At 40.8% G+C, this 72,089-nt stretch overlaps 1 protein-coding gene across 1 annotated transcript; it reads right to left on the bottom strand.

Annotated features, from left to right (window-relative positions):
* Positions 1 to 12,312: 12,312 nt before the first annotated feature.
* LOC148017028 (uncharacterized) lies at positions 12,313 to 47,224 on the bottom strand. Its single transcript, XM_087662859.1, has 2 exons — positions 46,872 to 47,224; positions 12,313 to 12,533 (listed from the first exon to the last, which is right to left on the bottom strand). Exon 1 carries the CDS (start codon positions 47,119 to 47,121, stop codon positions 46,885 to 46,887), a length of 237 nt encoding a protein of 78 aa, XP_087518985.1. The 5' UTR covers positions 47,122 to 47,224; the 3' UTR covers positions 12,313 to 12,533; positions 46,872 to 46,884.
* Positions 47,225 to 72,089: the final 24,865 nt, after the last annotated feature.

Below are 72,089 nucleotides of genomic sequence, written 5' to 3'. Positions count from 1 at the left end.
GACTATGAGAGTAACAAAATAAAGTTAAGAAATATATGTTTCTCAATCGATTTAGTTAGAAAGAAGCATAGTAAAAACAATATTACATCAAGCCAAAAGGCAATGATTAGCTCAAGTTTTAGATGAGCAATATGAACATAAACGAAGAAACAAGAACTTGTGACTTGCTAAATTGAACAAGCAAATTATTAGTAAGGACTAGATAATTAGGCATGCGTTATAGGTGTTGGTGGTAGCATCCAGTTGTTGCTTTCCCAATTGCCCACTTAGAATAATATTACATTGATCAAGTCCATGATACTACTCGATAGATTCATCCAAGTAGCTTGCTGAATGTTAGAAGGAAGAAGAGTAAACTTTGATCAGGTCAACAACCAAGGGGAATAGTTTTTATGCTTAAATTTTTGAAACCCATACTAAGGTAAATTCTAGGTATAACTCTAGAGCCATGAGCTTACTGTAGATAACCATGAAATGTAAGCCCTAGGGTGCACAACTCATTGATCCACATAAGGGCAAAGCAAATATACTCTAGGGAGTTAAGTATCATGTTACCTAAATTGTTTTACATAGGCTATATATCATTAGTTATCAAGGCACCCTTACGAGGTAAGATCAAAGTCTGTAATCATGTTATTGTATAACTTAGTACTTAAGGAGCAACTTGATGAGCTAAGGGAAAAAAAGAGCAACAACATGAGTATTATATTGTTGTGTGTGCATGTGTATGGGTGCATGTGTGTGTTTGTGGTTGTTTGAGAAGGATATGTATTCAAAACATGAATTGTCGCTACCAACATACCAGTGGTACTTCTCACAGATGTTAAGGTGGTAGTTTTCACAACTTAAAAGTTGTCTGTTTTGAGTTGTAGCTAGTAACATCTAATTTTCATTTAATTGTGAAATAAGATTTATGTGTTAATATCTAAATATATGTATAGATTCCTTAACAAAAGTTGTTGTGAGATGAGTTTTATGGATCAATTCAAAAAATATGTACAATTGAGAAGAATAGTGTGTTCAAAACAACATAGTAGCTGCCCACTCTCACTGGTGGTAGTTCTGTGTCACATACAAGCACTGCAAAAACATGCTAATGGCATGCACCTTAGAGATTTCCCATTACTTATTGGGTAGCCAAACACATAATATAGACTTTGTGCACTAGGGATAGCTTTACAATCAGATCTCTTGCTTCTATCCACTTCATGTGCCTTGATTTCCCAAAACACTCATGACGTTATTAAAGCCTTTGATAGATATGTAGCTTTAGTCCCCCATAGACATGATCTCCCTCAAAAACAAAACAACATGGTTGGTGCATTGAAGATTTACCTAATTGGACTTTAGTTACTCATGAGTGAGATACCTTCATCATGTTCATCTTTCCCACAACCTGAACCCAAAAAGTGATGGCATATTTTAATGCTCATAGGTGAGCCATATTGAGTAACATAGTTAAAATATCTCCCTACTTTGAACTATGAAGTTTTCATGTCTAAACATACCCAATGTTCCTTGAGTGGCAGGCCAAGCTCTTTCGACCATCTCTAATGTAGCGTAAAGCAATGTTGAACAGAAAGGGTATCATGAGTTTTGTCATCATATATATATAGAAAAGTGGCAATACTTTTTTACCACAACAATTCACACACAAATAATGTGAACAAAAATTGTAACCTAATCAAAGTACCAATGCATAGTTTGGGTTGCACTTTTCTTTTTTAATGTGTAGTTCTAAGCAAAATACACTACAGATAGCACCACATCCTCGAGAAAGCGAAGTATAGACTTGTTGAACTACTCTACTTGCCATCTATAAATGAAATTATGTTGTATAAACTTCCTCAACTTATCCTTGAACAAAATTAACATTTCCTAACACTTCATCTACTTGAATGAAAGAACTTTCATCTTTCTACTTTTCCCACCACTATCCTAGTGCTTCCAATTTTGGCATTCTCAAATATCTTTACTATAGACACTATAGTGAATGGTGGGAGGCACCAATAGGCCTTAAACAAAGATGATTCCCATATCGAAGTTAAGCTTTAGAAAGTTTGTGTGCATGAATTGCAACCATCATTTAGTCCATAGATATTACACAATATCATTTTCCCATTAGACACTTTAGTAAATGGTAGGAGGCACTAATTGGCCTTAAACACAAATGATTACCATATCAAAGTTAAACTTCGAAAAGTTTGTGCTCATGCATTGTAATTATCATTTGGTCCACAGATATCACACTTGCAACCACACCTTGCTTAATGCACACCAAAAGAGCCTTGCCTTATTTGGTTTATAGCATTCGTCAAGTATGATATTTGCATTATGTTATGCAGCAACATGTGTATTAATCCTAGAGCTTGAGAATGAAGTAAGGCTTCAATTCCTCAAAGGCTTGGTGGTGAATCTTCCCATCATGGGACTCTCTCCGAAAGAAATAAATCCACCCACATTCGATACAATATTAAAAAACTTACATATGATTATTCACTTACATTTAGCTATCATGATTCACAACTACCAACATGGTAGCTTCCAATACTATGGTAGACAACCAAGCTAGAATTTACTAGACGGTTAGCTACCACCACTCTAGAACCATACAAGAAAGAACCAAACTAGGAGCCACCATAGAGGTACAAGTTTCTATCATATGAGTAGTGTTTGTATGCTACCATCGAACTATGTTTATGTTTCCAATCAAGCAACTTTCACTAAGCATCCACGCAAGTAGCTAAGCAATACATTGTCACATAGGTATCCTAGCAAGCTAGAATGTACATTTATAGAACCCTACAAATAGTTAGTAGATGTATGCCACCCCTATGGTAGCATATTAGAAGCTACTTGGTGGTACTCCTACGCATATATGAAGCTACTACCACCAAGTTGTATGGTAGCATAGTGTTACCTACCAATATGATAGCATATTGGTGCCCACAGGAACCTATCAAGCTACTAGTTACCAAACTATATTGTAGAATAGTGTTACCTGCCAACATGATAGCACATCAATACTCACAACCACCTTTCAAGTTACTAGCTACCAAGCCATATACTAGCACATGGTTACCTACTTATACCCATATGGTAACATGATAACATCCATGAGCATCTATCAAGCTACTGCTAGCTAGCATGGCATATGATAGCATTGTGTTACCACCCCATATTGTAGCATAATGACACCCACTTGCATATCAAGTTGCTATCTACCAAGCACATAGTGATAGTTATCATGGTGGTAGCATCCAAGCTAGTAAATGCTAAGCTAGTAGCATCCAAGTTGGTAGTAACTAGGCTAGTTATTGTGGTAGTACAATCCAAGCATGTGGAAACTAAGCTAGTAGCATCCAAGCTATGTAGCTAGCAACCATCTTGATGGCAACGATGTTGGGAGTTCCCTGAATGCTACTATCTAGCTGGCTACACATATGTAGGTAGCCACCTATATGCTACCATATTAGTAGATACCACCATAAGTTACCATTCTTTTAGTCTTGAGTGCATACTAAATGCGAAATTAAAATTTCTATGTATTTTCTTGGAAGAAATGAAAAGATGGAAAATCTTCTTTTAATTTTCTTTTCCTACTCCATGATTCCAATGAGCTAGTTGCATCTTGACTTGGCCTCTCTACCTAGCTCTGTGTGTGTTACTCAATCCTTTTTCTTGGATTAACATATTAATTTGCAACTACTATTTTTTTGAATTTAGACATGCATGTTTAAGCTTAGCCATGCCTTCTCTAATTAAATGGCAATAATGTATCATTTTGACTAATCACAGCCTCCTCCTCTTGTACATGGTAAGACTATAAGAACCCACACAATGAGAATTTCATATTAGGTCCCAACAGTGGAACTAAAACTTTAGACCTCCAATAGTTGGAACTTCAGATGGACTCTTGTTCTTTCAAGAGTTTCCTTTGTGTGAGAGATGAATACCTCTCACTTAATCAACTCATACTCTAGCTCCAAGCTATCAAGCTTCTCTATCTTTATTCTCAAGAAAGTAAACAATGTACTGAAGACTTAAATTTTATAGTCGACTCACTTATGTCACCTTTTTTATTGTAGTCTGCAATTGAATGAGGAGTAGATAGATAGCCACACAATCCAAGTGAATGTGTTGCACATGCCAAGCTTTAGATCTATCTACCTATTTTCTCCACTTCATCCTACCAAGAAGAGGTAGAAGAGTAATAGATGAAAAGAAGGATTCTCCTTCTTAGTCCCTCAATATCTCCCTCACTTTCTCATTCTCTTTCACTCTTGAGAATACATATGGAGACCAAAATCAGCCCATGTGGTATGCAAAAGGGGAAGAAGAAGAGGAGAAGATGAATAGAAAAAGAAAGGACCTCTCTCTCTCTCTCTCTCTCTCTCTCTCTCTCTCTCTCTCTCTCTCTCTCTCTCTCTCTCTCTCTCTCTCTCTCTCTCTCTCTCTCTCTCTCTCTCTCTCTCTCTCTCTCTCTCTCTCTCTCTCTCTCTCTCTCTCTCTCTCTCTCTCTCTCTCTCTCTCTCTCTCTCTCTCTCTCTCTCTAGTGACTATGGAAGCAAGAAGGTAAAGAGAAAGCTTGAACACTCAAAATGCACACACAAGAATGAGACTTTCTATTCATTTTACACATTATAGATATAGGGCTTATTGGGTATTAGCCTCAACCCTTGGCCTCCTTTATATGTATGGTCACTTTAATTTTCCATGCCTATGACTCATTTGATGGATAGACTTATCTGCAAACCTTCATTTTAGTCTTGTGGGTCTTATACATATGCAGTGCGTGCATAATGAATGAAAAATTAAATATAAAATATAACCCTAAGAGATATTACAATTGACATGAAGGTGAGACTAACTCTCACTTTTAAAATAGAAAACATGACCCCAATACATATTACACTTTACATAGAAGTGAGCCTAACTCTCACCTTTAATTAAATGGCATGAGATCAGTTTAATAGTTGTTGAATTTAAAATAACCTTTGCATGTGGCCTTTTAGTGCTTATGGTGTATCTTTATTATCCTTCAAAAGATATTGAATGTGTATGTCCCGCACTTTCTTTATGCACATCTAGCCTTCGTTCCTTCTCTTGGTCTACTAATTACTCTTTTGACTTTTTTTACTAAGCTTTGACTAGCCTATGGCTTGATTTTTCTATGCAAAATTTGCTTTGAGTAGCCTTTGGCTTTCATTTTTTCTTTTTTCTTTTTTGAAAATTTTACCCCTTTTGCAACCTTCTTTGTTTGGGGTTAACATACTATCCTTGATAACTGCAATCTCTAGATAAAACCATGTGTAGTATGTATTTAAGTGTTTATAAACAAAAATTAATTTTATTTTTGCATTCCCTATTTGTCAAGATTATTATAGTATTGGTATGCAATTAAGGTTTTTACTTTTTAGAGATTATTTATGTACAAGGAAACTGAGGTTGTTTATTTATATTGAGGGGTTTTTGAACTCAAAAGAATCCATTGGTAGAAGTTTGGGTTGTACCATAGAGTTATATATAGGTATCTAAGTCATGGGGTCCAAATGCTCCAATAAAAATATTTGAGATTGTCCTAGCTATAGAAGATAAGCCACATGCAATCACTCATCAATCATAATTTTATCTAATACAAGGTAGCACCCTAGACTGATGATAGTTAAAGGAACTTCATGCAAGATTACTATCACTCTAAGGGAAGTTGTTCTAGTGTTAAGTATTGATCATCAATTCACTTCTGTTACATTCAATGGAACATCCAAGGTTGTACCATGTTTTTAAGAATGGGACATTAATCTAGCTCTTCCTCTCTAATTTTTGAATCTTTATAGGTGTAATAAATGCTAATCCTATACAAGGTGATTGGTCTGACTATCTTAGCAAAGGACTTTCACAAATTTTCTCTAAGCTCCTCCATTGATATAGATTATAACTAGGATGTAGACTCTCTTTCAATCTAGGGTGCCTATGTCCATTAGGGCATAACCACACATAAGCATGTTGATTGTACTATCTATTATTAAAAACATTGAATTGTGTTCTAATTTGATTGCTTCAATAAGCTCTTCAATCATTTCAAAGATGATCTCTTTTTGTATCCTGATTATAATAATCCAAGAACAGGTAAAGGTTTTGCTTCAGCATATTGAAATAGATGTTCATTGGTTACCTTTGGTTTGTGTATTCATGGTTTGGATTCATTCTTGTTCCTTTTCCCTTTGGCTTTATCCTTCATTCTATTGGTAGCAATAGTTAGGGATGCTACCATTTGGGTTTTATTTTGCATGGATGGAATCTAGGATAAGCTTAGCCATTGTGGAAAACTAACACTAGCCAAAGGCTCTTTCTACTATGGATATGAAGTTGATATTCACCTCAAAATGCAAAGTTATAGAATTAGTGGTGACAAGTTGTTGCTATTATGGTTCCCACTTTGGCAATGATTTCTTGTAGATACAACTATTGTCAAGGTGTACTTTGATGATAGGGCCATTTCTTTATTTGTTGATGTTGATGTTGGCCTTTATTATTGTTTCTTTGTGTAGCCCTCTTAAGTAAGCATTTGTATTTGTTATTGTGATAGTTGTGAACTATACATGCTTCTCCCCTCTTAACTTGGATTATTTGGCAGGTGCAATCTTCTTTGTTGTTGGTCTTCTTGCACCACCTTAGAGGGCTGCTCTTGAGTGAATGGTGATAGGACTTATTTTCCTTTAGCTTTGGGGGCTAACATGCTCGATAATGGAGTGGTTATTCTTGGTGATATTGGCTTCACACTAGGTAGTAAAATGGAGCAATTTGCTTTGTTATATCATTAGGCATGCAATAGGTACTTGGGAACCCAACATTGTTTCATGATCCATCTCTAATCATTTCTTTTGTGTTTGTTGTGCCATTTCCATGGATGGTTTTTCTTCTTCTCATAGTGAGATTTAACATTCTTGGCTCTTCTATTTCCTTACACATGATTAGACTTGACCTTTTCTTGGGGTGGGGATGTGAGTTGGCTATTGAATTGCTAATTCTATTTTTGAGTCCTCTATAGAAGTCATAATCTCATTTGTCTTTTTGCTAATTGAAGCATTTGGACATGTTGATTGTCTCTTTTTTTGTCTTTGCAACCTATAGGAATGACCTTGATAATGACTATGAATTGGTTATACCACATTTCCATTAATCTCTTTCTTTGAGCACATCTCCATGGTGCAAGAATCCTATATTTAGAGACATTTTTTGCTAGTTAAGTGATTAATGGACTAACTAGAGCCAAATGAAATATGAGTTAGCTGAGCTCATATAATGAAGAAGTATTATTTCCTTTGTACTATTATAAGGGATGGTGCAATGCAATAATTGATTCCTTTACATAATTAATGTACCCTCCAATTTGAGTTTCATGTAATTGACAAATAATAATTTGAATAGGCATAGGTATGAGCACAATGCTTCATACATTCCTCAAAGATAACTAGAAAGAGTTGTCCAAAGTGGAGTCTTGTGTAGCCCACATGAGCTTCAAGAGCTTTAGTGCTCAATCACCATTGGTGACAAATCTTTCATACCCATTCGAAGTCTAGGCACAATTTCACTTCTTTTTTATAAACATGATCCATCATCTGAAGTCTTGTATTCCTAGTTCAAGTTTTAATATCCTATCAATTCATGGCTTTACACAAATGGGGATGTGTATGGTGTTCACCTAGGAGAAATTTACTATGTGTATGGTGTTCTATGGTCTTGCATAGGAGGGTGGGCTTCATAAGGTCACAACACTTGTTATTCTCTCTTCTTCAGCAATTTGGCTTTTATGGCATGCCCCTTATGGGCATCTCAACTTTGACTCCATGATACAAGAATCTTAGAAGGGACTCATTGAGGGTTTATTAAATTTTTCTTCCAAATTTCATTCACTATAATCGGTAGTAGTTTGAGGAGCAAGCACTCACTATACATGTGCACATAGCTTTGTTGGGAAAAGCAAAGTACCTAATGTTGTTGGTTTATGATTTTTCCAAAATGTACGAGTATAATTTTTAGAATTGAAATCACATGCCTAATCCTATTTTTATGAGTGAAAACCCTTTGTTTAAAAATAATGCACATGTAGGGTTTGAGGAGTTCAAGAGTTTACTTTAAGTAGTTTGACAAGTTTTGTAGTAGCCTAGCATACACATGGACTTTACAAGATAAACACACCATTCGAGAAGGGTGTTATGAAGTGACAGAATCAAACTACCTTAAAAATGGCTTTTTCTATGCTTAAGCATGAAGGATACCATGTAGAATTTGGGCTAAAGCAATGTCTACAATGGTTCATGCGTGCAACAAGTCCTTGACCATTGCCTTGTAGGATATGACTCCATATAAGGCTTTTTTTAGATGAAACCACTTCTTTGACCATTTTATCATCTTTGGATGTGATGCCTATACACACATCAACAAAAAAAACAAGGGGAAGCTGATGTATTTGTTGGTTACATCCCAATAACCACAAGATACAAACTATTATAATGCTAATTGTGGCCAAGTGATGGTGAGCCATGTTGTCTTTGATGAGATCCAACTTCTTTTCCACAACATTGGACTTTATGAGATGGATCTACCATTGAAGTGACAAGAATTAATGTGTGCAACCAATAATAATAATGCATTTTTGCTAACATGCATGTGCTAAGCTTGCTCCAATTTATGCATGATGTATTCCATAATTTTTTCTAGCAATGTACTCCCTATGTTCTCTAATCGCGATGCATGTATGTTTTGCTTTCTAAAACCTTGAGCATGTTTGCACTCAAGATGCTCAAACATTATGTATTCATAATGCTTGCATGTCACACATCAATCCACAATAATCGATAACAACATGAACTCTTACATTTTCAAATAGGACATATGCTACTACTATGTTACAATGATAAGACGCTACTTCTTTGAAAATTTACCCCTACTTAATGTAAGAAGTCCAATCTTAGACTTGTTGACTTACCAAGTGATTAAGTTCACTTCCCCTTTAAAAATTCTTTCATTTTAAAGCAAAATCTTAAAACAGCCCTTGCTTTAGAAATTATAGTAGTACTACGAGCTCTTCTTGGAAACCAAAGGGCAATGCTTCAATGTACACTAGTACGCTTGTTTATATATCTATTTGTTTACATTGCAACCTTGAATATAGAAAACATCTTTTACAAACTGCAATTGCTTCAATGTACACTAGTACACTTGTTTATATATCTATTTGTTTACATTGCAACCTTGAATATAGAAAACATCTTTTACAAACTGCAATTGTGTGCACAACCTACATTCCAACTCCTTATTCACAAAAGCAACGTGTATGCGTTTTCAATCTGGTACAACATCCCATGACTTATATTTTAACTCAACAATGTGCTTAACATTTTGTCAATTTCGTGTAGCATGGCACATTTCAAGTCAACACACGTTACAATTCAACCAAGATGTATGATTTAATCAAAATGTTAGCCCTAAATACACAAAAAAAACTATAACAATTCCATTAAAAAACACGTGTATTCTTTGATCTAGTGCAACATGCATCAGAATGTCTAGATAGATAGCAACATGCATTAATCAACCATCTCTATTCCTAACTTCCACTTGAATGCAACAAGCATCAATTCAAAGAGTGAATTGACTACATTAAGCACTAAATCAATCATCACAAGCATGAATCCCAAATGCAATTCATATGCTAGTAGCAAATTTTGTTTCCATATGTAGAAAGTTGTAATAAGCATGCTTAGATCCTACCATATGTGTACTAGTTCATGTCTTGGAGATACCATGTTCCTAGAGCCATGCATGGTGCATTGTCTACATGTGCGTGTCCCCTCACCATTGCAACATCAAACCAATACACATTCAATTTAATCTAAATGGAGGGGCAAATTAGCACACCATCACAATATCAAAGTGATATAATTTCAATTTAATCTAAATCGAGGGTTCACATTAACTTAACCTACTTATCCATTATAGTGATGAGTCACCAAACATCATGGAATAGCATGATCAAAGTTCATCGCCCAAGTATCAATGTCATTCTACATTATCTCTTTCCTAACTAAAAAGGGAGACAATGATCTACGCTACCTAATCTACATGTCATACACTACAATCTCCATTGAATCTGTACAACAATGCTTTTTAACAATAGCCAAAGCATTAAATTGGCTATTCCTACTAAACTGTCTTTAAACTTTACCTCATTTTGACTGCTTAGAGGGTGACTTCAAAGCCATCAAATGCAACTCTTAAAGAAATCTTAAGGATGCTTATCTTGTCAATCGTGCCCAATCCAAAGTAGCTCAAGGGATCTTTTGAAATAGGAAATCATTGTTTGTAGTTCAAGGGAGATTTTTAAATCAAGAATCTAATGTCAAAAGATAGCTTTTTCCCTAAAATACATCTTCTGAAGGCTTCATCCTCCTCATACCATAATAAAAACAAACAATTTATATTTGCTTGCATGACAAGTTTGAGAACAAGTCAAATATGCTAACAAAGGAGGCATTGAAGTTATTTACAATTGCTTGCACGACAAATTTGTGAACCAGGTTAAATATACTAACAAAGAAGGCATTGATGGTGCCTACGAATGCCTTACAATGACCCACATTAAGTGGCAACTCATAGTGGTACATGTGTGCAAGAGGAAGCTACAAATGATGCAAAAGGTGGTATGATTGAAGCTATTGTGAGACAGTATGAAAGCTAGATAAACAGTAATAAATTCACAATCAATCACATGTTGCATTCAACAAGGTTGCAAACAACATTAAGCAAGGCTTCACAAGTAGTTTGTGATTTACAATGAAGAAAAGAGGACAAAAGAGTTATGCACAAGCAAGGAGAAACAAATGCTGCTGTAAAACTAAGTCTTACCAGCTAATATTTATTTTAACTTGAAGCTTATCAATTACAGTAACTTGCATGCCAATGAAATAAGAAATTTTGCAAAAAATTATGTCAGTCTCCATCATACATATAGTACGACACTTGTACAACTATAAGCAAGTACTATACATTCATAGGAATCTATTCTTTTATCATTTATTTTTTTGCTGTATCTAACCATTCATGCTCCTTCGTTTGTAGCAACACTAAACACAATATCTTCAAGTAACAAACATTGGCATCACAAGCACTCAATGCAAGCAAAGCCCAAGTATATCCTCCCTTATTTCTTCCAACCCTTGAAAATCTCTTTAATCTTATCGTAACAACTATCTGATTGCAAGAACCAAAAGTTAACCACAAAATCTAGTTCAGCCATGATGCAACAATTTCAGTATAACTCCCAAGTCTTGTTGGATTCAGTCCTCAGAATTACCATGGAGAATGAGGAATGGATTGCATTTGCTTTTTATAGTGTAAGTCATGGGAGTGATAGATCTTTACCCCGGTCCGAGTCATTTGTTGCAAATTTCCAGGAACTTCAATGCTGCAGGACAGTTTTGGCTTTGTAATTTTGGAGACCCCGTTTACGGGGATGTACTTTTCAGAGTATAGTGAAAAAATATAGTTTTCACCTCTAAATAAAAGAAAGATTGGAGACTTTGACAGAAATTAAAGTTTGTGAGCAATCCTAACAACATGGGTAGTTATTGAATCAAAGTCCTTCGGAACTTCTAGCTAATCCCACATACCCTTCTCATCATAACAAAAAGAGTGAGGACTGCCAACAATGGCTGTAGAGACAAATATTAGGAATGATTGAAAGTAGGTAAATATGACAATGAGTCAAAATTGAAGCCACCATAAAAACAAGCGATTATCATTTAACAAGTCAGCCATCTACAGGCAACCATCACATCACTATTTGTCAAAAGAAAAACACTACCGAGCTTCTAACACAAGTAATTAAATTTTAGAAGTGCAAGCACACGACAGCACAGAGAAACAGCAATATATTGTTGCTTAACCATAAGCAACAGGTAATAATATCACAATTGACAGAAAGACAAATGTAAGAAACATCCTGGGATATTTGTTCATCCAAATTAGAGCCAAACACTTTAATAGGTGTACTTACAAAACCACCATACTGAAATGAGTATCATGAGACATACCAAACCATGCTGGGGGAGGGATGTGATCTTCAAGGAACAGATCAGTCTTGAAGGATCGTGGATTGCTACATTAGTCTATTGCACCTTTTTCTGAAATAATCATCAGGCAACATGCATCTTTCTACATAGACAAGTAGCCCAATATATATGACATTATTTCCACTTTCTTGTTCTGTTTTCAAACTTTTTGAAAGATGTCAATGTGTTGCTCAACTTCTGAAACTCTAAAAATGAAAGAATATATTGCACTACTTTTGTACAAACAAGGTCCAATTTAAAAAACCAACATTTGTAAGTCTCTCCAAAAATTCGGTAAATTATATATCCAGTGTTCAAAAAGATCTATGCTATCATGATCCTCATATCTATGTCTACATTACAGTTCTCAATACTGGAAAGCCCACCTGCCATAACCAGCAATATTGTGTCTGAACCCTGCATTGTAGCAAGTAAAGACGTAATCATAAATTGGAATCACTTAAGACATCAAAAGTAGCATAGACCAAAAAAACTCACAGAAAGTCATCAGAAGAAGGAACTTTAACATAACGAGGTTCCTTAAAATACTAGTAAGTACAGTTTGTATAACAATGAAAGAGTGCAACTGACTAGGATAAGCTGTTAACTCATCCATATTTCTCTGGTCTCACAGCTTAGCAACGTCTGCTTTAGCTGAATGATCTTTGTAATGTCCCCATTACTTAGTTTATTTTAATGTGTGTATACATTCCAAAGAAAATTGATTCATGTCGCACATAAATTTTTTTAAAAAAAATACTAGCTCTATTATGCCAGTTCATGGAAGAAAGACTTGGGAGACCCTCCCAAGACTAGCTTATTAAAACTATGTTTGTAGTATAGAACAACAAAAAAAAACTAACCTAATGAATAGTCCCTCGGCAATTAAACGCACTTGGGTGACGACACTATCGGGATAGGTGACCTCTCGGGAAGATTTTCCTACAAGCTAGTGGGAGCTTCTCGAGCGCAACCAACGGCGCCAACGAAGCCTTCGTAGCCCGTTGCCAAGTATGCCAAGGCCAAGATGCCAAGGTCTATGCCTTGGTCACCGCCTTAGTCGTGAGCCTTGGAGTAACGGCCACCCAATGACGCACTACACGATGCTCGCCGATAGATTCGTAAATTTTTATCTTCACGCTACAAAAATGGATCTCCCTCTTTGGCATCATCAATGATGTCATCAGAAGCGCTAAAAGAAAGTGTTTTCTCTTTGACATCGAAAAATGCTTAAAAAACAAGCGACCTCTCTTCTATCCCCCCCCCTACAAAACTATAAATTGAGGGCTTGGGGATTACCAAAAAGAGCGACAAGAGCAATCTTGACGAGACGAGGCGCTGATCGAGAAGAAGAAGACTCTATTCCACGAGACAAAGAGACATCATTCCGTTCAACCCAAGGAAGGGGATACGTTAAAGGTCTCTCATCCTCTTCTACTCTAATCCGAGAAGAGAAGACACTAAAGAACTCTATCCTACTCTATCATACCTCTACTCGCGTCTCTATTCCGTCTACTAGAGAGAGTTAAATATTGCTCTCCACGAGGCAAGAAGAATCATCCGCGAGGCCTACATCATTGAATCCCACAATATCCATCATTATCATCGAGAGTCTTACGCCTTTGCCAACCAGTATTACTGATGTGTTCTTTTTCTAGGAATCATATTTCTGTCATCGCCCCCAAGAAAAAGAATTCAAAAGCAAAAATCACGAACGACCCTACTATCGTGGAAGCAACAGTTGGAGTTGCGAGCACAAGAGTCACTAACGGAGTCACAGGCGCAGATAACAACCCTTTACCAATCGCGATACCACAGGTTTTTCTCAAAAAGTTCTATCCAAATAAGATAAGTCTCTTGAGAAACACTCACTTAAGGCCAAGAAACTTGGTTACAAGAATTGGGAAGCTAGAGACCCCAAAATCTAGATACCCCTAGTTAAATTCCAAGGGAAAGATTTCATTATGTGAAACTCAAGTATCGATTGCTACTAGAATTAAGCATCACTTGAAAGTTGCATGATTAATTGAAGTCATAACTGCTTGCAGACATCAATCTTGTTTGTGATCTTCTAGATTAAATCTTGATTGAATTAAGTATTAGAACAGACAAAAATTGAGAAGCCCTATACCTCCCCCAAGAATATGTGCTGAATCTCCATACCAAGAGGGGATGTTTTAACCACCACGGAAGCATAGACCGGCTCCGATGGCGAGAGGTCTTCCAACAGGGATCATATTAACTAGGAGGTGGATAGGGTGCCAAGGGGGCTCTGGCTCGTAAATCCCTTTTCGCACCTAGGAACTACTTGGTCCCCTATATGGCCCGAGTTCTACTTGGGACATCTATAAACGCTAGCTATAGGTGGATTTGATCTTGGTGACGTGCAGATGCATGGGATGAGGCAGCACGTGAAATTGTAATTTTTCTCTTGTATGAACGAGAGAACACCCATTATGGAATATAATCAATGAAATTATTTTATTCTGATTGTATGTTCGTGAGTAATACATATGTTTTTATATGTTTCACATAATGTGGTAGGTAATTAGATAACTAAGAACTTCCATAGAGAGAAGCGGGTAGATAGATTCCCAACAAATCCAGTCCTATGGCAGAGTGGTCTCAGTTAGCCGAGAGGTTTCCCCAAAAACAAACACTAGGAAGAAACTCTAGGAAGGACCGATTCGCTGACTTACTAAGGGTTTGGTCTCAAAACCCAAACTGTAAATTATCTTAGGGGAAAGGTACGACGGCTGTGCTAGAGCACTACGAGGGATTTCATAAATCCTTAAGTCTGCTACTAAAAAAAAGCATTGTACTCCATGAACCAAGGATAATGACAGTCGCTCCTTCCAAACAAGAAGCCTCTCGAAGGACACCTCTAGATGTGAGTTAGTTGTTGATAGATAACCGTTAGGTCAATTAAGAACCATCAGGTCGATCCTCCGTGAGTAACGGCAGGGCGCTTCCCTTACGGGATAGACCTAGGGTTAACCAGCCATACAAAATCCAATCATTCTGATTAGAGTACGGATAGCGACGGCTAGAAGGTAAACTCTGGGCAACTACTAAAACGTTATCCGTCAAGATATCAAAGCGGATACGTTACAAGTGGTATCAGAGTAAAAAGAAATTTAAAAAAACTTGGTAAATGTAGCATGAGATGTGAGATGTTTTTCCTTTCTCTTGTTGATATGTGCTTTTTTTTCTTTTTAATCATACCATAGAGAGACGAAGATTGAAAGTCTTCCGAGCAATGTTTGCATCAACAATGCATTCTACGCATTATGGATAGAGAATGCAAGTAATGAGGATTCTGGATCGCATCTATGATCCTTCTCCGCTATACCGAGAAGGATACTGGATGATAAGCGGTGGAATTTGTTATATTGACGCAAACCGTCTCGCCTTCCTTTAGACCAGTTTAAAGAGGATAAGATGGATGGAAAACCTTAAAGTCGTGAAGGTTTATTTATTCCATGAAGCTAGAGTGAATTCAACTTTATTCACTAGAGCCCGGGAGATTAAACTAAATCGATATATTTACGAGGAAGTAACAAAGGTCATCCCAACAGACCGAATCATAGTTGTTGGCCGCTCTAAACGCCATAATTACGTCAAAGATAGACTTTCTAATCTTCCTTTAAAGTATCTATTTTTAGATATCCATTCTTCAAAGCCCGATTATTACCCAATGGATGTATCCAAATGCCAGGCCTATATTGTATTAGGAAAATCTTCTCTCCCAAATAGCCAGCCATCCCAAAATAAACCATGTATTTATCCCCTATAGCAAAAGAAATTATTTTGTCAATCCATTGAATATGAAATTGGTTACCATTCTTACAATTAAGAATTATGAGTCAGTAGATATATCTAGAATCCATGGTTAGGTTCCTTAACTTCATTCCGAAAACTCTATCATGATGTAACCTTCTTTGAAAATTTAATAAAAGCATTTCTATCCTTCTAAAATGATTTCTCTTTTTGAAAATATACGAGCAATTTGTATGATAACATTCGTAGAGCTAACTAGAGAAAATCTTACAATACCACAAAAAGTTGCTCCAACCCTTAATGGTGCTGAAATCCAAGAAAAGAAGTTCCTGCTTAAGCAAATCAAACCACCTGAGTTTGATGGCCAAGGAAAAAACATCGAGGTTGAAGCAAAAATATGGATTGAGTCCATGGAAGATTATTTCATTGCTGCTAGAATTACCCCAACTAATCAAGCAATGATCGGCAAGTTAAAGCTAACAGGAGAAGTCTGAATTTGGTGGAAACAATGGTATAAAGACCAAGGAATCTCCAAAGCGTCTGTTAGTTGAGACGTATTAAAGGATGCAGTGCGAGGCTGGTATCTTCCGCCAACATATCGCACACAAAAGATGAATGAATTCTTTGGTCTAAAGCAACTTGGAATGACACTAAAAGCCTATTACTCGAAGTTTGTAACACTTCTCAAGTATGCACCGTCTATGGACATTGCGCAGCAAGTATCCAAGTTTTTCCACGAGTTGGATGATCCCCTGAACACACGACTTGAAGCAATGCGTCCATCTGACCTCCAAAGATGCATTGATAAGAGCAAGACCGATTGTACAGGAGCTCCAGTCCAAACCAAGAAACAATAAGCCTTGGAATAATAAGTTCCAAAACAGAAATATAAGTAGAGGCTATGCAAAAAGAGCCCAAGGTCAATTCCAATCTGCTCAACAAAAAGGCTAAGACGTCGACAGTGGAAAACTTTACTGGTGGTAATAAGGATACTTTCAAGTGCTATTATTGTAACGAACCTGACCACATCCAAAGGCGATGCCCGAAATTCGGACAAAATGAACGCCAAAGCAAGTTCCGTAACAACCAGAGCCGGATAGCCACAGCTAGAGGAAGAGTTGCCGGCATAACCCTCAAGAAAATAAAAGATGATGAAGGTCCCACCTTGAAAACCGACATGGAGAAAGTGAAAATTCACGCCTCTCTCAACAAGAAGGGGCCAAATCGACAATTCTCAAAATTTTGATTGATTGTGGAAGCACATATTCATTCATATCACCAAGGTGTGCTAGAAATCTAGGCATAGACACAATGCATGCACCTAGATTGATAGTTGAGTTAGACGATGGAAAATAAGTTTCCTCAACACAACAGACAAGTAAGGTGGAGTTTAATCTGGGTGGCAATCAGACCAACATGAAATTCAAAGTGATGAGCCTGGGAACCTGAAACCAACCTACCTTCTCCGATAGAGTGGTTTAACCTGATTAAGCACTTAATTACAGCAATTAGCAAATGAACATAAACTGAAATGCTCACTTACCTTCATAAACTTGGACAGTGGGCACCCTGTTGGCCCCAAAACTGGCGCCCCTTTCAGTATTTCTTTCATTTCAATTGTTGATGGATAAATTACGAGCCGAGATTTCACAATCTCCTTGGCTGATTCAAAAGCCCCTTGCTGTTCCAATAATCAGCAAACCGTTCAAGCAAATTGCCCCTTGATTTTCACCCAGGACTTGCTCTAATGGAACCCCAATTGGTCAAATGCTGTCCCAAATTCACAATAGATGGGCTGGCATCTGAAATCCTCACAATTCCACGAATTTCCGGTGCTGATTTCAATGTGCAATGCCTTTGACCGATGGCACGAGTCCCAAGGTGGCTGCTAACCCCTAATTGCTGCTGTAATTTAGGATTTACAGCAGTAAACTCTCTACTATCCACCAAATTTGGCTGTACTCTACTACCAATGGCCGAGAATTATTGAGAATACTTGAGCATAGACTAGAGGAGATGAGAGAATGCTGTAGAGAGAGAAAAATCAGCTGAAATGTATCTTTTGATTCATAGCTCTGATGACAAATCTGATGGCCCCAACAGCTTCAAAAGGGAGGTAAAACACCAGCTCAACTAGCGAGCCCTCCTCTTCTACCGTCGCCTCTCTTGAGGCGGAAGAGAAATCCAACTCCCCCTGTCCTGTCGCGCCACGCGATCAGTCGTCGTCGCCTCTGAGAGTCAAATCTGATCACCTCCTCTCCCTCTACCAAGCTCTGAACGGCTACAATTCCACTTCCACCACCCTCCAACAGCCTTCTCCCTAGTTGCATGGGAAAGTTTTGCCAAGTGGCATCCTTCCTAATGCAGTTTCAGCCATTAAATTAATTTTTCAGAATTAATTAATTCTGAAATTACTTTCAACCCTTTTGACCTTGCCCAAAATTAAACATGCCCATCTGTAATGAAATTGGCTAGGCCATTTGCAACTTGGAGTGGTTCCCAACCTCTGTTCACCCTTAGACTAGCATTATTTAATTAATTAATGCTAGTACCTAATGTCACCACTGACACTTAATGGCCAAACAATTGTCCTAGGGTCCAACCTCGCACCAACTGACCACCAAAACCCAGTTGGCATAACTTAACACAACTTTTTCCTTTAGCACCCACTGCGTCCTCAGGGTCCTTGGCCCGTTCCCATGAAATAACTGCCATATGCATCACATGTGCTAAACAACTTTACTTGATTAATAACTTAATCAAATGTTACTAGCAAGATTAAAGCATCTCAAAATTTCACGTCCTCGTGACAGAACCTATAAGTGCTTGTCAGAAATGGACTGGTTAATTCCCAAAGACGCTCCTATTCATTGTGAAAAGGACCAAGTCACATTCTTAAATCTTGTAGGACAATAAGTGACCATACAAGGAGAAGCACAAAAACCGAAGATTCAATTAGCGAAAGCTTCTCAAATCGCTGAAGGTTTAAGAAAAGGCTCACCTATATACCTAATTAAATTAAATAAGACTGAACAAGATAAAGAAGTCGAAGATGAACCATCGTGGCTTAGAGAATATGTTGACGTATTTCCTGAAGAATTAACTAAACTTCCACCACAGATAAAAGTCGACCACGAAATTAAGCTAGTACTAGGAGTTGCACTAGTTGCAAAACGACCATATCGAATGTCCATTCCGAAAGCCATAGAACTAAAGGAACAACTCAAACAGCTCTTAGATCAAGGATACATTAGACCCAGTCACTTTGGGGAGCTCTGGTGTTATTTTACAAAAAGAACGATGGGACTCTCCGTTTCTGCATTGATTATCGAGGGCTAAATCAAGTAACAGTCAAGAATAAGTATCGGATTCCAAGGATCGACGATCTACTTGATCGACTACAAGAAGTGAAGATTTTCTCCAAGATTGATCTCAGATCACGGCATTACCAGATCAAAATCAAGCAACAAGATATCCCAAAAACAACTTTTAGCATAAGGTACGGTCATTACGAGTTTATCGAAATGTCATTTGGATTAACCAACGCCCCTACTACCTTCAATAGATTAATACAAGATAAATTCAAATCTTATCTTGATAATTTCGTCCTTGTATTCTTTGATGACATCTTAACATATTCCAAAGATGAAGAAAGTCACGAGTCACAACTTTGGACAATTCTTGAGACAATGAGGACTTACAAGCTATACGCTAAGAAGAAGAAGTGTGCGTTCTTCAAGAAGAAAATCGAGTATTTAGGGTTTATAGTTTCAACGGAGGGAATTTCAATAGATCCGGCCAAGGTCAAGGATGTACAAGACTGGCCGCTACCAACCGCTATAAGCAAAGTTCGTAGCTTTTTGGGTTTAACAGGATGGTATCGGGTCTTTATCAAGAATTATGCCTTGATTGTTGCACCCCTCACCGACCTACTCACAAAGCAGGTTGCCATTAGATGAACCCAAGATGAACAATCTAGCTTTGACAGGCTCAAGCTAAGTTTAGTCACAACCCCGATCCTCAAACTACCCGATCTTAACAAAGAATTCGAAGTGGTGACCGATGCGAGCTCTCTTGCTTTGGGATGCATACTCGTGTAATAAGGACATCCAGTAGCATATTCCTCCAGAAAATTGAAGACTCACGAGAGAAATTATGCTACTCATGACTTGGAATTACTTGCAATTATCCACTCTTAAGTTATGAAGACTATCTACTCGAGAAGAAATTCTCACTCGTAATAACCGATCACAAAAGTCTTAAATTGATCTTCACTCAACCAGATCTAAATATGAGGCAACGTCAATGGATCAAAGTCTTGCAAGAGTATGATTTTGAGATCATATATAAACCCGGTAAAGAGAATGTTATTGCAGATGCTTTAAGCCACAAATCATTTCTCAATGCACTTATCTCAGAAGAACCTCTTAGAGCTCAAACACTAACTACAATGATATCAATGCCTAGCAATCCCATCATCGAGCTAGCTAAGAAGAAGGCGAATAATGATCCCAAATATCAACAAATACTGAATGAAATTCAGAATAAAGAACAAAATTCTAAGCTTAAGACAAAGTATCTTAACTTCTCTATTGACGAAGGGCTTGTCTACTTCAAGACAAGATTATGTATTCCTTTAAGTCAAGATCTTAAGAAAATACTATGGGAAGCTCATGATTTCCCATTTTCAGGACATCCTTGCTATGCCAAAACTCTCAATGCAGTTAGAAAAAGCTATCATTGGGAAAAGATCAAAAGTGACGTACTTAGATACGTAATCAAATGCTTGAGTTGCCAACGAATAAAAGCCGAACGAGTTAAGCTGCCAGGAATGATACAACCACTTGATATTTCTCAGATGAAATGAAAATTCATTAGTATGGATTTTGTAGTTGGATTACCCTCAGTTCAAGGAGGATACAACTCGATCATGGTAATTGTGGACATGTTAACTAAGGTTACCCACCTTATTCTGGTCAAAACCGGCTACAAAGCCTCAGATATTACCAGGTGATTTGTCAAAGAAATCTTTAGACTTCATGGACTACCAAAGAGAATACGATCATGATTCTCTATTCACTTCGCATTTTTGGAAGGGATTATTTGAAGCTCTCGGTACACAGCTTGTTTTAGTACAACTTATCACCCTCAAACTGATGGACAGACAGAGCGTGTAAATTAAGTCATTGAAGACATACTTAGGGCACATTGTTGCAAAGAACCTAGAGGGTGGATACAATATCTAACTTTAGTGGAATTTGCTTACAATGTGTTCTATCATCAGAAGCATTCAAATGACCCCATTTCAAGCTCTATATGGACAAGAATGCGTAACCCCACTAAACTTCTCCGACCCTACCTTGAAGGTTGAAGCTTCTAAGAAGATGCTTGAAGAGATGGACAAACAAGTCAAAACCATCAAGCAAGATATACATGCTACCAAGAATCGGCAGAAAGCTTATGCTGACCTAGGGAGAAAAGAGTGAATCTTCCAAGAAAGAGACAAGGTTTTTATCCCTGTACGCCCAAAGAGAAGTTCTTTATCCTTGGGAAAATTCAAGAAGCTAAGCCCAAGATATTGTGGACCTTGCAAAGTCATAAAGGCTCTTGGACCTAATGCTTATAAGCTGCAACTTCCTGAAACCCTAAAAGTTCATGATGTATTCCATGTAAGTCTCTTGAAGCCCTATGTACCGAATCCTAATCATATTCTTAATGATCAACAAGACCTGATAGAATCTTGGATGTAAAAGAAAGAATCCTTAGGAATAGGACCCTTAGAGAATATCTTATCCAGTGGAGGGATTATCTTGAAGAGGATGCCACTTGGATCGATGAGGTAACCCTTATGAAAGAATACCCCCAGTTTCTCTCAAGATGAGAACATCATGATTTCTCTAAGGAGGAAATAATGTAATATCCCCATTACTTAGTTTATTTTAATGTGTGTATACATTCCAAAGAAAATTGATTCATATCGCACATTTATTTTATTTAAAAAAATATTATCTCTATTACGAAACTGACTCTCATTATACAGATAATTAATGAAGTATTATATGCCAATTCATGGAAGAAAGACTGGGGAGACCCTCCCAAGACTAGCTTATTAAAAATATGTTTGTAGTATAGAACAACAAAAAAAGGACTAGCCTAGTGAATAGTCACTTGGCAATTAAGCGCACTTGGGTGACGATACTACCAGGATGGGTAACCTTCCAAGAAGATTTTCCTACAAGCTAGTAGGAGCTTCTCCACAAACCAACAGTGCCAACGAAGCCTTCGTAGCCCGTTGCCAAGTATGCCAAGGCCAAGATGCCAAGGTCTATGCCTTGGTCACCACCTTAGTCGTGAGCCTTGGAGTAACGGCCACCCGATGACGCACTACACGATGCTCGCCGATAGATTCATAAATTTTTATCTTTACGCTACAAAAATGAATCTCCCTCTCTGGCGTCATCAATGATGTCATCAAAAGAGCTAAAAGAAAGCGTTCTCTCTTTGTCACCGATGATGTCATTGAAAAACACTAAAAAAGCAAGTGACCTCTTTTCTACCCCCCGTCCCCTTGCAAAACTATAAATTGAGGACTTGGGGATGACTAGAAAGAGCGACAAGAGCAATCTTGACCGAACGAGACACTGATCGAGAAGAAAGAGACTCTATTTCACGAGACAAAGAGACATCATTTCGCTCAATCCAAGAAAGGGGATACGCTGAAGGTCTCTCATCCTCTTCTACTCCGATCCAAGAAGAGAAAACATTGAAAAACTCTGTCCTATTCTATCATACCTCTTTTCTCGTCTCTATTCCATCTACTAGAGAGAGTGAAGTATTACTAAAACCAACCTTTCTTCTTGGAAGGGGTGGTGATAATCTAATTTAAGAGTTAATTACAGCAATAAATAAATGCACATAAAATGAAATACACACTTTATCATAACATTCTTAGACAGCCCTGTTAGCCACAAAACTGACGCCCCTTGCGGTATTTCTTTAGCTTCATTCAATTGGAAGCAGTACAACTTGAGATTCTTCAATCTCCTCCGCTAACCAATTGTTGTTGCTATCATAAATGACCAGCAAGCCTTTTGGGTCATTTGCCCCTTGAATTACCCAAGGCTTCTTCTCCAATTTGACCCTTGGCTAGCCAAATGCTCCCCCAAATCAATTCGAGATGGGCTGGCTCCTGAAATCCCTTGATAATCTTCAATTATCAACTGCCGATTTTAGTACCTTGAGCCTTCAATCTCTAGCACGGATCCCAAGGTGACTGCTAAACCCTAATTTCTGCTATAAATTAGGGTTTACTGCAGAAATCACAGATCAGCCCAACAAAAATTGCTGAGATCTCCTCTGAATGGCTAAGAATTACTGAGAATGGCTGAGCATAGGCTGAAGGAGATAGAGAATGCTGTAGAGAGAGAAAATTTTGAGATTTGTCGCGAAGAACTGATCAAAATCAGCTGTTGCCCTGCTATACCAGCCCCAAACCGATACATCAACAACAATAGGAGCATCAGAGACTGTGATCTTCAGGAGAAAATGCATCAGCAGCAATCGCCAGCTTCCCAAGGTCAAGAATATGCAATCTCCATCACCAAAATGGCCTCCAATTGCTGGGAAATGGCCCCTAAAGCTAGCAACAACAGTCCAACACCTCTTTCCAAAAGCTCCAAAATGAAAAAACGAGATTTCCCTCTCCCTTCAGCCCTATTTAGGCTTTCTCCCACTTGCATGGGAAAGTTTTGCCAAGTGGCAACTTTCTTAATCCATTTTCAGCAATTTCCAACCATTTAATTAATTTTCAGAATTAATTAATTCTGAAAATTAATTCAACCCTTAATCCATGCCCAAAAAATTGACCTTGCCCATCCAAAAATTAATTGGCTAGGCCATTTGCAACCCAAAGTGGTCCCATGCATTAATTGACCCTTGGACAAGCATTAATCCATTAATTAATGCCTAGTCCCTAGTGTCACTACTAACACTTAATGGCCAATTAATGGTCCTAGGGACAAAATAACACCAAAATTCACCTAGAATCTAACAAGTGTAACTTGTTACAACCTTTGCCTTTGACACCCATCTTTTTCATAGGGTCCTTGGGCCTTCAACTATAAAAAAGTAGCTTGCACCTCACATGTGCAACACGTGTGAATCTTTTAATTGCACATTTGATTAATCCTTTAATCAAATGTCAATTAAACATAAGCAAAGCATCAAACTTTCACATCCTCGTGACAATTGCTCTCCACGACGCAAGAAGAATCATCTGCGAGGCCTACATCATTGAATCCCACAATATCCATCATCATTATCGAGAGTCTTACACCCTTGCCAACCGGTATTACTGCCGTGTTCTTCTTCTTCTTCTACGAATCATATTTCCATCATGGACACAAATAAAAAGAATTCAAAAGCAAAAATCGCGAATGACCCTCCTATCGTGGAAGCAACAGTTGGAGCTACGAGCACAGGAGTCACTAATGGAGTCACAGGAGCAGAGAAGAATCATTTACCAATCGCGATACCATAGGTTTTTCTAAAAAAGCTCTATCCAAATAAGATAAGTCTCTTGAGAAATACTCACTTAAGGCCAAGAAACTTGGTTACAAAAATTGGCAAGTTAGAGACCCCAAAATCTAGATACCCCTAGTCAAATTCTAGTGAAACTCAAGTATCGATTGCTACTAGAATTAAGCATCACTTGAAAGTTGCATGATTGATTGAAGTCATAACTGCTTGAAGACATCAATCTTGTTTGTGATCTTCTAGATTACATCATGATTGAATTAAGTATTGGAACAAATAAAAATTAAGAAGCCCTATACCTCCCCCAAGGATAGGTGCTGAATCTCCATACCACCAGGGGATGTTTTTACCGTCGCAAAAGCATGGACCGGCTCCAATGGCAAGAGGTCTCCCAACAAGGATCGTATTAAGTAGAAGGTGGATAGGGTGCCAAGGGGACTCTGGCTAGTAAATCCCTTTTCGCACCTAGGAACTACTTGGTCCCCTGTATGGACCGAGTTCTACTTGGGACATCTATAAACACTATATAGGTGGATTTAATCTTAGTGACGTGCAGATGCGCCAAATGAGACAGCACGTGAAATTGTAATTTTTCTCTTGTATGGACAGGAGAACACACATTATGAAATATAATCAATGAAATTGTTTTATTCTGGTTGTATGTCCGTGAGTAAATTACATAAACGAACAACTGTGCAAAAAATTATTTTAATTAATGAAGCTACTTTTATATGTTTCACATAATGTGATAGGTAATTAGATAACTAAGAACTTCCATAGAGAGAAGCGGATGGATGGATTCCCAACGAATCTAGTCTTATGGCAGGGTGGTCTCGGTTAGCGGAGAGGTTTCCCCAAAAACAAACACTAGGAAGAAACTCTAGGAAGAGCCGATTCGCTGACTTACTTAGGGTTTGGTCTCAGAACCCGAATTGTAAATTATCTTAGGGGAAAGGTACGACGACTGTGCAAGAGCACTGCGAGGAATTTCATAAATTCTTAGTCTGCTAATAGAAAAAAGCGTCATACTCCATGAACCAAGGGTAATGGCAATCGCTCCTTCCGAATAAGAAACCTCTCAAAGGACACTTCCGGATGTGAGTTAGTTGTTGTTGATAGGTGACCGTTAGGTCAATTAGGAACCTTCAGGTCGGTCCTCGCTGGGTAACGGTAGGACGCTTTCCTTACGGGATAGACCTAGGGTTAACTAGCCAAACAAAATCCAATCATTCTGATTAGAGTACGGATAGCGATGGCTAGAAGGTAAACTCTAGGCAACTACTAAAATGTTATCCGTCAAGATATCAAGGCGAGTACGTTACAGATCTTATTGGGCTGCATCTAACTGACGTTACATATGAAACCACATGCTTCGAGGATGTATCTTTGATGAGACCACATAAGGAACACTTTTTCACTAGAATTTAGAGTCATCTATGATTCAGCTTGCATCTAGGCTCCAAACACACTTGAAAAATACTTTCATACCCTTGTGTGTATGCATTTTCTTTGTGTGTGATGGTGGGCATCCACATCTATTCGTATCAGATTGTGTTGAATCGTGATACTTACGAACTCAAGTAGATGTGTCATGTACATCAATGTGATAATTAATCAATGTGAGATTTACGGAAAACACCTTTAATGACAAGATGCTTATTAAGCAGTTAAGTAGAAGGTTGAACGGGTCTCTAAACCCCCTTATAAAGCAAAACCACAAGCAATGCACAAAACGCCTAACTGACTAGTGACTAGTCCAAACAATGGAATTGGGATAGTCTGGCTGCGATGTGGCAATTGCCTGCCTGGATGCCCACCTGGCACATCACTAAACAATCCCTGATCCCAATGCATGGATAGCTACTTTGACCAAACATCCTTTGCTAGTTTAAAGGACAAACCATGTCATGCAAACTGAATTTTTGGTCCTCGCTGCTCCTATCCCATTCGTGGAGGACATCTCAGTCGAGGCTGCCCAACATTGTCTACATCCATTTGGCACTTGTTTCCAAGCTTCACCGTGCAATCTACACCATCTGTTGCTGCTGTCCAGCCTTGGCAATTGTTGCTGATCACTCTCTCTATTGTCACCAGCTACCACATGGTTGTCAACAATCATGATTGTCACGCCTTGTAAGTTGTCATATCCTCCTTGTGAGTCTCAATCTGAGTCAAATGAGGACTTTCGGAGCTCTAACCTATCTGACACTCATTTTGACAAAGGAGGTAGCTCATTCTAGAGCAATCAGTTTATTGCCTTTCAATGCATTTTCTTAGTGGTCTTCCTATTGGAGAGAGGAGCCAATGTTGGTGCCCACGCAGATAATGACTCATTGTTGTATGCATCATTCTTGTGTTTGATATATGGATTCCATTTCCCAAGCACATCTCTGAGTTTTCTTCTTTCGCAATGTTCTTTTCTCTCTCTCTTCCATCTTGTGTTCAGCAATTTAATTCAGCACTTGTCTATGCTTCCATTGTTGCACCACTTTTGGCACTAAAGTCATATGTCTTTGTAAAAGAATTAGATCTAAATGAGTAGCCACCACCTACAAGCGTATTGCCTCCTGAGCCGTAGCATTTGAGCCCGTTTTTGGAGCAAGAAAGTGCCCGAGAAGTGCCAAAGACCAAATTTTCATGAAAAATCTAACAGTGGCAGATGGTTGAGCTTGAGTTTTCCTAGATGCATTTCGACGTCAGAAATCCAACGCAAATAATTGCAATACAAGCTTCTCATATATATTTACCATTGGCCTTCATATACTATCAATGTGAAGGAGAAGAAGAACCAAAAAAAACGAATCATCCAAACTCCACTTTCCCATCAAAACTTCCATGTTTATAATAAAGCTTACAACAGTGGAGATTTGTACAAGTATTGGCTCTGAAATCCCAAGAATAAGCCAGCACTCTTTACTTAAATTCGACAAAGCCGCTTGACTATTCAATCCAAGATAGTTCTTTCATGCCACATGCTTGTTCTCCATCAATCTTCATCCATGATTTGTCATGAACACTAAGAGATTGCTCCAATTTCCCAACAAGACTTCCCTTTGCTACTCCTTGCAACATGGACAAACACAAGGGAAGAAGATGTGTTTCCTAAGCACATGAACCACCACGATGATCCTCCCAATTTGCCATTGATTGCTTTTATTTCCTTTGAAAAAGGTATTGCCCAATACTTTTGTAAGATAGCTTGACTTGGTAAAAATTTGCCAACTCATCATTTAATGAGTTTTGCCACATCAAATGATTGACTAACTGCTTATCATTAAAAATTTCCAATGACTTGTTTTTTCTATCGACTGACCTACTATACAACCAATCCATTGTTGATCTTGTATGACATGATTACTACCATCACTATGACAATCTCACCACGTCTCACCAATGACTATTCACACAATCTTGTTGCCCTCAATTTTTCTATAACATATCTATTGCCGCCTATCCCACCGCTTGCCAAACATACGAGCATTGAGCAGATATGTCTAGGCAATGCGCAAGTGTAGTACATTCTGTTAGTAGGATTATCAACTCATGTGTGAGTCTGTGCATGCCTATCAAGGCTAAGCACATTGCTTTTTATTTAGGCATTATTTTAGTGTTTTTTGTGTGGCATTTGTGGCATTTTATGCCAATGGCCGACCAGCTACCACAATTGACATATTTTGGGTCTATTTATTCAGTGGCTTCTCCTCCTCTAATTTAGTCATCATCATTCTTCAAGTGGTCTTCCTATTGGAGAGAGGAGCTAGTGCTAGTGTCCACGCAACCAGTGACTCACTGTTGTATGTGTCATTCTCATTTTGGCGTATGGATTCCATTTCCTGAGCACATCTCTAAGTTCTTTTATTTTACTGTGTTCTTCTGTTTTCTTTCTCTTCTTTCTTGTGTTCAACAGTTTATTGCAACACTTAGTCTATACTTCCATTGCTGCACCACTTTTGACATGGTATCAAATTGCAACACTTAGTCTATACTTCCATTGCTGCACCACTTTTGACATGGTATCAAATTGCAAGATATAGGTTCCTGCTGCAATTTTTCTGCTGATAACAAGTCTTTCTTCCCCTTGCTAATCAAGCCTGTGTTTTTTAGACCAGCAACTTGCATTTTCCGTCTGCGCCTGGATTCCAACCTGCAATCGTCAATTTGCTGCATTAAATGCTCCATCAGCCTGCGTTTTTCATTTTCTGCCCCTAATCGTGGCTGGACAACTCTTTGTACAGGCCGCTTTTGCTGTTTCTCGCATTTTTTGACTGGTTTTTCTTCATGTTGCAGCACTTGGCATTCATTTTTTTTCAAATTTTTTGTTACACTACATGTGAACTCTCATTTTGTGAAGTCTTTGTTGTTGATTTGATTATATTCCCTCTCCATATATCTTCTATTCTCTATCTTCTCTTCTTATCCTCTCCCAATGGCTCCTCTGTGCACTTCTACAAACCATAGAAACAAGAAACGGCCATTCCGGCCTATAGGAATGGCCTAACGCATTCCAAACCCTCCGTTAAGGTGAAACGGCCAAGGAACGTTCCCTGCCGTTCCCAAGGCCGTTCCCTACCGTTCCCTGCCGTTCCCTCTTTGAAACAGTTGTTCAAGTCTTGTTGACCAAAAAAATGGCGTTTTTTTCAATTTTTTCTTTTTGCTTGTGTCACACTCCTACCACATGTTCACCCATCTCCATTGCCCAATGTGCACACCTCTCTCTCTCTCTCTCTCTCTCTCTCTCTCTCTCTCTCTCTTTTTGGTTGAAGATTCAAAGTGTCAAGACAACCCACAAGCCAATCAAGAGTCCATGGAAAGTTCAAATTTGATGCATTATCAACTCTTACAAATCACAATCAAATTTCAGCCTATCCTCAATTCCAATGTAATCATCCATTTATATTGTCTAATTTAAAGGAAAATTGGGATAATTGGGGCAATTCGAGGCAATTTGGAGCATTGAAGGATATTGGGGCAATTAGAGGGACATTCTTTTAGGCAATTTGGGTAATGCAGGGCATATTTGGGGCACTTAAGGCATGTGTCGTTCCCATTCCCCGACCTTGGAGTTATATCTACCTGTACGATACGTATCCATACCAATTCATACCAAAAAATATATAGGATTTACAAGTTTACCCACAAGGATGCGCACATACACATGTTGTCATGAGGACATGTATTTTTGAGACCTCACTTAACATGTGGATTAATATTTAATCACGTGGTTAAGTAAATGTTGCACATGTGAGATGTAATTGGGGTTAGAGTAAATTTACGAGCCCGCGACCCAAAGAAATCACGGGATGTCAAAGGCAAAAGTTGCTATAAGTTATGCCGCACATATACTTGGTGGTATCTGATGCTAGTTGTTGGCCCAAGTCATTCCTTTGGCCATAAGTGTCAGTTGGTGACACTAGGGAAGTGGCGTTAAACGGTACCTAACGCCAATCTAATGGTCAAAGATTACACGGAGACACTCGAGAATGAAAGTTGCTTAGTAAATTTAGTTATTGGCCAATCAGATTATTCTTCAGGACACCAAAATAATTATTAGATTAATTTTTAATATTTAAAGACTAAAAATTAATATTTAATTATGGATAATGCTAGAAAAACCGTTTGGAAAGGTTGCCACTGGACAAAAATGCTCATGCAAGAATAAAAAAACGTCTTTAGAGGTTGGAGAGGCATTTTTAGTGTATTCAACCTACAAGAGAGAGAAAGGAGATACTACCGATCTGATTTGCAACCATTGGAGGACCTTCTGAGGCAACCAGGGACAAGAGAAGATCAATCAATAGCATAGACAACATCTACAGGCTGTTGAGACAAGGCAACAGCAATAAATGATTGATTTTCTTCAGTTCTTTGCATCTACAAGCTGTTGAGATAGAGCAACAATAGTAAATGACAGATTTTCTTCAGTTCTTCGTGAAGAAAGTTCGAATTTTCTCTCTCCTCAGCACTCTCTCTCATCTCCTAGCCTTTCTACAATCTTTCTCCGAAGATTATAGCATTGAGATCACTAAAGGCTGAGAAATTTCAGATTTCTCTACTGTAAACTCTAATCTACATCAAAAATTAGGGTTTACCAGCAACCTCAAGAAGCGTGCCAAAAATTAGAAGCTCCAAGACTTGGATTCAACAGGGCTGAAGCTGTTTTTAGCCTATTCAAGTGGAGGGACCAGCAAATCATTGAATTTGGGACATTTTCCATCTCCATCAAAACGAGTAAATACCAATTGATCGCCCGAATCAAGGGGCACATCAAATAGAAGACTTGTTGGTCAAAATAGATAGCAAGGGAAGTTGAAATACCAAAAGAGATTGGGAGAATCTCATTGTACATCAACTTCTTCTTCAATTAAGTTAAATTACTACCGAAAGAGGCACCAATTTTGAGACCAACAAGGTGTCCAATATCCAAGATTATATGGTAAAGTGTGCATTTTAATTTTGTGGATTTGTTAATTGCTGTAAATAGTGCTTAATCACGTTATTTACCACCCTATCCGAGGAGGAAGGCTGGTTACACATATACAAATAAATAATACATGTGTAATACTCGAGAAGTACACGAAGAGCCTTTACACCCAACAACCTCCCACTTAAAGGTTCAAGTGAACCTTTAACCAACTCTCGCCAGTTGTATGCAATGCTCATGTTGAGCCTTGCCAAAACTTTTAGTGAGAATGTCTGCAAAGTTATCCTGTGTTTTGATCTTGGTCAGTGTAACCATACCATCTTCCAAAACGTGTCTGATAAAGTGGTATTGCACATCAATATGTTTGGTGCACGAATGAAACATGGCATTCTTAGCTAGATACGCAACACTTTGAGTATCACATCCCAACGCTAGAGTACTCAAAGGCATAATGAAATCTTCGGCAAGTCTGTGTTGGGAATAAAGGCCCATCGTGCCTTTTAAATGTGCACCGGTGTGAACACACCCTTAGCACATTGTACTTTCATATATATATCTATCTAAAAACCTAAAGAGGTACACTCATCATTGTCCTAAAAACGTGCTCTCTCTACTCTGCTCTCTCGTACTCTCTGTCTCTCACTGCGCGTAACGACTGTCTGTCTTGATCTCCATGCCTAATTGGTTCCTACAAACTGGCATCAAAGCGTAAGGTGCTACAGACGATCGTCAGGCTGAGACAAAAGACCAAAGCTGGCAAGAGACAGCTCAAAGCCTAGCAAGAGAGTCGTAGGCAGGCTTGTGTGCTGGAGAGACTGCCGACAAGTGCAGGCCTGAGGCAGTCGGCTGGTGCAGCGATTGCAACTCACAATTGACCAGCGTGGTGACCACCAACAGTGGGCAACAGCACTCCGCGTTGGGCGGTCCAGCGCACGACGGGCGATGGCTATTTGTGCGCGATGTGTATTTGATGCTTTGAGCACAAAAATTTGGGGCTTTTGACCGTTCCTGTCAAATTTTATGCCCGTGAGTACATGTACAACAGAAATTGCAGCTGAAATTTTGGGATTTCTCATGTAATGTGATGCACATGCCCTTGGAACAACTGTAATCAGTTGGATAATGCTGTAGCACATGGTTTGGTGCTCCTGAAAATTTAATTACAAATCTGTAATCTGTACTTCTGCATGGTCCTTTATTGCTGATTGGTACTTGTTTGTACCTTGGTCACTTGGATTACGGTTTGGACCTGCATTTGCTGGTTTTTTTGTCACATTTGGGCTGAAAATCATGGCTGGCAGCAATGACAGCAATAATCTGATGCACATAAAGAAGCTTGAAGGCGCACATAATTTTGCAGTGTGGCAAAAACAATGCTACAATATCCTCTTACAAAAGAAGCAAGCAAAGCCGATCAAAACCAAAGGGGGCAAAGCCTGCGGACATGGATCAAGACGATTGGGATGAGTTGAATGAGCTTGCATGCTCAACCATAGAGCTATCGATTTCTGATGCCTTGCTCTTTAACATTGAAGGTTTGGATTCTGCATATGCTATATGGACTAGATTGGAAGAACTGTATGCACAGCAGAGTGCTGCAAGCAAAGTGTATTGGCTGAAAAAGCTTATGGATTTACGTATGAAAGAAGGTACAGCAATGTCTACTCACTTAAGTGAGTTTAACTCCATTTTCAGCCAGTTGGTTGCCTTGAGGTTCATGATTGATGAGGAATTTAAGGCTACTTTCTTGCTTTGCACTCTACCAGAGAGTTGGGATACATTCAAGACTGCTATGAGCAATTCTAATGTGATTTTTTTGTATGCTGATGTAGAGAGTGCTCTACTTACGGAAGAGATGAATCGGCAAAACAATGCATCCAATAAGTCTTCCAATGCTTTGCATACTAGGGGCAAATCACAGCAAAAGGGCAAATATGATGGCAAGGGACGCAGTAAATCACGTGGCAAAGATGTTGAATGCCATCATTGTGGCAAGAAGGGTCACTTTAAACGTGACTGCTACAAATGGAAGAAAGAGAAAGGAAAATGCAAGAAGACAGATGATAGCAAGGAAGAGAAGAAGGACTAAAAATTGAGGAGGTGAATGTAGTCACTCATGACAGTGACAGTGGGAGTGATGTACTCTTTGTCTCTTCACACTTTGGTGCACATGCTTTACTTGCAAATGCAAATGATGACATGCATACCTGGATTCTTGATTCAAGTGCTTCCTTTCATGTCACCCCTCATCGTGAGTGGTTTTCTGCCTATACAGGGGGTCGACATAGTGTTGTCCATCTTGAGGACAACTATGCATGTGAGATTGTAGGTATTGGCAGTGTGCAGTTACAGTTTCAGCATGGCTCTGTCTTTACACTTCAGCATGTACGGCATGTACCTCAGCTCAAGAAGTGCTTGATTAGCACAGGGCAGCTAGATGATGATGGTTTTCATACCACCTTTGGTGATGGAAAATGGAAGATCTGTAAGGAATCTAAGGTTATTGCCAGAGGTTGCAAGAGTGATACTTTGTATCCACTTCATGTATCTAGTGTGCATGACCATGTTATTACCGTGACCAAGTAGCCAAGCGTTTCTTTGTGGCATGGCCGGTTGGGACACATGAGTCAAACAGGAATGAAAGTGCTTTCTCGTTTGGGTTACTTGCCTTGTCTTCATTATGCTAACTTTGAGCACTGTGATCCTTGCATTTATGGCAAACATGCACAGACGTCTCACAAAAAGTCTCTTTCTTTGAAATCCTCTCCTCTAGAAGTAGTACATTCGGATGTATGTCAAATACCAGGATTATCTTTAGGGGGAAATAAATATTTTGTCACCTTTGTCGATGATGCTACATGGAAAGTATGGGTTTACCCTATTCGTAGCAAGGATGAAGTGCTTGATAAGTTTAAAAATTTATTGGCATTGGCTGAAATCAGACAGATAAGACACTTAAGTATCTTCACTCTGACAATGGTGGGAAATATGTGTCCAAGGCCTTTCAGGCATTTTGTGACAACAAAAGGATAAAGAGGGAGCTCACTACCCCTCATAATCTACCCCAAAATGAAGTTGCAGAGCGTATGAATAGGACCATACAGGGTAAGGTCCAAACGATGCTGTCTCATGCTGCATTACCCCATGGTCTTTGGGCAGAGACTGTTATGACAGTCATTCACTTAATAAATCGGTCACCAAACAGGTCTTTTGGAGGTGGAGGGGGGGGGGAGGGGGGTTCCCCAAGAAGCGTGGTCGGGCAAGCCACCTTCATATGCTCATCTGAAAGTGTTTGGCTGCAGGGATTTTGTGCACATTCGTAAAGAAAAACGCAGCAAACTTGAGCCAAAGTCTTGTAAATGCATTTTTCTAGGATATGGTGACAAGGGTGAAATGGGGTATAAATTGTGGGTTCCCGAGAAAAGGAAAGTAGTGTGCAGCAATGATGTTATCTTCCGGGAAGATTGCATGCACAAACAACCCGAAAAGACTGAGGAGGTCCGTAGGGTTGTATTCCGGGAAGAAATACCTTTTGGACAGCAAAATGTGCCCGCTATACAGCAGCAAATACCTGCTGTAAATGAACCTGTAAATGCAAGAAATGATCAGCCAGCTATTGCCCATGAAAATGAGTCATTACATGTGCAGGAACAGCGAGGACAGCAAGCTGTTAATGCTAATTTGCAGGCTGAAATGCCAAGACAGCATGCTGAAAATGGAAATTTGCAAGAACAGCCAGCAAACAATGACCATTGGGTTAGGAGATCGTCTAGGGCTACTAGACAACCTGACAGGTTTGTTCCCGGTGCAATTAATGTGGCTGATTATGTCATGTTGACAAACTTGGTGAACAGTCTTGCTTCAAGGAAGCAATGGACAGACAGGACAGCAAGAATTTGTATAAAGCCATGTTGTCAGAGATGGAATCTCTTGAAAAAAATGGCACTTGGGACTTGGTGCAGTTGCCTAAAGGGCAGAAAACCCTTCCATGCAAATGGGTTTACAAGATGAAAGTCACTTCTGGTTCCTCACCAAAGTACAAAGCAAGATTAGTTGCAAAAGGATACAAGCACGAGCATGGAATTGACTTTGTTGAGATTTTCTCTCCTGTAGTCAAGATGACTACATTGAGAACCATTTTGGGCTTGGTTGCAGTTGAGGATATGGAGCTCATACAGATGGATGTAAAGACTGCGTTTTTACATGGTGATCTGCATGAAGCCATATATATGCAGCAGCTTGAAGGGTTTGTTGAACAAGGGAAGGAAAAAATGGTATGTAAACTCAAAAGGAATTTTTATGGGCTGAAACAAGCACCAAGAGAACGGTATCATAAGTTTGATACATTCATGCAATCCCAAGGCTTTCATAGAAGTCAAGTGGATCGTTGCTTGTACACCAAGAAGACAACAGATGGCAGCTTGATTATCTTGGTTTTGTATGTTAATGACATGCTGATTACTAGCAAGGATACTCATGCCTTGGACTCACTGAAGCAAAGTTTTCATGGCAGCTTTGACATGAAGGATCTTGGTGATGCAAATCACATTCTTGGCATGCGAATACTCAGAGAAAGATCGAAAGGCTTACTCTATCTATCTCAACATGAGTATATCTCCGAAGTTTTGCAGCGTTTCAATATGGAGGGGGGTAAAACAATTGGGGTTCCATTGCCTCCATATGTGAAACTTAGTGCAGAGGACAGCCCTACATCTGATGATGAGAAGGCTGAAATGGCCAAGATACCATATGCTTCAGCTGTTGGCAATTTGATGTATGCTATGGTTGCTACACGTCCTGACATTGCCTTTGCAATGGGAGTGGTTAGCAGATACATGGCAACCCCTAGCAAGAAGCATTGGGAGGCAGTGAAAGATATTATGAGATACCTCAAAGACACAAAGGAGTTGCGCATCTGCTTTGAAAAGCAGAAGACATTTGTTGTTGGTTTTACGGATACAGACTATGCTGGTCATGCGGATTGCAAAAAGTCCACTTCTGGGTATGTGTTTACTTTCACAGGAGGAGCGGTCTCTTGGATCTCCAAGCTACAAAAGTGTGTTGCATTGTCTACTACAGAGGCAGAGTATGCGGCTGCCACTGAGGCATGCAAGGAGGCTTTATGGCTTTCACGTCTGGTGGAAGAGCTTGGCATCACAGAGTTACCTATTCTCCATTGTGATAGTCAGAGTGCTATCATGCTAGCACGGAATCTTATCTTTCATGCAAAGACAAAGCACATACAAGTAAAGTACCACTTTATTAGAGATGTGCTTGACAGCAAGAGCATTGAGCTTGTCAAAGTGCATACAGATGATAATCCTGCAGACCTTCTCACGAAGGGTCTTCCAGCAAAGCAGTTTGCTCATTGCCGACAAATGATGGGAGTTGGATAGATATATTTATTTCAGCTTTGTACATACCTAGACTTAGCTGATTCTTTTCTCCTCTTAAGGCACATTGCCGGTTGTTGGGAATAAAGGGCCATCGTGCCTTTTATATGTACACGGGTGTGAACACACCCTTAGCACAATGTACTTTCATATATAAATCTATCTAAAAACCTAAAGAGGTACACTCATCATTGTACCTAAAAACGTGCTCACTCTCTACTCTGCTCTCTCGTACTCTGTCTCTCACTGCACGTAACGACTGTCTGCCTCGATCTCCATGCCTAATCGGTCCCTACAGTCTGCTCAACCAAATAGCTTCCTTGGAAGCTTCAGTAGCTGAAATATATTCAGCTTCAGTGGTACTCAATGCTGCGATATTCAGCAATTTGGAGCACCAAGAAACTACTCCTCTGACAATTGTAAAGACATACCCGCTAGTGGACTTGCGAGTATCTAAGTCACCTACCATGTCTGCATCATAGTATCCCTGTAAACTCAATGTACCCTGCCCACCCATACCATATACACTTTCTTTGTGTACCCTTAAGATATCTGAAGATACACTTGACAGCCTCCCAATGTGCTTTCCCAAGATTAGAAGTATAGCGACTGACAACTCCCACTGCATGAGCAATATCCGGATGAGTAGCAACCATAGCATATATAAGAGAGCCACAAGTCGATGCATAAGGAACTCCCTTAATTGCACTGGCTTCCATGTCATCCTTTGGGCTATCGACTTTTACTAAGTTTAACGTATAGAAGCAAAGGGACTCCAAGAGACTTAGCTTCAACCATGTTAAACTTGTCGGGTTCCTTTTCAATGTACTTTTTTTGTGATAAGAACAACAATTTCTACTTTCTATCTCTACAAATCCTCATGCCCAAAATATGCTCTACATTACCCAAATCCTTCATAGAGAAGGCTGATTTCAGCTGATCCTTGAAATCATCAAGACTAGTTTTTGTCTTCCCAACTAGCAACATATCATCTACATAGAGAACAAGTATAATAGGGCTGCCATCAGTATCCTTCTTTGTGTACAGAAACTGGTCTACATGGCTGCAATTAAAACCATGGGAGAGCATAAAAGTATCAAACTTCTTGTACCACTATCACAGTGCCTGCTTCGGTCCATACAGTCTATGCTTTAGTTTGCATGCCAACTGCTCTTTGTCGGGAACTACAATGTCGGATAAAGGTCCGATTTTAACCCCCCCTGTATAGTACACGCACATTGTACATGTGAATGCACCCTTTACATGCCCTAAGTATAAATGCATTTTATTCTTTGTGTACCAACACATTTGTTGGTACACTCTAACCAAATCGTACTTTCACTCTGCTCACTTACTCTTTAGCCGTCACACTCTCTCTCGCTCACTCCTACTTGATCTCCATCTCTCTCAGTTGTGCTCCTCTTCTTCCAACAACTGGTATCAGAGCACAAGTTGTGCACGCTTTTCAAGCTCAGACCAGCTAACGGCATGGACTGCCTGACAAGTCTAGTAAAACCTGACGGGATCAACTGACAGGGCTAACGGCATCAGAAGACGTGACAGCTGGGCAACGACAAGTTGATAGGATTACTTGCTATCACTGTGGTCGGAAGGGCCACAAGAAACTTGATTGCGGGTATTACAAGAAGGAACAAGAGAGAGAGAAGAAAGCAGGAGATAAAAATAAGGAAGAAAAGACACATGCATCGGAGACAATCAAAGGCAAAGAAAAGGCCAATGTGGCCTCTAATATGGTCATAGAGGAGCTTTCAAATACAGAGGCTGATGTATACAAGAATTGCGATCTGACCCAGCGTATTTGGCCTATTACTATTCTCATGTTAACGGAAATCCAAGGCTGCCCCCGCCATTAGTTACAAGGGAGAATTATTTACGTGCTCAACGGTTTGCAGTTAGTGGTTTAGGAGATAAGAGAAAACTTAGATCATTTGATGACAACAATGGCAGGTCTTTGTTTTTCTCACAGCAGACTCTTCTGACTCATAATGAAGAGCCAGAGTCCTCTGAAGATGAGAGATCCCCCATGGGAAACTTACTGAGGTATGCGTCTGATAATTGGAGTGAAAGAGGAGCTCTTGATGGTCCTCCAAGGTTTCCAATGTGCAGTTGATTATGATGCACTTGTATGTCACATGCAGGATATGCAGATTACCAAGGTTGATGTGATTGATGCACTCTTGTCAGTTGATGATGGTGTCACTCAGACTTGGATTGTAGACTCTGATGCCTCTTTCCATGTGACTCCTTGCTTGGAGTGTTTTGCTATGTTCAATGCACGCAGTTATGGAAAGGTGTATCTTGGAAATAACCATGCCTGCAGCATTGATGGGATTTGCACAATACACTTGTCTTTAGACAATGGTCAAGAGCTCGTACTGAAAGATGTCAGATATGTCCTTGGCATTAAAAAGAGTTTACTATCTGTTGGTCAGGTTGACTTGCATGGCTACACCACATTGCTTGGTGGTGGTTTATGGAAAGTGGAAAAGGGTTCCATGCTGATTGCAAAAGGAACCAAGAAGGGCACTTTGTATTGTTTGCACTGTAAAGCCTTGAATGGCAAGTTTCTTGCAATCGGCTGAAATTTGCAGCATCTTGGAGTTATTGTCAAAGTGTAGTGATACAGAAGCATAGGACAAAGACTGAGAGAGAGTGAACACAGAAAGAAGAGAGAGAGAGAGAGAGAGAGAGGAGACAATGTAAACGCAGAAAATCTGCGGTGTAGTATGCTGTATAAGAGTGCAGAAATACACAAGGGGGCAAAGGAAATATCTGCGTATGTCTCTAACTTGATGACCTCGATCTCCGTCAGCCCAAGCACAGTCTGTCTCAGCCAACAGTTCTTCAAGGTCAGAATCTGAATTCACTGAATAATGATGATGGCTGGAGTGTGCCACCAATTGGCTATAAATAGCCAAAAAGAAAAGAATGCCCAGCACTAGGTCAGCTGCATTAAATGCAGCCGATTGCAGGAAAATAATAATAAAACTGTCCGACTGCAGCCTATGTCTTGTCCGACCGCAGGCTGCCACGTGGCACCTGCGCAAATTGCTGTCGTGGCTGCTGACGTGGTTGCTGATGTGGCTGCTGACATCTGTCTGTCCAAGAAATGACTAATAACCCCTCTCAAATCCTGGACGGGTCACAAGACTAAGGGATCTGGAATGCTGCCGAAGAAGAGCCTGGGGAAGCGCCTTGGTGAACAAATCTACAAGATTATCCTCCGTCTTGCAATACTCCACATCAATGGTCCCATCCAGAAGCTTCTCCCAAATGAAGTGATACTGGATCTCAATGTGCTTCGTCCGGGCATGGAATACTGGATTCCGTACCAAGGCAATGCAACTCTCATTGTCGCACCGTAGAAGAGTAGGACGAGTCTGGGGGCAGCCAAGCTCCTCCAACAATCTCCGAAGCCACACAACCTCACATGTGGTGGAATACGCAACCCGATACTCCGCGTCAATAGAAGAAAGGGCTACCGTAGGCTTCTTCTTGCTACTTCAAGAGATAACACCTGTACCCAAGATAAAACAGTAGCCTGTAGTAGACCGTCAGTGGTCCACATCTCCAGCCCAATCCGAGTCACTCCAACCTGCAAGAACCAGATCGGAAGCATCTGTACCTGCGGGATAATAAATCCATAAGTCAGAGGTCCCCCTCAAATACCAAAGAATCCTCAGGGCAGCCTGTCAATACACTTGTTTGGGTTCCGTCATGAACCCTGCCAAAAGACCCACAGCAAAACAAAGATCAACACGAGTCTTGAAGACCCACTTGACACCAATCACCTTCTTGTGAGAGGGACGAGGCACAAGAGACCAAGTGTCATTCCTCTCAATAGCCTCCAACTTGGCTTCCATGGCCTTCCGCCAATGATCAGACTGCAAAGCCTCCTTCACTGAGGTGGACTCTCGATCCTGCATAACACGGGTCAACAAAAAATAGTTGGAGCAAACAAGCTCCGAAGAATGTGCATGGTTCCTCCATGACATCCGCGGTCAATCCTGCGGTTCCCACTCCTCAGGGACCCCCTCGATCCCTGAATCTCGGAGGGTGTCACGAGCCCAACGAGGAGGTGGACGAACCTCTCCCCGACCGTCGCTCTCCATCTGTTGAAGACTCACAAACATCCACCAACGAAAGCTCCTCAAGGGTGGCCGGTGGAAGAGAAGACTCTGAATCCGAAGAAGAATCTCCATCAAGAGGCTCTGGCTCCAAAGAGATGGCTCACCACTATGTCTGGCAAGCCTCGGACAAAGGACCCTCGCGACGCCTTCCGAAGGTACTCGTAGTTCAGGTGGCCAAACTGAGCATGCCATAGCTCGGATTGTGTCTAAGAAGTAAGAAGAAGAGAAGTAAGAGTTGAAGAAGACTTCAATTTGTAGACTCCATTCTCCTCATACCCTGCACAGAGAACCTTTCTCGATCCATGATCAAGGACTCGAACAGTATCACTGTCAAACTCCACCAAGAGGCCAAGAGCACAAATCTTATGAACCGAAAGTAAATGATACCCCAATCCTGGCATATGCAACACCTCAGAGATGTAGGTACCACCACATCCATCTGAAATAAGCTGCATCTCACCCCGCGTAGCAATAAACACAGAAGAGCTACCTTCAATGAGAATCTGCCCACGCGAAGGTCGCAAATGGGCAACACCAACGGAAGGAGTCATGTGCTGTGAGGCACCGTTGTCCACAACCCACTCTCAAGCCTACGGAGCTGTCATCGCAGCATCAGCAGTTGTCGGTGTAGAGTCCTCAATGACAGCTAAGTATAGAAAAGCAACTGATGAGGGTGCAACCACCGCTCCAGAGTCCGTGTCCTTCTTCTTGGTATCCTTCTTGTCTTTGTCGGGGCAATCCTTCTTCCAATGACCGGTCTTGCCACAAATATGGCAAGTTGATTCCTACTCCTTGTCCTTCTTGGATTTGTTGTCCTCCTTCTTCTTTTGGTCCTTCCCCTTCTTCTGAGAGACTTGACCAACCAATGCCTCCGATTTGGAAGCATTTTGTCCCTTTAATTGTTCCTCTTGGTCCAAGACCATAGGAACCAACTCTTCCCACCGAAGAGTCGACTCCTGCCTTGAAGTAATAAGAGCGGCATAAAAAGATACTGAAGCGGAAGCTATATGGTTGAATAGACTTGCAGATGATCTTGGCATGTCTATGGGTACTGCAGTTTTGGGATGTGATAGCCAAAGTGCTGTGTATCTGGCTAAGAATGCCATGTATCATTCACGCACAAAGCATATAGATGTGCGATATCACTTCATCAAATAGATTCTAGAAGATGGTCTAATCACATTGACCCAAATTAAAACACAAGATAACCCTGTAGATGTTCTAACTAAAAGTCTAAGCAAAGCTCAACACGAGCATTGCATTCGACTAGTGGGAGTTGGTTAGCTAGAGGTTCACATCGGACCTTTAAGTGAAAGATTGTTGGGATAAAGGCCCGGTTTTAATCCCTCGTGTATAGTACACGCACATTGTACATGTGAATGCACCCTTCACATACCCTAAGTATAAATACATTTTATTCTTTGTGTACCAACACATTTGTTGGTACACTCTAACCAAATCGTACTTTCACTTTGCTCACTCACTCTTCAACCGTCATACTCTCGCTTACTCCTGCTTGATCTCCATCTCCCTCAGTTGTGCTCCTCTTCTTCCAACACTACAAAGCCCTCAGGCTATTTCATGTAGATCTCTTCATCTATATCACCATGCATAAAAGTTATCTTCACATCCATCTGGTACAACTCCAAGTTAAGCATTGCAGTGAGAGCAAATAGCACACAGAATGGTCATCTTCACAATAGGAGAGAAGACCTCCTAGAAATCAATAGCTTCCTTCCGTGGATAACCCTTCACAACTAATCTTGACTTGTACTTGGGTTCCCCATCAGCTGTTTTTACTTTATACACCCACTTATTTGAAAGAGCTTTCCTTCCTTTGGGAAGAGGCACAAGATTCCAAGTATCATTTGCATACAGAGATTTTATTTCTTTCTATATTGCAAGCTTCCACTTAATGCTGAATTTACAATTTACATGACTTTCCCTCTCTGTAAGTAAGAGGCTCACCCTCATCTGACAACATAACATAATGCTAAAGTGAGTAGACTTGTGTACCCAATGATCTACATTCTATCGCACTCGCTCTACATCAAGAGGCAAATAAATTTCAGTATTTTCTAGCTGCTGCAAACCATGTTCAGCATGCTGTTCATGCAATTGAGCACCTTTATCTTGTGGACCAGCACCTTCATGAGCATCTCTTTGCTGTCCAACTTATTCTAGCTCAAAGATAACTAGCTGATTATCAATTTCAGCCTGCGGTAAAGTATCATGAGGCTCCTTTTCTAACATAGTGGGTGGCAGTACATGCTAATTTTGATTCTCTTAGAGCCTTCATCAAAACCGAAGCATTTTTCAATAACTTTGCCTCATTAAACACTGCATCTCCGCTACGTACAATTTTCTTGGACTGAGGTAACCATACCCTATAGTCCATTTCACCTTCATCACCATAGCCCATAAAGGTAACCTTGGAGGACTTAGCATCCATCTTTCTTCTCAGATCATTCCTAACATGTATGAATGCATCACAACCGAAGACACATGGATGGTCATATGAGGCTGGTTTGCCAAACCAAGCCTCCTTAGGGATGCCATTCTTTAAGGACTTGTTAGGAGAACGGTTACAAATGTGTACCACGGTTTTTAATGCCTCTCCCCAAAATTCCTGAGGGAGATTAGCAATGGACAGCATTTACCGCACTCTCACACAATGTCCTGTTATATCTTTCTGCCACACCATTCGAATAAGGGCTGTATGGAGTTATAAGCTCCCTTTTGATACCATGGAAATCACAAAAGGACTTAAATTCAGCAAATGTGAACTCACCTCCATTATCTGTTTTGAGACATTTCAGGTTTTTCTCTGTTTGAGTGGTCACAAATGCATGAAATGACTTAAATGCAGTGAATACATCACTTCGCTTTTTCAATGAATACACCCAAATCTTTATGGAACAGTCATCAATGAATGAAACAAAATATGCAGCACCTCCCATAGATTTTACAGGCATACTATGCACATCAGAATGCACCAAATCCAAAACATTTTGTTTGTGAGAGACAACAGAATGATAAGAATTTCTCATTTGCTTACCAAATTGACAATCATTACAAAAGTCGAGCTTTGAGCCCTTAGCATCAAGTCTTTTCAAAGAGGAAAGAACTTCAAATCCTTTTTGGCTCACGTGACCCAATCTCTTATGCCAAAACTCTAAATGAGAGCCAATTTCAGCAATAGCAAGAAATCTTCCCAAGTAAGGCATTGCATTGTAAGCAATAGGGTGTGCCCTTTTTGTAACCCTTTACAACAAGCATAGAGCCCTTCTTAAGTTTCCATAAACCACCACCAAACATTGTGGTGTAACTATGCAAATCCATCTATCCCACAAATAGAAAACTTTTCTATATGCAAGGTACCTATCTGACATCTTTGAGCACAAGCTCTTAACCATTATCCAAATATAAATGTATGGTGTCAATCCCATCAATACTGTAAACATGATTATTACCAAGGTTAACCTTGCCATAGTTGCTTGCATCAAAGATAGCAAAGCACTCCAAGCATTGAATCACATGAAATGAAGCACCAGAGTCTACTATCCATCTTTGTGTCAATCCGTCATCAACTGCTAGTAATACATCAATAGCATCTGCTTTGGTAATCTACATGTCCTAGCATGAAGTGCAAGGGCATCATAGATAGCACAAAGTACATCACCATCTCCATCAAACAATTCTTCAATGACAACATTGGAGGTCACATTGACCTTCTCTTTGTCCTTCGAAGCCTCAAATGCATCAACCTTGTCCTCTTTCTTCTTCTTGTCTCCTACATTCTTCTTTATTTCCTGTTCCTTCTTAAAGTGCCTATATTCAAGCTTCTTGTGACCTTTACGGCCACACTAATAACATGTGGCATCTTACTACTTTTCTTTCCCTCTACTCTTACTTCTGCTTCTTTGTCCTACATTTGCATTCTTCTTATTAGCTCTGCCTCTGACATTGTATGTTGAACTACTGCCTTCCCCACTCGATTTTAGTCTAATCTCTTTATTGAGAATAGATCCTCTCACACCATCATATGTGAGGCTAGGATTGTTTCTCAAAGAAACCACAAGTGTTTCCCATGAGTCTAGCAATGACATGATCAAGAAAATAGCTCTTAGCGTTGATTTACATCCTTCCGCTGATTTAGAATACTTGTAAATGCACTCAAGTGCTTAAAAGCCGCCTTAGACTCATCCAGTCACATATTCACCAACTTCCACATTAGATGCACCTAATTGGCAGATATGGTGATCTCATATATGGTCCTCAACTTCTACCATATAGCATAACCTATATTCAAGCCTTTGATATTTGTAAGGATATCATCAGTGATGCCCATTTTGATATAGGCCCGCTTTCTTATTCATCTTGGCCCAATCTTCTTCAAACAACTATGCAGGCTTGTTTTGTTGCAAAGCATCTTCACAATCTTTTAAGAAAAGAATCCTTGCGTACGATCTTTCCAAAGATCAAAACCTTGGCCATCAAATTGTTTGATTTCCATCAAACTTTTTGTGTCAGAACTAGAAGAAGTTGTAGCCATTTTGCCAAAATCACAGATATCAACCAAAGTAAGTGCAAATACCCAAGCTTAACCACCAAATACACTTGCTGGTCCCTGCTCTATCAACAATAAACCACTGCTATTTATGCACAACCAGCCAGTACAGAGGCTGAACCAGCAAGTACATAGCTGTATCTACCAAATACACAACTATAGCCGATCAGTGTACTCCATCAAAGTAAACAAAACTGAAGAAATTATTGTATTTCAAACAATATACAGCTCGGGAAGCAAAATTTATGCGCAAAAGAGGCTATTTACAGGCACAAAAGAGGCTGTTTACAAGTCAGTGTGACATACCCAAGCCTGCCTTGACTACCATGCAATCACCTACTGCTGCCGCCTACTGCCACACAACCACCTGTAGGTTGTCGCCTACCTACACAAACCTGTCCCTGCTGCCAGCTGACACCGCGCAATCAACATGACTGTTGTCGCTGCAATAAATGCAATCACCAACTGCTGTACACACACACAAACCAAAAAAACTAATGACCTGACCTGAAAAGTGTCGTCTCAATGTGCGTGCAGCTGATCACCAACAGTTTGCTACTGCACTCCACGAACAACTGCCTCAGGATGCGTGCTCAAGACCAACTGCCTTGAAACACTTGCTCTGATACCAATTGAAAGGCAGAAGAGAGAATGGCAACAGCAAAACGTGAAGGAATATGCAAGCATGAAGTGCAGGAGTGAAAGTGACAGGCAAAAAGAGAGAGTATGTAGACTCCACAATTTGGTGTGTACAAACAATGTGTTGGTACACAAAGATTAAAGGATGTATTTATACTTTAGGGTTTACATGTTTTACCCACAAAGGTGCATGCACATGTACAAATAAATAATACATGTGTAATACACGAGAAGTGAACAAAGGGCCTTTACACCCAACAGTGTTCAGCAGTTTATTTCAGCACTTGTCTATGCTTCCATTGCTGCACCACTTCTGACACATTCTCCCCTATTACAAGGAGCTTCACAAACATCAGCAAAAGTAGATCTTCTAGGAGGACCAATGGTGCTTATTTACATGAAGAAGTAGCATTTGAAGCACTTGGGGATCTTCACCAAAGCTATCAGAGCTGCCTGCTAATTGAAAGATGCATCCAATGCTCCATGTGAATAATCTTGCAGAATATCATGGCCCTTTCCTACAGCAACCCTAGATCAAGAGGCCCATACTGCCCTACCAATTGTAGGTAATCCTACACATTCTCATACTTTGAATCCATTGGATACTCCTACTTTCTTGTCCAAGACAAACTGACTCAGCCTTTACACCACAAATCTCTAAAGCCTTTCATTGCAAACCATGATCTCAACACTTCCAACACTAATAGGCGTGAAGCCCAACCCACTAAGGGAGTCACAAGAGTCTCGAGATCCATGAAGATAAGAAGAGGTTGCATTGAATAAGCATGCAGAGCAGGCCGACTAATTGCGCTGCTAATCCAACTGGTTCCACATAGCAGTGGACTGTTTTTATACCCACTACCTGACACTGCTCCTGTGCCATTGGTCCGTTCCTGGTCCCGGAAGACAGATGGCAGCTTCAATGTGGCTGGCACCTAGGTCCATTTACACGATAATATTGTGTGTGGTCAACTTGATGAGACTCGAGAGAAGGAGCTATAGTGTTTGATGGCTAAGACCACATCATCTTAGGTCAAACAATCTCTCTCTCTCTCTCTCTCTCTCTCTCTCTCTCTCTCTCTCTCTCTCTCTCTCTCTCTCTGTGTGTGTGTGTGTGTGTGTGTGTGTCCGCGCGCGCACAAACCGGGCAAATGTCACTAGACCGCATGTACAATCCAAAATGTGGCTCCAAAACAAACCCTAACGTACAGTCTGCAGGGCAACAAACCCGAAACTAGAAAACAAAGAAAAGTAACTGGAGCTTGCCTTGATCTTAAACCTAGCCGGAGATGAGCATGGAAACAGCAACAATGGCGTTCAAGAAGATGAGGGGGAACCGGAGGTACTGGATGGCATGTACGAGGCCGATGATCTGGCCTTTGAGGGATTTGACTCGCGCAGTGCCCCCCATCTCGTTGAAACCCCAGCCGCGAGGCGCAAGAAAGCGCTCTTCGTTGAGAATAGCGAGGGCATTGGCGAGCAGAAGCAGACCTTCGAGCAATGTCCACATGCCCATTCTCCCCGAGACTTCTTCTTTTCTTCTTAGGAATGCGCACTGACAGACTTACAGACACAGACACAGAGGGGGAGAGAGAGAGAAAGAGAGAGATTGTTTACCTAACTGATGTACCCTGTCCCACGTCGGCCTTACCACGACTTGTGAGTCTTCTTCTCAGCCCGGTCACATGCAAACTTCCGGTTGGTCTCCAGCTAGCGAGCTGCCTCTCAAACAATGTTAGAACAATTAAAGTTTGGGCCTGCTAACCTACTCTCATGAAGCCTTTGCATAAAGGTCATAGGTGTTCATTAATTCAACACATTAGCCTCTTCCGCTTTTATAGTACTAGGATTGTGATTTTCGTACAAGAGTTTGGGAACGGCTCAATGTATACTTCCAATCCATGAATGAGAGAGAGAGAGAGGGGAGGGGGAGTTACCCCGAGAGGCTGCAAGGGAGAGAATTAGCTCAATTATCCATGTCTTGGCCTTCAACTAAGCCATCTTCTCTTACACTCTCCTATCTCGAATTCATTTCTCCTTCTTTATCTCTTGAATCCACTTGCAAATGATAGCTCCAAAGCGATAGGGTGGAATGACCATGGGAACCACCACAATCGGTCTCAAGGAACGGGTATTGCCAGAGATTCTCATAGGAGTGCCCGAGGTTATCGGAGTTGCCACTACCAAAACAGAACATTGGGTGTGGCGAACGCAAACACGAGCGAATATGAAGTTCCCAATGTCGTCGTGCCAAACTAGGTTATCCATTATTAGGTTATTATTTCGCCACATGAAATAATTACATAAAATATTAGCTTCTATATTTTACACTTACACAAATTGACAATTTCATCTAGAAAGCATACTAGTATATGCATAAATAATTAATCTCTATGATTTGTAGTTAGATCAATTGAGATTCTAAATCATGGAATCATGATGGAAATAGTTACAAGAGGTTATTGAACATATGACTTTATGCGCACTCAAGATTAGTTAAATAACTCCATATAATTATTGTCAAACGTAATAAGGTTAAGTGTTGACTAACACTTAAAAAGTGAAACTCTATTTAAAGGATCTGTAAGTCATCTCGTTAAGTTATTTGCACAATATATTTCTTTAAGGAATTTCGCTTATATTGGATAAGATAGCCCAAACAGGAAATTCATGCCTTGCTTAACATGTTGTAAGAGGTGTACTCAACACTTCTTTATGGGGATGAGAATCCTCATTAGAATGTAAGGTTGCTTTAGAATAAGGTCTACCTTGGCTATGGAAGCTATGAATTACATGATGGTGTGATTATCATTTAATCATTTGATATATGTTTGAAAGGATTGTTTGTGTTTGCTAGAATCTAGATCTTCGATTGAAAATATTGACAAACAGGATAAAAGGAGGATCACACTAAGCTACCTCCAAGCTAGCTGCGAGACTCTACTTCAAGGGGGTCATAGTTATCGCTTCAAGAGCCTTAGACTAGCTCTGTAGTGAAAGGCCTATCCATAGGGATAGTCTCGAGCAATAGGAAATGTGGGTGCCAGGGAGAAAATTTGGTTGTAAATCTTGCATTGTTCCTAGAATCTGACAAGCCCCTTCGTGACCCAAGATGGGATCCTAGGACCCTAAAAACTAGTTACAAGGGTGGAATCTTGGTGGGAAGAATACCCTCGTGGAATTCTGTGTATCTTTTGCAGGGTCTCAAAGATGGAAATTGTAATAAGCTTCCAATATAATAAAGAAGTTTGTTTTATTCAAGGATTGTTTGAATTGTATGCGTGTCTGTAAGATAAATTATATGAAAGAACATGTGATTTAACTGACTAATTAAGAAAGCTAGTTGTATATGTTCCAAAGATGATTCTATCATCAAAGGAAAGTAGGTGGACGGCGTAACCTCCAACGGGTCCGTCCAATAGTAGGGTAGTCCCAATTAGCTGGGAGCTTTTCTAAATCGGCAATAGAAATAAGAAGACAATAAATTGACCAACTAGTCGTTAGGTAGAATCGACTTGCATTGTTTTAGGGGGTCGAAATGGGATTTTGCCTTATGGATAGGAGGGTTGATGTGCATCACTCCCCTAATTCTCCCATTCTCTTTGAACTAAGTACAATGGCAAGTCTGCTTCAAATCAAGTAATCCTATAGAAGTGAAAACTCGAAATTACTAACGCTAGCTAGCTGCTAGGAGACCCGTCTATTTTTAGAAACTTGAAAATTCAGGTTGATCCTAATGGGTTCGATCGGAACACTTCTCTTGCGATGTAGACTCAATGGGATCTAAGTGACAAACCCCATGATGTTCCAAGGGAGCGCCAAACGACATCATTCGAAAAACCTACTGATAGACTATATAAAGGTGTGCCTTGGAATGAGCTTGGTGAACATCTCACAGTTGGTATCAAAGCGCACGTTAGTATAGAATATGACATAAGCTTTATATATATATATATATATAATAACGAATCTTGAAAACAATTCTTGATCTTCTGAGTAATGTTTATGTCAAATATGCATTCATCCAGTTTTGTATGGAGAATTCAGATGATGCAGGTACTTAATCAGTTGTACAACCCCTTGCCTCTATACTATGAAAGATGGTGAATGATTAGCAGAGGATACTGCTATATCAACACAAGCCGTCTAGATTATCTTCAGAATAATTTGATAAGGGTAAAATGGATGGAAGATCTTAAAGTTATGGAGATCTATCTATTTTATGAGGCTAGTGTAAACTCAACCATGTATACTAGAGGTAAGAATATCAAACTAAACTAGTATATCTATGATGAAGTTACGAAGATCCTTCCAGCTAACAGAATAAAAGTCACAGGTCACTCTAGCCACCGCAGCTACAAAAAGAACAGATTTCCTAAACTCCCTAAAAAATATAGATTCTTAGATATCTACTCTCCGAATCCAAGTTACTTCATAAAGGATGTATCAGAGTGTCATGCTTAGATTGTAGTAGGGAATCCTTTTTTGAAAAAAAAAAAAAGATGAGCCCATGAGCTATGTGATTACCTTGTACGCCCATTGTAACAATGATTGATTGATACTTCATCAATCAGATAAATAATAAAACCTTATTTTTCCTTGAAACGTCTGAAATTGTAGTTTAATTTTAGCAATGGAAAAAGAGTTTTAATTAAAAATTGTTTCAATAAATTTAGCGATAAATAATTTGAGTATCAAACTCTAATATTTATACTATATAAATTTCATAAAGTTTAACTTGGAAATTCTTGAAAAATTTCCAAAATTTTGCACTCACAATAATTTCCAACGAAGCCCAAGAGAAAAGGAGTCTTTTGAAGCAAATCAAACCTCCAAAATTTGACGAGAAAGGCAAGAATGTGGAAGTCGATGCAAAAATTTGGGTCAAATCCATGGAAGATTATTTTACTACTACCGAAACTATCCCAGCCAACCAAACCATGATAATTAAGCTAAAATTAATTGGCGAAGCTCGACTCTAGTGGAAGCAATGGTGCCGAGATCAAGGTGTCCCTGAAAATACTATTTCTTGGGATTTGTTGAAAGAAGCTGTAAGAGGAAGATATTTACCTTCATCTTATCACACTCAAAAGATGAATGAGTTCTTTAATTTGAAGCAAATGGGACTGACCCTGGGAGCATATTACTCCAAGTTGGTTTCTCTTCTTAAATATGCACCGGTGCCCCCATGGATATTGTTCAACAAGTATCTAAGTTCTGCAATGGGCTAAATTCTCCTCTGAACACTCGTTTGGAATCTATGTGCCCAATAGATCTCCAAGATGCTTTGATTCGAGCTACTCCTATTGTATGGGAAGTACACTTAAAGCCTGACAATAATAATAGTTCTGGAGCTACAATAACTAATGAAGTAGAGCTTTCATTGAGGGCTCTCTCCACTCACTGATCTCTCTCTCTCTCTCTCTCTCTCTCTCTCTCTCTCTCTCTCTCTCTCTCTCTCTCTCTCTCTCTCTCTCTCTCTCTCTCTCTCTCTCTCTCTCTCTCATGAGAAAGAGAGAGGTGCCATGCTTGGAGCCCATAAGTACCTCATAGAGAGAGAGCCCATATGTATACACATATATGTTGTAAAGGCATGCTCACGCTCAATCGCCAAGACCCACGGACCACTTATTGTTCAAGCATTTCAAGCAAACACCTATGGTTATTTCTCACCTAGTCGACGCTCCTTTGATCCTACTAGGGTGTAGTGAGCTTACCTTGATGCCCAAACGAGTTGCCTTTTTCGAGACTCGTTCGACCCTGGTGGTCCGATTCTGGGAATTGAATCAGGAGGGTGGTCCTATTTTCAAAGTGGTCCGATTATGGACTGGTCCGAGTCCTACTACGATGGTCCGACTATAATGGTCCGACTCTAGTGGGTAGTCCGAGTGCCATGTGGCACGTCTGATCGGGGTGTCCGATTCCGGGAATCGGATAGGGCTGGTCCGACTCCCTCAGTCGGATGGTCCGCCGACCCCAGGACTCGGGTGGTCTGATTCTGGGAATCAGATCATTGCGAGTTGGTCCGACTGCGTCGGCAGCGGGTGCGATTCCGACGCGTTTGGATCCCTCTTAATGTCTGCTACACACAATCACTACAGACTTCCCATATCTGATTAGAGCACTATTGAAAAACACCAGACTCACCTGGAGCAGCACGAATCGATGGCACCCAGAATCGTGGTGGCGTTTCCTCTTCCTATGAACCAGAAGCTCTCTCTCTCTCTCTCTCTCTCTCTCTCTCTCTCTCACAAGGCTAACCAAAGAAATGAGGTTTGCCTTGGCCTCCCAAGCCTCTTAAGGTCCTTTCCTAGCACTGCAAAACCTTACAGCTAGTTTCCTTTCCCTGTTTCACCCAGAAACTTGAATCTGGTCCCCTGTTTCCAGCAGCAGCCAGAACTTCTATTTTCTCTTTTCTTACCCTAATCTAACCTTAATCTAGTGCAACCAACATGCAAAACAGAAATGCAGAGTGGTAGTCCTAATCTAATGCTTCCAACAAACACAAATACTTACTTGTTTCACGGATTAAACCCTCCTAAATCTCCTAGTTATCTCGAGCGCCGGTTCAGGCTGCAAACCCTACTTCTATGCTCGATTTGATGCGTGCGGCGCTCAAGGCTCGATCCGTCGATCCCAGCAATGGAACCAAAATGGAGGGGAGCTTCAAGCTCTACCCCGAGACCTACGGACCACTTATTGCTCAAGTGTTTCGAGCCGAGCGGCCATGGCTACCTCTCACATAGTCGACGCACAATGCCTACCTTACGGGTGTAGTGAGCTTACCTTGTTGCTCGATCGAGTACCCTCCTCTTTCTTGCACACCGGTAGCTCCACGATCCTTGAGGCAAGCTCAAGCAACCTCAATCCCTCTCCCATGAGCTTCATCCTCCACAGCCACACGCGAGACAAGAGAAGAGAAGAGAGGAGGGAAAGATGAAGAGAGGAGATGGAGAGCTTCTCCTCCAAGATCCCTCACTCCCACACAATCACTCCCTCACTCCCTCACACTCTCTCAATCCCTCTCTCAAGCACAAGCAAGAAAGTAAGAAATAAGAGAAGAAGAAGAAGAAGCTTTGGCCACACACAAGAATGAGCTTCCCATTCACTTTTCAACTTTATATATATGCCCTACTTTTCATGGGCGGTCATCCCCCTTTTTTACATGGCCGGCCATTAGCCTAGGCCCATTTCTCATTTCCCACCGTTCTAGTCTATCCTATCCCCAACTAATGCATACAATTTGTATAGGAGTGAGCCTGACGCTCTCTTACAAGGTTTTGGAAGCGTTCTCGCACTTAATGGTGCACTTTTTATTCTTTTACTCTCCTTGGACGACTCTAAGACTTCTTGAGGATCGTGCCCGTGCGTTTAATTTTTTCCAGGGTCTAGTTGCTAGTTAAGGCGCCTTTTTCTTCTTTTCTTTTTTCCATTTCCCGCTCCTCTGTGCTGCGGTAAACACTTCCTCTGATTGTGTGTCGTCCAAGAGAGTGTGGAGGAAGGCACGTTGTTGGGCTTCCAAGGTCACTTGTGCGGCCTTTTCCCACCTTTCTCTCTGCTAGCACCTTGTTGCCTTCTGCAAGGTCACTTGTGCGGCGTTTGCCCACCCTGCTCTCTGCTAGCACCTTGTCGCCTTTTGCAAGGGCTAGTCGGCACGCTAAGGCACTCACTCTTTTTTTGCTCTTGTTCATCTAGTCATCTACTTTTTTCTTCATATCTTCCATGCTTTCTTTGTGCGTATAGGCTAATGCCCTAAGCTTCCTCTCCCGTTCTTCGATTTCTCTTTCCAAGCATTGTTGTTCCTCAAGCTCTGAGGCTAGCCTTTGTTCCAGATTTGCTATATGATTTTGGATCTGTTAGCTTCTCTCTTCTTCTACTAATGCTAGCTGCTTTATGGCATCTCGGATTTTTTCATTTTCTTTTTGCAGATCTTTGTACAATGCCACCAACTCATCAAAATTGTGTTGTAGGCTCATGAGGCTGTGTGTTTCCACTGCGAGTTTTGCTTGCCATCTCTTGTCTTCTCCTCCCTTCGCCTCAAGCTTCTCTTTTAGCTCCTTGATCTCTCTTTGGTAGATGGCCACTTGATGGGTTCTCTCTAACTGCGAGGCTACCATTGTCTCCCTTTTGGCCTCGAGCTTAGTTACAATTATCTTCTTATCTTCCTTTGCCTGTTCTAGCTGTGACAGGAGTTCCTCTATATAGGCATCATGGGTTGTGGACACCGACAATGCAAAGGGAGCAGTGGTTGTAGATGCCTCTATCTTTGGCCGTTTGAGGTCTCCTCTAGATTTTGCATCTGCAGTTTCCTGCCTTCTTGCTCCCATTACATAGGGGCTTCTACACTCGCGCCTTGAGTTGCCACCTTGTTGACTAGGAACTACACCCATGCCACGATATTGCTAGTATCTACCGTGGTAGAGGAGTCTTGGGTGGGTGCAGTTGACTGGGGTGGTGGATAGTAGGATGGGTGGGATAGGGTGGATCAACCCCAAGCCCTTTCCCTCGGTCACTAGGGGCAGCAGGCTTTTGGGTGTCTTGGAGCTAGTGCTTGGACCTTCATGTTGAGGTGTCGCCAACTCTTCTTGTCTTGAAGGTTGCTCCATTAAGAGTGGATAGCGAGAGCTATGTCTTCTTCCTACTTTTTCTTGAGGTCCGCCTCTTCCTCCTCACCTCTTCTGTTTCTCTCATCCTCAGCTCTTCTGGTTCCCTCTTTTATTCTCTTTACCTTGTCCCTTTCTTCTTTGTTTTGTCGTTCTTTTGTGCTTTTGGACTCACTTTGCGCTTTGTGTAAGTCTGTTTTCCCCGTCTTCCCCGTCTCTTCTTTGGCGTTCTTATGCAGGGTCTCTTTCTTTAACTTCTTGGCCCTTCCTTGGCCAGATTATGCTTCTTGCTCTCCCTTGTCCTCACTCATGGTTTTTTTGTCTTGCTAGACTACTCCTGTCCTTGGTGTGGAGGGGACTGTCTAGCATTTCACCAATTGCTTGTCGTCTTGTGCTTTCCCTAGTGCTTCTCTTATGATTGCTGTCAAGATTCCTCCAAAGCCAATGGTGGAGGCCTTTGAGGATGACGATTTCCTGGCTTTGGAGGTCGAGGACTCTCCCCCCATGGGGTTTCCACCGGTGACTAATGCTTTTGCCAATGTCTCTATCATCTTCCTCACAGAGCCATTGAGGTTTACCTCATTGAAGGACCGGGCAGCAATGCTCTCCAGCATTGGTACATTGATTATGTTCATCAATGTATTATACCATTGATTGGAGAATAGAGTGTGTACCATTTTGGCTTGGATTTGAACCTTAGGGTTGGGGATGTCAGCTAGACTGATACCGTCTCGTTGTTGTGGACTATCACTTTGTCCATCTCTAGCATGTCGTACACATCTTGTTTTGGCCGTTTTTTCACCGGTGAGGACTCTCCCTAGCATGACGATTTCCTGGCTTTGGAGGTCGAGGACTCTCCCCCCATGGGGTTTCCACCGGTGACTAATGCTTTTGCCAATGTCTCTATCATCTTCCTCACAGAGCCATTGAGGTTTACCTCATTGAAGGACCGGGCAGCAATGCTCTCCAGCATTGGTACATTGATTATGTTCATCAATGTATTATACCATTGATTGGAGAATAGAGTGTGTACCATTTTGGCTTAGATTTGAACCTTAGGGTTGGGGATGTCAGCTAGACTGATACCGTCTCGTTGTTGTGGACTATCACTTTGTCCATCCCTAGCATGTCGTACACATCTTGTTTTGGCCGTTTTTTCACTTTGTTTGGTAGGCCCAATGCTTTCCGTACCAAATTAGGGCTTAGCTCCTACTTGGCAAGCTTCATTTTCTAGATACACCATAATAGTGCTCTGATTTCTATTGAAGGTCCAAAGGAACTCAACATACTTCTTATAGTTGATGGCCTAGCCCACCTTCTCCACATACTTTTGCAGCCTGCACTACTTCACTAGTTGTTGCTGGATGGCTAGTTCTTCCATGACTATGTCTTTTAGATTAAGGATATACATGAATTTGAATTGATTATAAGCCCTCGTCTCCAACGAGATGCCATACTTTGCATGCTCCTCTTTTGAGAATGGAAGTTTGCTGCTTTTATCTTGACCTGCCATAGTGGGTACCTCTCATAATGCCACAATTCACCATTAGTGTCCTCAAGGTAATTTCCTGCAGAAAGGTGAGTAGGAATTAATTATGCTTTCTAGGGAGAAATAACATGATTAATTACAAAGAAGAACATTTTTTGCTTCAAGCAATCCATTCTTTCCAAAAATTCTATGGCATTGATGGATGTTTTATATATGTGTTTCATTCACTTTACCTGTTTACATGTTTGGTTTCACCTTACCCTAGAATCCTTCCCAGCATTAAGGTTTGAGAGGTCAAGGGCATTCAACGTTGGCTTGCGGCGTTTTACTTTCACATGAGCTAATCATAGTAGTTCGGATTATATTCTAGATTGGCATAGTGGTCCATATTGAAAGGATGGATTATGCCAACTTGAGTGATGTAGGTGAGAACATCCGTGTGAGGAGCTCACCGGAGTCGATCTTGCTAGCAATGTGTAGCTCCTCCTCAGTCAGAATCCGATCTACCTATGGGTGGGTCACGATGTGCTCTTCTAGGGGTTAGTCACAAATGGTGGTCAACACCCTATAGGAGGTTGGAGCTACATAAGTGGGATCATACTTGGAGGTCTTAATGGCACTTTGTTGCTCAACATTGGTCATGATTTGGCAGCCTTCTTGTTCCCACTGGAGTCTGAGAGCATACCACTTCCTCAAGAAATATGAGCCATTATCGACTAGCCTCTATGGAGCTCCACCTTTCAGCTTGTGGTAGTACTCTGCTTTTGCTATAGGAGGTGATTAACTATTGTTTGAGGGCTTGGTCTCAAGATATCTCGGCATTGGTGATCAATTCTTCCTCAACCGTGGGGGTTTTTTACTGTCACAAATTCGTATTCCTCCCATGTGTATGTCATGGAGCGACCTCCAACACTAAGGATGGATCAAGCAAGCCTATGTCCAAATGCTCATAGCTCTAAGTGAGTAGGGTGAATGTGGCATCCAAGCGCTTGATGCAGGTGATCAAGTTGTCTCTTGTGTTACCAACTAGGTATTTAGCCAATGCAAGGATTGATCGTCATTCGTAGGACGGCTTAGGACCTATTGGTGGGTAAGGTTTGACTGAACTAGATAATTTGGTAGCTAATGGTTGCATTTTTGGTTGCTCCTGAGAGTGTGGCTGGGCTTCTTGTCTGATGGGCTTGGTCAGAGCCAGGGGTGTTGTGCTACTAGATGCTAGTGAGGTCATAGGGGCACTAGTAGGACCGGGTTGAGGCAATGTGCGAGTAGCAAGATGCAGCTTTGGTTGATAATGTGTTTAGTCTCTACCAACTTTTGCATTTGAGGCTCTATGTCTTTCCCAGTTTGAGTCATTTGTGGCATTGGTGTCTTTTCTGCCACATGGCTTGGTGTCGGTAAGTTTGGGGACATTGTTGGAGTAGTGTCCTTGGCCATCTTTGCTTTAGACACCCAAATCCAAGTGTTACCCTCGTAGTAGCGTTGTGCTTGCAATAAGGTCTTGGGAATCCATTGCGGCTTGACCATTCATCGACACCTATAGTTTCTTTTAGGCCTCCTAGGTTTGAGGGAAGGTTTTGGGCTTTGCAAGTTCATGGTTGGGTGCTCCTAAGCAATGGTCGTGGGCATTTTGGCGCTCATTTGAGTTGGTGTTCAAGGGTTTTAGGTTTGTGGTTGGCTCTTTGTTGGTGTTGAGGATTGGCAGGTGGTGACGAATCCAACCCCCCTCCTTAGGCTTGATGGTGGGTTTCTCTACTGGTGGCTTTGTGGACTGTGATGGAGTCACGCAACCCTTGCTGAAAGCCGTAACTATCCAAACATTGCCAATGGCAAGGTGAATGTGCTGCAAGTAATAGTCGGCATTGTAGTGTGCTTGTTTCTTGAATGTCCATCTTAGCAACGATTCCTCACCAACGGTCTTAGTGTTAGGCATCACAAAGAAGATCACTGGTAGGCTTTTAGTTTCAATAGAGACCATTATTCTGCACTTCCCAAGCAATGAGTAGGACCGCCCTCCAAATGGGTTGAGTTTGGTGTTGATGGGCTACATTTTTGGTTGACCAATGAGGGTCCAATGATTGTGCCTAAGGATGTTATAGTCAACTCCCTTGTCAATGAGTGCGTCGAAGACGTGTGTCTTCTAGGTAGTTACTTACAAGCATAGGTAGGCAAGTGCCACCACTTCCTCATCTTCATCTTCAATTTCTATGATGGCTGCCACTCGTACCTTGACAGGGTTGGGTTGTCTATGAGAGCTCCTTGACATTATGCAAGTTGGTACTAGGGGTATGTCGCTAGGCTCATTGATTGCCTTAGTGGCTTGCTCATACTTCTCACCATCTGAGAATGGCAAATTGATTGTGATGAGCACGTGCATCCAATCTCGCTCATCTTCGCGGCAAGGGATATATTTGGTCTGTGGCCTGTACGATTTTCTAATTTGTGCCTCACCCTTCAGCAGTGTGGAGATGGCATCCAGGTCGACTAGTGTGGTCTTCCATGTATCCATCTCTACTTCTATTGCCTTTGTTAGATTGCCTAAGAAGATCAGACTGTTACCTCAGTCTTCTATGACCCGTGCATTGCACATCCAGGGCCAGCCTAACAGGATGTCATAGTCCACTCCCTTCATGACTATGAAGTCAACAGAGAATTTGATCTCGATGATCTTTACTGGCCAGTTCTTTAATAATCCAAATGACCGTACTTTTATTCCATTTGCTAGGGTGACATTGAACCTAGGATTCTCAACAACAGGCGGGTTACCCTAGTCCTGGAGTATTGCATGGCTCAGCACATTAACTCTTGCTCCCGTATCCACAATTTCCTTTCTCATGGTGTCTCCTAGAGCTAGGATTGGTAAGATTACATGCATTTTTGGTGCCTTCCCAAAAAGCATTGATGTGTAAGGACTTGGGCATCGAGTATAGCGTCAGGCTAGGTATTTGAGTTATTGTATCATGATCATGTAGATCAGCTGCCCCTTGCTCCATTGGTCCTTCAACCCACTGCTTCAGTTCTGGCCACCATAATGTCGAATGTTGCCTAAGCAGATCTCCTAGGCCTAGTCACTAGGGTGTGGTCAGTAGTGCGATGAGGAGGTCATTAGCTACTTGCCTCTCTCCTAACTCTGCATTTCTTGGTCAATGCCCTAATTGGTTTACTAGCCCATAGCATGTAGGCTCTGTTTAAGCGGCATTGCTCGTGGCACGACCGCGTCTCTCGACTTTTCTTGTGGAGGCGAGGCTGGTGTGCTTATGCTTGAGAGATCATCAATCTCATCCTCCAATATGGGCTTAGCATCCTTCAAGTGCTTCTGGGCTTCTTTTACCCACTCCTTGACCTTTTCGATGGCCTCGAGTTGGCACTTCTGGTTGGGGTACTCCTTGATCTTTGCACTCCCCTTCTCGGTCGTCTTTGGAGCTAACGTTTCTGCTTCTATGTCCGTCACCTTTTTTTGGCAGGTAGCGTCGTGGCACTCTCGGTTTTTAGTGTGAGCTTAGCATCAACTTTCTTTCTCCTTCGCCTATCGCTCTTCTTTCTAATTGAGGCTACATCTAAGTTGATGGGTCCAGGCAGTGATATGCTGACCTGCTTTCTTTGCGCACGGGTCATGACATGCAATGGGATGGATGTATCTTCTTCGTTAAATGTCTCAACTCCAAATAGCCCCAATGGTACAAATGGCTCATTTGCTGCACTAGAGGGTGGCCTTTGTTTAGGGCATTCGGCAAACAAGTGAGTGATTCCACACTCTTGGCATCTAAGATTGGCCTTTTCCTAATTAGCCTGCTCTCGTTCAGGGCAACATGAGGAGATGAGGTGAGTGCAATTCCAACAAGAAATCAGTTATTGGGTCTTCCCTCCTCAGCCTCAGCCTCTCCCCCTTTCTAATGCCATCACTGTTACAGGTTGGTAATCCATAAGGATTGCATTGCCCTCTTTGTCATACAACATGCAAGGGTGCATGTAAGGCTCTTCAAAGTTTGGCTACTCCACATAGTGGACTAGAGTGTTGCTCAGTGGATGGGTTACGTAGGGTCCAAGTGGTCTAGGTATGCCTGTAGAGTTTACCTCCATCCTAGGAATGGATGGTTTGGAATCATTAGGTGCCATCAGAGCCAATGGGGCTCCCCTTTTGAAAAAGTTTTATGGCCTATTCTAGGTAAGGTTATCCATATGGTTGTGAGTATGGGAGTCTCCTCAGTAGCTTCGTGCAATCTAGCGTATCGTGGCCGAACATACCGCAATTGGTGCAAGGTTGGGACCTCGAGTCATGACACTCGACTAGTAGGTGGTTTCTGCCACAATACATGCATTGGACATGAGGGCGTGTTGGCCTCTCATCATTTCTTGTAATTTGGCTAGCTCGATTTTCATCTCTGCTAGCTCTGACTTGTGTCTGTGCCCTTTCCTTTATCCTGAGTACTTGGGCCTGATTTTTTGCTTGACGTTGAAACTCTCTCAGAGGTTCTAGCATTAGTCTCCTCCCATGTTGAGCTCTTGGAGCTTCTCTCTTTGAGATGGTCATCCACTCTAATTGCCTTGTCAAAGACCCTAGCTAGTACATCTTGCTTGCAAGCTTGAATTGCTTGCCAAGGCCTTGTAGAGTTCCTCACTTTGTATCCCATTTATGAAGACTGTGGAAACCACTCTTTCGCTGGGTCACTCACCAATCAGGATTCTCTTGAAGAGACTCTACATATGGGTGACGTAGTCTCGGATGTCCTCCTTGTCTTTTTGCTTGACATTCATCAGCCGCACTAGAAGGTTATCGGAGTACCCAGGCTTAGAGAATCTCTTAATGAAGAAAATCTTGAGGTTGTTGAAGTCAGTCCGCTTAGCAACGTCCAAGCTCATTTACTAAGTCTTACCCTTATCTCCCAAGCATAGATTGAAAGCTTGTGATTGCAAAGTAAGGTCGGTGAGACCGTTGGCCTTGCAGACTTGCTTGAACTACTTCATGAAGCTATATGGGTCATCGTTTGTCTAGTTTCTTAGCTATGACAGGGATTCTTGACTGGCTCTTAGAGCCTTGGTTGACTCCTAATCCTATAAGCAATGAGGTTGCCATTGTAGCGGTGCTCTACCTTGCTGATAGTTGTCTTGTAATTGCTTCGTAAGAATCTCGCTCAATCTGAGAGCACCTTCCATCGCTCTTTCCCTCTCCGTGTCAGGGCCTATCCTATTTCTGCTTGCTAGGGTTAACACTCATTGAATCTCGTGCATTTCTATGCTCTATCACAAGCTTCTAGCTTGATGTTTCCAATTGTAGGCCACTATGCCTAGCATAGCTTCCCCTGCTAGTCTCATCTTCTCTTCACGGTCCGTTATGATATCTTGGGACATCCTACCGTGGTGGTCTGTTCGGGACTGTAGATCATAATTGGTGACTAGCCACTAGATTTTTGTCGGGAAACTGCCTAGGTCAAGCTCTTTGTCACCTTTGTTGTTAGTGCTTGACTCTGCAATGTTCACGGTCTCGTGATCCACCACATTGTCGATGAGATTGATCAAGTAAAGCAGATCCACTCCTCCAATGGTGTCGGGTCCTATGCTTGGGATTCTCCATCACCTGACTACGTTTCAGGGTCTTCTCCTACTAGTGGGCTTGTTCTAATGGTTAGGTATGAGTGAGTTTCTTATTATTTACAAAAAGTCCTCAACTTAAACTCAGTCGGTGTGTGTGTGTGTATGTATGCTCTCTTCCTTGCACCATGCGAAATCAAACTTTCTGCTTTTCTTAAGTGCATTTCAAGTGTTGGAAAACAATGTGAGTGCGAATACAGAGTGACAATTGCAGCTTTTGCACTCTCGTCTATGTACTTGACCTAATGGGGCTCTAGGCTCAATTCCTAGCCACTTTTGCTGGTCTCTAAGGTCTGTGCTATGTCATTCTGCTTGCTCAGGGTCAAATGGGGTCTGTTGGGTAGCCTATGGCTCTAAGTGTGTTGAATATGTTGATGTGAGTGTAAGCACTATGCCTGGCCATTTGGTCAAGCACAGTGCGTGAGTGAGTTTCTTATTATTTACAAATAGTCCTCAACTTAAACTCAGTCGATGTATGTGTGTGTGTGTGTGTGTGTGTGTGTGTGTGTGTGCGTGCTCTCTTCCACATGCACTGTGAGAAATCAAGCTTCCAACTTTTCTTAAGTACACTTCAAGTGTTGGAAAACAATGTGAGTGTGAATACAAAGTGACAATTGTAGCTTTTGCACTCTTGTCTACGTATTCGACCTAATGGGGCTCTAGGCGTGATTCTTGGCTACTTATGCTGGTCTCTAGGGTCTTTGCTACGTCATTCTGCTTGCTCAGGGTCAAATAGGGTATGCTGGTAACCTATGGCTCTAAGTGTGTCAAATATACTGATGTGAGTGTGAGCACTAGCTAGCCATTCAGCCGAGCACAGTGTGTGAGTGAGTTCCTTATTATTTACAAACAGTCCTAAACTTAAACTTAGTCGGTGTGTGTGTGTGTGTGTATACGTGCGCTACGTACTCAGTCTAATGGGGCTCTAGGCTCTGTTGGGTAGCCTATGGCTCTAAGTATGTCGAATATGCTGATCTGAGTGTCAACACTGTGCCTAGCCATTTGGATGTGATTTCTAGGGTTAGATTTGCTTGTAAGGCTTGTGTTGAATTCTCCTGGTGGGTTGTGCTCTTTGTCATATCGGACACGCTAAATTTGTCAATTTTGATGTGTCAAAATCAGGTCCAATTTTGCAGTGTCCGATTTCAAGGATCGGACGTTTGATTTGATAGGTGTTCGATTCTGAGATGTCCGACTCTGGGATGTCTGATTCTAGGAATCGAATAGTGTGTTTGAGGTTAAACAAGTCAGGTAGGTCCGATTTGAGTATGTCCGATTTCCAAAATCGGACAGAGGGTGGTCATAGAGTCTGATTTTCAAGATTTTCCAAGTGTCCGATCCTCAGGATTGGACACGTGGTAGTGGGTTGATCATTGGGGTGTTTGATTCTGGTGTGTCTGAGTCCGATCGGCTTGGTCAAGTTGGTTCAAGTGTTGACCATTTGATTCTGAATCGGATGGGTGTAGGGCGTCCAATATCCAATTCTGGGAATCAAATGCCTGCAGATCATGTTTGATTCCATCGGCACATAACCAAACGATAATGAAAATTACTTTGCGCAAACGATTTTTGGCCACACACGCTAGCAAGATTCACTAGAATCCAAGGTTAGATGCATAGAAAGGTTTCTAAACACCTGATCCAAGCAATAAACTCCTGTGGCCTTAGATCATTTTGATGGAAGCACCAAGTCTTGTACAAGCTCTTAAGTTCTCTCTCTCTCTCTCTCTCTCTCTCTCTCTCTCTCTCTCTCTCTCTCTCTCTCTCTCTCTCTCTCTCTCTCTCTCTCTCTCTCTCTCTACTACAGAACCCAAAATCTCTTGCCTCCCAGGGTCTGAAACCCTTGCTGGAGTCAGCCTTAATCTACCCGATCACTCCTAGTGCAATTCTAACACCTCCAAGCACTCTTTTTTCCCATTTTTCTCCATGTTTATGCCATGTTTGGGCTGTTTAACAACATAAAATCTAAAGGCTTTTTTCCTTCAATTTCTTGGTCCTAACCTACTCTAAATGCAACAAAAATCAAAAGCAAATACTGAAATGATTCCTCCTACTTAACTAATCATAAAAAAACCAAAATACTTACTTGTTGCAGAGATTAAGACCCAAAACCTCCTACCTATCTCAAGCTCTGGTTCAGAGATGAAACCCTTACTTCATTGCTCGATTTGAGGCACGCAAGTGCTCAAGCTTGAATTCGTTGGTCTCGGCAATGGAACCAAAATGCAGAGGCATCGGCGGTTCAATCGCCAAGATCCACAGACTGCATATTGTTCAAGCGTTTCAAGTGAAAACCTATGGCTATCTCTCACCTAGTTAACGCACCTTCAATCCTACTAGGGTGTAGTGAGCTTACCTTGATGCCCAAATGAGTTGCCTTCTCCCTCAAGCACACCAGTAGCTCCACGATTCGTGATGTGAGCTCAAGTAACCCCAAGCCTCCACCTTCAAGTTCCATCCTCCATAGCCGCACGCGAGACAAGATAAGATAAGAGAAGAGAAGAAGAGAGGAGATGATGGATAGCTTCTTCTCCTCGATCCCTCACCCTCACACCCTCACACTCCCTCTCTCGAGCCCACGTAAGCAAGCAAGAAGGAGAGAAGAAGACGAGCCCACTTTGCCACACACCAAAGAATGAGCTCCTCATTCACTTTTCAACTTTATATACAAAACCCTAAATCCCTTTTGGGCGATCATCCCCTTATCCCATTTTTTACATGGCCGTTGTGGCCTAGGCCCTTTTTTCGATTGCCCTCATATCTTCCTAGCTTTCTTCCTACCGCCCATTTACCTTTACAGTTTACACAAGAGGGAGCCTGGTGATCTTTTATAAAAAGTTATAGGGGCACCTTGCATTTAAGAGTGCACTTTTGCCTTTGCCTTATCTTTTGAAACTGTCCTTGTGCTTTTGGCCATTTCCCTTCCTGCTTCTTTCCTTGTGTCCAATTTCCTTTTGGAAAGCCTCTTTTAGGTCTCCACTTGTGCTTTTTCACTTTTTTTTGCTTTTTCTTGTGCTATGGTTAACATCTTGGAAGAATCATGTCTAAATCCTATCCTCAACATAGGTAGAGAATGGGTTTGTTGGAACCATTATCTTTATGATCAAGTACTCAGTGTTCTCCCAACCGACAGAGTGTAGTCATTTTAGGGTGCTCAGATCACCATAATTATTGTAAAGATGGTTTCTTAAATCTTCTCCAATAATACAAAGTCCTAAATATATTTGATGAGCCTCCAACCTATAAAATTATTGATGTATTTGAATTTCACAATTAGAATTGTTGTCACATACTGCAATAATGACAATCCTTGTCCCTGTTGGATTGATCATTTGACTGCCACGATCCTCCTCTACCTCAAAAACCGCCAGATCCACGCTGGCCCTGTGTATTCGTGCCATGTCGGGCATTTTGTTGTTGTTGTCCATAAGTGTTTTGAGTGTCTCTTCGACCTCGAAAAGAGCCACAACCTCTGCCACCTCTGCCAAACTGCCTAGAGTAAAGAATAGTGTCTCTGCTTTGAGACATACTACAACCTGTATTCAGCCCAAGCTTAACTTCCTCATGTAGCAGCAAAGCAATCAGCTCATCCCAATTAGGGGATTCAGCTCTCACAGAAATAGACGTATCAAATGCTTTATACTGTTTGCCAAGTCCATTCAATGTCACTACAATCATATCATTCTCGGACATTGAAGATCCAATGGTGGCAAGTTGATAGTTTATGAACCCTTTTCTAATTATTTGTCAGATTTCTTCCAGGCATTTCAGGTTTAGCCTCATCACCTGTACATAAGTCCCAATAACCTCTGCCAACCAAAAAATTCTTCATACGAAACTTCCACAAAGCAAAGTTTTGTTGTCTGGCTTTTCTCCCACAATTTGAGTGATATTGTTAGTGCCTTGAGCATTTGCCATAGTTGCAACTTAGGTATTCAGTGATGTATATAACCTATAAGTATTTGACTCCCTTTTGTACAGTTAGGGACCAGTTTCCTACTATTCAGGACCGGTCTCCTGTTATTCAGGACAGTTTCCTGCAATTTAGGATAGTTTTTTGCAGATCGGGACAATTTTCTGCAATTCAGGACAGTTTCCTGCAAATCAAGATAATTTCATGCAGTTCAGGATAGTTTCCTACACTTCAGGATAGTTTTTTGCAATAATTCTGCACCAAAGAAATAGGGTATTTTAGCCCTTTACAACTTCAGAAACATCCATAAGTATGTGGGTTAACCCGTAGGTGTTTTAGTCAATACATAGACTTTGCAAGCATTGCATCTCTGTCTTATGTATTCTTATTGGAGTGAAGAGAATATGCAGTCTAAAACCTACAACTTGACATTCAGACACCTTCCTAACATTCAGGAAATCAACTCCTTTGAGATCATGAGTGATAAATGATGCTATTTTCTTCAAGAGTGTAGAGAGGCAATGCCGTACACTGCATTTACTGTAAATGACCAGCCAAGTAGATATCAAGGCATTTGTTTCATCTTCAGATTTGAATCCTTAGTTGCATCTAATGCTCTCTTTAGTCTTCCAAGCATTCAACATACATATGTCAGGTCATACAAATGACATGAGCTCCAAAATGACACGTAATGCTTCAGTAAGAGACAATGCTTGTTGCTTAGATTCAGTGACAGTTTCCAGCCATTGAAAAATTCCAGATCTAAATATTTTTAAGCATAAAATGCCAGCTCCAATGTATGATATCAAGTCCATATGACTTCCCAGCATATACCTATGCTTCAATAGTATACCTTAACAAGTTTGAGAGCTCCAAGTTCATGTTAGAGGTACATACATGCTGTAGCTTGTTTGTATACAGTAGATCACTGTTATTTCAGATATGTAATTAGTTCTGAGCTTTCAGTCAAATGATGCTTACAACAGCAAGATATTGCTCAGGGATACTCCACAAAGGCTCCACACAAGCTTTAGACCAAGTTTTCAATCATATGCAGAGATCTGACATTAGCATATAGCCAAGCGCCATCACATATGTCTGGGCTGATCATGCAGCAGTAGGTCGTGTTGATTTTGATGAAGATGAGCACTCAAATGTGCTCAAGAATGCTCCTTGAAGCTCCTTGACAAGTCTCCACCATTGCCATGAAGCATAGAACCTCACACAAGCAAATGCATACCTTTCAAGAATAATGATTGCCTGCCTATTTCCTGCAGTAAACAGCCAGTCTGCATAGGTCTGTGCTGAATACCTCAAAGTCTGTGAGAAATTTGAAAAAACTTTCTTCTGTAAAGTTGTAGATCATGTCAAAACGGTCAGGAATAGTGGGGTGTTTCTCCAAAAGCCATTTCTGTTGCAAGATTGTTAGCCGTTGGCTTGATATTACATTTACCCTTAGAATGGTGTATTACCTTAGTTATTTCTATTTCTTATGTGAAGCAGCCTTTATGTGTCTTATGAAGTTCACTGCCTCATGAAGTGCAGTTTTGGGGCAGTTGCAAAAACGTAACCTGATGAGGCATTTTGTGTGTTCTTCTTGTCTATTTGATCACTTATGATGATTACGCCTGATGTATGATGTTTCTACCTAATTATGAAGAGGATCTGGCAATTGGCGCCATCATGGCTGGAGTCTTGATCTCGTTTGTAGCAATGTCTTGTGTGATCTATTCTCTGTTTTTCTGATTAGTAGTGCTGAATATAGTGTATCTATGCTTCCATATGGTTAGTTCTGAGTTTCTATGATTTCTGGGTGTGAGATTAGGTATTTGCTTCATGAAGTATTTCTATGTTCTTTTATATATTTTGCATAGAAAGGGCAGCAACACTTTGGCGATCCTGCCAATGCCTTCTTGGAACCTCTATGTCAAAACATTATTCAAAATGATGAGGGTTAAGCCCAAATGTTCGAGGTTGCTGCATGAAGCAACAGTTTTCTGCGTGAAGCAGAAGTTTTCTGCATGAAGACGAAGAACCAGAATCAAGACAATTCAACTCTTTTTATGTGGTTTTCTATTTTTGGATGCTGAATCATAGTCGAAATACTTTTCTTTGATGATATATATCTCAAAATCTAGTTGCTTCTTGGGGCAGTGGTATATTGCTTCAAGCAACATGATGCAGATTAAAGGTTTAACTTTGCATTTCTGCATATATGTCAGCGAAGTACCCATACCGATCAAATGTTATTCTAACCCGAAGCAAATCCAGAGAATTATGGGAGTTATTGGCAGGACAACAGAGGGAGTTATTGCAAAATGTCGCCAAGAAGTAGGAGGAATTGACACCCTGGATGAGAAGGAGTTTCCATCTTTTGGAGAGGAGTTCCAAGATGTTGGTACCTCTGCTGGTACCACTACTGTGTATCATTCCCCTGCATCGTCCACCGAATCTCCCTCAAGCTCTCCTGATGAAGCAAAAGGAGTACCTAACTTGCAAGATCTTTCAACTCCTTCGGATCGTGCAGCACAACGGTTACAGCATTTGGTGTTAGGAAGTGCAGTCCTGTTGAGGAGACCAGTGGATACTGCTAGGAAGTCTTTAACTTTTGATCCCTTGCCCCCATTAAAGAAGAAGAAGTTCCAAACTATGAATCCCAATCCACCACTTAACCCTAAGGTTAGGGCATCTAAATTTTCAGGGAAGAAGAAAGAAGACCCAGATTGTCATGTCGCTTAGTTTGAGACAAGGTGGGTGGCCAGTTGCTTCAACAATATGTTTGGGGATCAAGTCAAATTACAACAGTTTGCGGCAACTTTCAAGGGTAAGGCTATGGATTGGTTAGTACTTATGATGCTGGATACTTTACCACATACGGTGACCTTAAAACCACTTTCTTAAGTAGGTTTAGAAAGCATAAGATAGATACTAATGTGTTGAAAAGGTTGAAGCAGATCAAGCAGAAGACAATGTTAGTGCAGGATTATGCACATAAATTTAAAAATCTATTAAACAGGTTGAATCAGGAATATAGGCCTTCTATGGAGTTACAATACTCTTATTTTCTTAAGGGTTTGGACAAAGCAATTGTAGCGGCAATTGCTAATGCAGAAATTGGAAACAATAATAGTATAGATCGGCTGGTTGAAGCAGCCTAGCGGGTGGAAAAGAGACTTGGTAAGAGTAGATCCAAGAAGAAGAGGAAACATGACTCTTCAGAGTCTGATTCTGATGGTTCTGATTCAGAGGATAGTAGTGAGGAGGAAGATACTTCATTAGGCTTTGAGTCAGAAATCGAATCGACGATGATCGAAGTAAGCGTAGACAGAAGAGATACAAAAAGAAATCCAGGAAAGATAAAACCTCTTCTAAGGATACCAAGAAGGGGAAAGAGAAAATTAAGATAATTAAGAAGCAACTGTTGGAGATGGGAGTATTGAAAACTTCCAGAAGTGTAAAGTCATGTACTATTTGTCAGAAAGTGGGCCATGAGGCTAGAGAATGCTGGGATAATCCAGTTGTACAGAATGCAAGGCAGCAAACAGCATCTCCAGTGGCACCAGTTAACCAAATTGCACCTGAATTGGCATAGTAAAGAGGATTTAGAGGCTTTGGTAGGAAGGGTCACCCACCTAAGCAATGGGGTAATGACCAGCCAAGGCAGTGGAATAATGTTCAACAGAGGCAACGAGGACCTTGCTATTACTGTGGCAGGCAGGGACACATGTTTGGACCCAACTGTGAGTTATGGGTATGCCATAGGACTGAAAGGGGAATGCAGACCGGGGAGCAGCAAGAAATGCAACCAGCAGGACTACCCCGTGGACAGCAACCATCGGCACCCACACAGCAGCAGTCCTAGTAGAGTTACCTGCAGAAGTCATGGAGAGTGAGGCAGTAAGTCATCAAAAGAACCAGCAAGTTCGTGAAGCTTTACAAAAAGAAGTGCTATGTAAGGGTGTGTTAAATGTTACTAAGCATGGTTTAGAGCCGCAGGTGAGCTGTGACTGTTCAAATTACATAGTTGTGGAAGATTGTCCGGATGAGACCTTTATGGCTAGACCCATATATTTCTTAAGTTGGGAAACATGGAAGATAGAATGAATCCTTGTTGAAGAAGGCAAATCAAGCTTGTATGCAAGCTCGCTAACTCATTTGAGGATTTGATAAGGCCCATAATAACGATGAGTCAACTTATTACGATCGCCTTTGAGAGAAGCATACCTAGATTTAGGCACTTTAAGAAATACCCAATCTCCTTCTTCAAAATCCAAATGCCTCCTCTTTTCATCAGCATAAGCCTTCATAACATCTTGTGCCTTTCTAAGGTTTCCTTTGCATTGATGTAAAAGAGCTTTCATTTTCTCGACTTCAACCTTGGCTTGGGGATTCACATCTTCATGAAAGAGAGCTGAAGGAATTTGCACTTTATATCCATAAAGCACTTCAAATGACAACATGCGAATGCTCATATGATGAGTGCAATTATAACAAAATTCAGCAAGATGTAGCCAATGATCCCATGAAGCTTGAGTGTCATGGCAAAAATGTCGACTTCCAACCATTTATTGACATGCTCCATTTGGCCATCTGTTTGGGGATGATATGCCATGCTAGGAGTTAAAATTGTTCCCATAGAAGTGAATAAGATCCTCCAAAAACTTCCCCTGAACTTAGTATCATGATTGGATACGATCTTCAATGGCATACCATGGAGTTTAAAAACACTTTTGATAAATTGATCAGCCACTTGCTTTGCTGTAAGTTGAGCCTTTGTTGGGATGAAATGTGTTGATTTAGTTAACTGATCCACAATAACATAGATACTATTCCACCCGTGCTTTGTTGTTGGTAATCTCGAGATTGAATGTATACTTATGTCCATCCATTTCCCTTGAGGAATGGGTAATGACTAAAGCAAATCACCAGGTAGAAGTGTGGAATCCTTGTTTTATTGACATGGTAAACACTTCATTACATAATCTTTAACATCCCTTCAAATGCCCTTCCAATATAAGCTCTTATGGATATTGTCAAATGTTTTGAACAACCCATGGTGTCCCACTAAAGATGAAGAGTGCATCTCATGAAAGATACTGTCTTTGAAGGAAGATTGTGATATCAAGTAGACTCTACCATGATACCATAGAAGATCGTTGTGCCATTTGAAATTGGCATACTCTTTTCCTTTGCCTTATTGAAATTCCTTCATCATCTTTGATGCTTGCTCATTAAGCAAATACTCTTCTTGGATATCTTGTATCCAATCCTTATACACAATTGAAATTGTAGAGATGGAACATGCCCATATTCTTGATAAAGCATCTGCCACAATATTATCTTTTCCAGGCATATAGGATATTTCAAAATCATAGCTTTGAAGAGTAACTAGCCACCTCCTTTGTTTAGGAGACAAATTTGGTTAGGAAGAAAGGAAATATTGCAGCACACGATGATCGCTTTTAACCTTGAAATGGCTGCCCTATATATAGTGATGCCACTTTTTAATAACATGCAAAATTGCCAACATCTCTTGTTCATAGATATGTAGTTGACACTTCTTATCATCACTGTAATTCCACGGTCTTGATATAAAACAACCCCAACTCCTCTCCCACTAGCATTCGCACCACATATAATGAATTCCTTAGAGAAATCAGAGCATACAAGAATAGGTGCTAAAACTAAGAGAGATTTTAGCTCATTGAAACTCTTGTCAGTAATATGAAGTCCCAAAAGAAAGCCTCTTTCTTCAGCCTATTGGTCAAAGGAGCCGCCACATGAGTATATTTTTTGATAAACCTCCTATAGAAGGAAGACAATCCAAGGAAACCCCTCAAAGAAGTAGAATTCACAGGAGTAGGCCACTCTTTGACACATTTCACTTTGTTGGGATCCACTTGAATGCCTTATTCTCCTACAATGTGATCCAAGTATTCCACTTCATCTTCCATGAAAGAACACTTTGACATTTTAGCAAAGAATGTGTGTCTTCTTAATATGTCAAAGACCTCTTATACATGCATCAATTCTCCTCCTTGGATTTGCTATAAATGATGATATTGTCAAATAATACAAGGATTGTTTTGAACAAGAAAAGCTGCAATATTTTATTCATGAGAGCTTGAAAAGTAGTGGGCACATTTGAAAGCCCAAATGGCATGACCAAGAAGTGGTGTAACCCTCTTTTAGTTCTAAAGGCTGTTTTATACTCATCTCCTTCCTTCATTCTAATTTGGTAATAACTCGAACAAAGATCAAACTTGGTAAAGTCCTTTGCATCTTTGAGCTCATACAAAAGGTCATCAATGCATGGAATGGGGTATATATTCTTCACCATGGACTTGTTTAACTCCCTATAATCAATGTACATGCGAAAAGATCCGTCCTTCTTCTTAACCAAGAGCACAGGAGAGGCAAACGATGATTGACTTGGCTGAATTAAACCCATTTGCAACAACTCTTTAACTTGTCGCTCCACCTCTTCCCTTTCAAACTTTGATAAGCGATAGGGAGGTTTGTTGATGGGTTTTGTATTAGGCAGCAAATCAATAGGGTGGTCAATCTCTCTCTTTGGAGGCAAAGATGATGGTGGCTGAAATAAATCTTTGTATTCCCCAAATAGCTCTTCTAACCTTGGATCCCTTTGCTTTGAAGAAGAAGATGGCTCATTTGGTGGCTGTTCTTCAATTCCTTCAATGTACATAGAGAGATTGAGGAACATATTGTAGTAGTCATGAACAGGCCCCTTTGTTGAAGTCCATACCATTTTTTTGCAATTTTTCTTTTTCCATTGGAGAGACAAACACCTCTAACGTTGCCTTCTTAAAATCCTCCTAAGAAGCAAAATTGTGACCAACTCTTTGCATGTATCTCCACCATGTATGGGCGTA

The sequence above is a fragment of the Lygodium microphyllum genome, chromosome 22 (assembly GCF_053477565.2).
Source record: "Lygodium microphyllum isolate KBCC chromosome 22, Lygodium_microphyllum_v1.1.10, whole genome shotgun sequence".
Lineage (NCBI taxonomy): Eukaryota > Viridiplantae > Streptophyta > Polypodiopsida > Schizaeales > Lygodiaceae > Lygodium > Lygodium microphyllum.
This window is presented reverse-complemented; position numbering and strand designations above follow the sequence as displayed.

Bases quoted from the DNA above. Each gene is read 5' to 3' on its own strand.
- LOC148017028 (XM_087662859.1), bottom strand. From the start codon at position 47,121: ATGGGCATGTGGACATTGCTCGAAGGTCTGCTTCTGCTCGCCAATGCC.